Genomic DNA, 72,089 nt, shown 5'->3' with positions numbered 1-72,089 from the left:
TGTTTTTTTTCTCTTGCTTGTTTTATGAAATGAGAGTCAATGAATCAATGTCGGTATCGCTCTCTAGCAACTTTCTTGAGGTAGACTTTTAAATACGAAGTTGTGGGTGGTTTTTGCATCTTATGTTTTTGGGTTATGGATACATTAACAATAGGTACGGCTAATGTAGGCTTTTTTGCTGCTGGTGTTAGCATCAGCGGCTAGATTGCCTTCTGGCATCTCACCCACACCAACGTTGTTGCCACATGGGCCTTTTTCTGCTGCTGGTGCTAGCATCGGTGGCTAATTTACCTTTTGGTGGTGTTACTGGAAGCTTTACTCACACTAGATTCTTGTGACACTGCCTATAATTTTTTTTTAATTTCTTTAAATATTAGTGTAGGTAATTATGTCTTTTAATCATTTTGAAAAAAAATCAATATTTTCTGTGTTTTTCCAAACTTGTGTGGCTTTATCAGATTAACATAATCTATGCCATTTATTATTAGTAAGAACTGAAAATTAAACCGTTGTTGGTCTATGAACTACATTTAAGTTCAGGCCCCCTCCCATTGCATGTGCATGACGTTTACAGTTTATACTAAAGATTAACAATAGGATACATTAACAATAGGCACAACTAATGTAAGGTAATAATTTTGAGTATTTTGATTGCAGGACGCTCATTTTGCTTGTAGCTTTCAGCCACAAGACAACTTATACAGACAATCACTGATCCACAACTGTTTAAGACAGGTGAGATTTTGATAAACCCTCATGAGAGATATTTCAAGTCCTGAAATCTAAAAATCATCAACTCAATTAGAGACGAAGGAAATTGGCCTCTTAAAATGAATATTAGAGAAGGACAACCATCCGTTTTTTAAGTACTGATTGTGTGAAATTTTGTGCTTCAACACCTCATGTAAGGATGTCAGGCATTACATTTGCTACTTTCAACTTTGTTGAGGAAGGAGAGAAAACCATCTGAAAAAGAAATAAGATTTGGAAGCTCTGCCATTTATATTTCTTTAAGGGAGGTGAAGCTATTGAAATCCTGTTGTGGCCTCATAAGACAATTCTGTAAGGATGAAGTAGAGCAACAATCCACCCAACACAACCGACCGGATTATAAGAATACTTTGATAGCTACTCAGCGGCTAAAGAATTTATGCGATTGTTAGAATTGAAAACAGTATAGAATTATAACGTAGAAAATGAAAAATTCGCTGCAAAAAAAGGCCTAGAGGAAACTAGACTTTCAAAGACAAAATATACCTCTGAAATCACAACTTCCTTGTAGTCTCCACACCAGTAACCTGAAATATTAGCAAAAAACTACAAACAATGTCTACAGGAGGCTTGCAAATCATAGCCTTGGAAAAGGCTTCAACATCAACACCATTCGAAAAAATTCATAGACTGTGCAGAAACCTTTTGCAACTGTACAATAACAGAATTCGAGATGAAAGCTTTTGTAGTCTTTGTGGCATTTACCAGCGTTGGTCTAAATCTTCTAATTAAGGCTTCCCCAGGCAGAAAGTATCATCCCCTTCCACATTCAAATCCTGCTCCATTTCTGATTGGAAGAGATGCTAACCATCCGGCAAACACAACACCAACTGGAATATTTTTTTAACAAAATGCAGATATCTGCTCAGTGTCCAAAGAATTAACTTCATAACATTGAAATACATTTTTCTACATTATGGCGAGCTCTGTTATGAAAAACAGAAGCCAACAACAAAATAACTTTAAAACTGCAATATGCAAATCCATAAGATATTATAATAGCTAATTTACCAAATAAATGTTTAGTTTTAAGTAGTGTTTAATAACATTTTGATGTCTCAACAATGACAATTCAAATTGCATACATAGTTTAGACTGTTCGGTTGGCTCAGCCCAAGTTATTAAAAATTTAACACTTTATTTATTTTGTAAAAATCTAAATAGCCCATTACAATGAAGCGAGGTGCTAGACTAATTCAATCTTTTTAGTCATTTCGAAGATCCAATAGAGTTCATTCTTCCTCCTCTGTATTCTTCATTATAGACTATTGTCTTTCACCTTAAACATATAATCAATAATACGTAAGGAATTTACATATATTAAACAAAGAAAGCAACCAACTTACAAGTTAAATTCTGTGTTCAGTGTTTGCAAACATTCTTATTCTCTATTGCAATTGATCAACTCTATTAGTAAATTCTTGCCACAATTTTATATGAATAGTAATATCTTATATTTTCTCAAATCTTTTTTTGACTGAGCTTAAAATTACCATAAATGTTTACTAATAAAAATTACTGCAAATATAATTCTTCTAAGAAAAATCTTGATTCGTAAATTGAGATTCAAACCTGCGTTCGAGCCATTGCTCATTAAATGTAAGAAAGTTGAATACTTTATTTCATTTTACCAAGCAGAAACTTGCTAATATTTAATATCTTCAACAAGAATAAATATTTTTTTACATGAAAATAGACATCAAACTCAATGCTGGTAGTGCAAATAATGCATTAAAACATATATTCACAAACAACATATTATATAAATCAAGATTCTACAAGTCAAATGACTGAAAAGAAGGGTCCCATCATGTATAAGGAAGTTTCAGGCTGGAAGGTTGCGCAGAAACCGGAGAGACATTCAATCTACTCGACAAGAGGAAGAGCATCGATTGCACCTTTCTTTAACCTTAAGGTAAGTGCTATATAAGACTTAAGTTATTCGACGGTTCCTTTTGTCGATAAGGAAGTTGTTACCACACGGAATCGGCAATGAAACCTGTATAGAAAACCTACGTTCGAGCCATTGCTCATTAAATGTAGGAAAGTTGAATACTTTATTTCATTTTACCAAGCAGAAACTTGCTAGTGTTTAATATCTTCAATAAGAATAAATATTTATTACATGAAACTCAATGCTGGTAGTGCAATTAATGCATTAAAACAGATATTCACAAACAACATATTCTACAAAATGTTGATAGAATTTATGTATAATTGAAAGAGTGTGGAGTCATTGACACCTTATTAATAAATAAGCCTCATTTTTTAAGGCACCTCATTCAAAATTTTACAATTAAATTAACATAAAAAAATATTAGGGTTTGTGAGATAATAGTAGGATGTCAAAAGTATTTGTACAATATATAAAATTAAAGTTAATTCTAATAATTTAATACAGGGATCAATTTGTCATTATAAAATTTAGTAAAAAGTGAGGTTTCTTTAAGTCATTAGTGGGTTGTCAATGGATCCACTCTAACTGAAATAAGAGATTTGGTAAAGAGTGTTTATTTGATCCCCATCAAAACACTTTCTAACCCCATCATAAATTAAATTCATTAAATAAATTTAAATATATATTTTATTCTAATATTAGTCTTATCTTCTTCTTCTCATCTTAACCTTCATAAAAATATCTTAATTTCTAAATAACGTAGCATTGGACATAACTTTTGAAGAATTTCAAATAACATTCAATTCAAAGAAAATTCTATACAATTATAAACAAAACCCTATTCTAAACCAAACTAAAAAAAAAAAAAAAATCCAATATCAATTAGAATTCTTTTAAAGATTAGATGAGGATGTTTTTGGAATATAAATTTTATTTAATTGATATTATTTAATATGGGGCTTAAAAAGAGTTTTAATGGGGCTCAAATAACACAACTCTTTGGGAAAACAATGGACAAGGCCCATGGAATCAAATCTTGGAGTTTAAGCAAATCCTTGGTCTAAGGCCTTGTCTTAGGACCTTCTATTTTACTTTCTTTGATGTGGGCCTTGTATGTTCATGTCATTGTGTAGATATCAAGTAACAGTTAATCGTATTTTTCCTTTTTATTTTGGTGTAAGTTATAATTATTGCTTTTTGGTACTTTCTAACTTCTAGATTGAAGAAACATGCAATTGCAGTTGATTCTTGGAAAGGTTCCAATGGATTGGTTGGACCTATAATTCATCAATTTCTTTGACAACGAAAGAGACAAGCATTTTATTGTATGTGGTGAAGGGATAATTACTCACTGCAAACAATTGTATAGATATGTTTCCCCTCTATTGGCTATTTGATTCTTTGTGGAAACCTGATGGCAAAATTGTAGCTTTTCAGTTTTTAACTAAATTAAAATAAAGATTGTTATTAGAGGCTTTTCACTATTACTTTGATAATAAACATACAGTCATGATGTTCATNTGAGTGACCTATCCCCTAGACCACCGCACGCCTCCTGGTCACTCGGTCAGACGCACCGACCGACCCAAACAACACCTAAGCCGACTTCTTCTTCCAGGCCCAATCCAAAAGAAAAAACCCCAAAAATCAAATAAAATATTCAAAACTGCCGCATTCTTCCCGGATATCCACCGGAAAATTCAAACCTACACCTATTCTCCAAAATCTTAACACCAAAACATTTGGAAACCCAGTTTAAACCCACCCCAAAAAACTCAAAACCTCCTTTTTTACTTTCCAGAAACTCTACCAAAAGGAAAAATCTGTCTAAAGAACAACAAAACGACGCCAAAAGGAAGAATTACCTTGGATGATTGTAGAAGACCACCTTCGCTCAAAAAACGGGACAAAAAACGAAGAAAAACAGGGAGAAGAATTTTTGCAGACGAAAAACCAAAGCCAACGCAAATGGAAGACGAACAGCCGATTCTCCAAATTTGTAAAGAAAGCGAGGACACGTGGCAGGTTGCGATTGGCTGGGTGTCAGGAGTCTTTTCGTTTTCCCGCTCTCGAAACGACGGACAAACCATCACCATACACGTGGCAGCAATCCTAACCACCTGGGAAATCGTGGACCTGTACGGATTCCTAAACTCGGTCGACCGACCCTCCTGACCGACTCAGCCGTAACATCCAGACATGCTCTGACACGCGTCCGGTATTCTCCCCAACAATGTGCTAGGTCGATCGACCCGTCCCACCGACTAAGCTTCTAAAGTCGAGCCTTCTGAGACATCTCCATTCGACCGTCCCGGAAGACCCGAACGATCGACGCACGAGCTCGGCGTAGCCCGAGCTAAAATCTTCAAGAAGCCGTCAAACCTCGTCCATTCGCCCATCCGGGGCGAACGACTGGTCAACATGCCTTCCTACCTATCTGGTCGCCCCCACAGACCGACCGAGTGGATTTCGGTAAACTTCCTAAGATTCGCCCGACCTGGAAGGACGAATAATCGCCCCTCGCGTGTTTCTGCGATAATCGCGCAAACGTACCGAGCGACCCGACCTGGCTTTCGGCTCTTCGGCTCATCGAACCGATCAGGCACAACGCGTGGCGGCATGCTCTTGTTCGGGAATGGATACCGACCAAGACCCAATCAAATCACTTGTGTCCGTCAACTTTCTCCAACGATCGCTCGTCCATGGGAAAAGAACGAGCTTGTCTTGAGCACGACCTACTCTCTAACTTGAGATACTCAACTCAGAGAGTGGGGGACAAACTGTTAGGGCCAAAAATCGTCCTTGGCCCAAATAGGAAATAGGACCATTAGCGAAGACGGACCAGGCCCAGTCCTGCAAAGGCCCAAGCCATGTTAGTTCTCGTCTAACATGAGGTGCAAACCGGCCCAATTCAAGCGGGCACAAGCCTCTCAAACCTAGCCCATGTCCTAGGTCCACGGACGAATCCAGAGCCCACAGCCCTCACATAGTATTTTCCTATTCCTAATCAACCTCCAATTCAGAGACGCCTTCCTAATTTTGACCACTTTCCTACTTAGCGAATTCTCTTAAACGGAGTAACCTTCCTATTTGGACACGGGTAAGACCACTCACCACGACCTTAATTCTTCTAGGGTTTACATCAGAGTCAGATGAGGACTCTTGATCCCACCAGGATTGGGAGACCAGACAACCACTATATAAGCAGAGGCCTGCCCTCTCACAAAGGACATCGACATTACACCCTCACACCCGAGACTCTTCACTCGAGAGTTTCACTAATTCGCCGTAGTCACAGTCCCCGACTAGACTTCCGGTAATCCCTTATTCCTTAGCCCTCACTAAATTAGCCCCTTTCAGCCTTGCTGACTTGAGCGTCGGAGTGCCTACGGCAAACACCACAAAGGTGTTTCCAATTCACTTCACGCGTGTGTTTCTCTACGTGTGCAGGTGCAGCAGATCGCTAGTGGCCTTGACCTCACGGGATCAAACCCCCTTTTTCGTACAGGTAGATTTTTACGTCTACACTTATGTTATTGAAAGTTGCTGCCTCTGAAGGTTTCTTAACTTTGATCTTATGATTTGCTTAAATTAAGAGATGATTTGAAGATGCGACACGCTGTCACTTTTGAAATCCAATAATCACGCGTTTAAATATTAGGGAGCTCATAGATTAGCCCGTTATGCAATAGATGGTAAAGATTTGGTCTTACTTCTTTAATGGCACTATTGTTAAGATTGGAAATTGTTTATGGAGTGCATCTGATATTGTAATTTTGGTTTGCTATTGATAACAGATGAAAGGAGGATGAAAATAGTGGAGATTGGTGGTGCTCAGGAGCTTGTAAATATGTTGTGGGATGCTGGAGACTATTATACACAGTTACAAACACTGAAGGCTCTTGTTGCCCTTTCTGGCTCAGGTTAGTTCTGTTTGCATTTAGATGCTCTTATGAGTTAATCTACGGATATAAAAGAAAATATGGTACTACTTTGTGACTAAGGCAATGACACTGATAACATTTATTTATAACTCTTCCAATATGTTGTATCTCTCAAACAATAGTTGAGAGGCAAACTTGTGTAGGTTAGTGAACCATCAGTAATCACCCTTGGGAAGCTGTATGATGCCTTGAAGTGCCAAATTGAATGTAGAGATCCATAAGATATTACTATGATAGAGTGCATTAAACGTGGAGTAAAATAAGTGATGTCTATTATTACAAATATTTGTTTTCCCATTGTCCTATTACACAGATGAAGCAGTTGGGGCTTTACACCGTGCTGGGGCAATATAAGTTATAAAGTCCACTCCACAATCCTTGGATGGGGCAAAAATATTTGTGAGGTCCACTCCATAATTCTTTGAGGCTGAAATCAAGAAATACAAGTCAAGCCTACTGAAGAGATTCCAAGATCTGAGATATGATATCATCCTGAGATTGGTGTGAGTATGGATTGTTTGAGTGGATGGTGGACCTGTTAAACAAACTGGCTCTGATGTTGAATTTTTTTAGTGGAGCATATGAATTACCCTAAACAAACCCATGAATCTCATTTTTAGGTTTTATGTTTCTGTATTTCCCATAACATGTTTATCTAAATGTTGATTTTGATTTAGAGGTCCTCATGGCATTGATGAACTTATGATGACATACGAAGCATATTTGTTTGAATCTTGGCCTTTGACTTTTCCCCATTGATACGTATTTACCACATGCCTCTTTGATCTTCCCTCTAGAGATACGAAGGAGAGGGAAAAATAGTGAATTAAACCTCTTCCCCTATGGCTGGATGGTAAAAACTTTAGCCATTGGGGTTAGCTGAACCCAAGGGGTTTTGTGTTCAAGTCACATGAGAGATACATACCATATTTGTGTAATTACTTTGGTCTATTAGGTTTATAAGGTATTTCTTGACCCTGGGGATTAGGCAAGCTCTAACGTGGGCTTAGATACCTCAGATACTCAAAAAAAAAAAAAAAACAAAAAAACAAAAAAAAACAAAAATAGAGAATTGATATTTGTTCCTCACAATTCATCACTGTATTCAGCTTGCTTGTAAAAACAACATAAATAAATACAATGACAGTAGACGTAAGATTTGCTCATTGTATCCGAACCATTTTAAAAACTGTTTTATCCCCTACGTTCGTTAGTTTCGGTTCTATATTTCTAACCCACAACATTTCATCTTTTACTTTATTTTGATCCCCAATCGAAGTATTAGCTTCCAGCAAGCTCTAACGTTGGTTTCACCCAGAGATTGGCGTACCTCTCAATAGTATAGATTTCAACATCAACATATATTAACACTAAGGATTATTTAATCCTAAGGAAACTCGGAAACCATAGGCTGGTAGTAAGTAAAAGAAATGGTTGAAAAAATATATCTTAGAAAATTAAACAATAAATCTGTCTCTTAACTTAAATGATTTCTAATTTTCAACTCCAAATTTCTCAAACACTTTCCATTTCTCTAGTTTTTAATCAAACAATGGAAAATCTAGCGGAAATCTCGTCAAAGTTATATGCAGAAGACCACTATAAAACCTCTTAGTCTGTAAAAAAATTTGTCTTCGGTTCTTTTAGTTCCCATTATAAGCACTTTTAAGGCCAATTTCATCACTTCGAGAGAATATCTAAGACATCAATATCATATTCATTTATTTGTAGAATGTTTTAGTGAGAAGATATGTAATATAGAACCTCTTAATTTGCAAAATTTTTGTCCTGATTCGGTTAATTTATAATATCTAACAATTATATATATAGTTAACAGATTCTTTTGACTTCTGTTGATGCTCGATTTCTGCACCAACCAACTGTTACGTGGGTGACACTGTTTTATGAATTTTATGCTCGTGGCAATGGATGCGTTTTGTGAAAATGAATGAAAAGAGGCTTTTTAAGTGGTTCGGATGCTAAGGTTGCAAATCCTACGTCCACTGATTTTGTATTGACGTTGGTGTGGGTCAGGTCGCTAACGGACTGACGTACATAAGAGTTAATAAAAGTAGTCTGCTTTTTTCTTTTTACAAGAGAGAGAGAGTTGTCTTTTTGGGTAATGAATGAACCGACCCCCCTAATGGAGAGGTTTTCTACATTTTATATCAAATTGAAGCGTGTAATCATCATTAAATCTACGGGTTGGTGTGATTGTCAGGATATCATCCATCTTCACGTCCCGTTTTCCCTTTTTCCAAGCTGACTTTGCATGACTTGCTGCAGAGAAACGGACGCGTGTGAGCTCCATGTTTATTTGCAGGTCTGACGTGCGCACATTGTCCTGACGGGGACAGGTTACTCCTGACGCGACTCCTTCCACGTCAGCTCTTCATTTTCCCGTGCATAACAACTTCCAAGACCAATATCTCTAGGTAGAATAAATACATATTAAATTAAGACATTTTATTGACCAAAATAACAATTTTTTGACGAGAAATTAATCTGTACGTCCTCTCATTTTTCATACAATGAAAATTAAAACGGTTCATAAATTAGTATTTTCAAAATCTATCAATCCACATTTTCATACCAAAGAGAGAGAAAGGGAATGCTAATAGTTACATTGAAGTAGATAAATAAATATGTTTAATGGTTAATATCAATTCAATAACATTATCAAATTGATAATATAATTTAACTTGTTTAAATCAATGAAGTATTATTAATTATTTGAGGTTGACCCATAAATTGAATTTCATGATCATTTTAGTCAATTATGATGATGACAATAACGTGATAAAAGAAAAATAAGTACACATGATGTAATTTTAATAACTAAGTCGATAAATACTATTATTACACATACACGTTCTATATACAAATGGGCATACGTAGTAGTACTATTTTCTTATCATATCATTTATCTTATTTATTAAAAATTTATTAAATTGATCCTTTGTACGTATTCATCCATTTGTTTTTTGTTTAAATAATGCATTGAAGATCTAAGAGCTACTCAAAGTATTTAAGTGGTATCTTTGAAAATAATGCAAAGTGGATGCAATATGGTCTCCACTAAAGTACTCCTTTATAATTATTTTGCTAATCTTAATTACTCTAAATCAATTACACGTTAACCCTTGTATTGCACGTGTTAGGAAATGATGGTTATCATAATTAATTAATCTAACGTTTAATTTATTATAACACAAACATGAAATATGTTCTTTTCCTGAATTAGATCACCAGCATCATCATATGTCTTTAGTTATTATACTTACATATAGTCACTATTAAATATCAATTAATATTGTAATTAGTTGTCAAACTTCATTTTATTGGCATTAATGATTTGAGACACGCCGAGAAAAATAAAAATGGAGTTAGGATGTGAAATGCTCTTAGTGGGTTATTAATGAATATTTATATAGCTTAGAAAATTTCTCCAATTAAGTAGGAAGACATAATGATACATCTCACCACGTGGCTAGCTATTGATCATTATGATTATTAATTTCATTCTTATATTAACTGGACTATTGGAGATTAACATGCTAAGATATTGGTTAGTCTTTTTTTTTTTTTTTTAATTTCTTTTTAGTTTCGTTTCATTTGATTTATCTATTGATTGAAAGCATTAATTTTTGCTTTAAAAACTATATTGTAAGTTCGTTTATGTTGTTTGATTATAGCTTAAGAAAAATTTATAGGTGATCAAATCAATTTGTTTTTAAATTACTTTTAAGCTTCTTCTATAATTTTTTTTTTTTTTTGGTTCATTTAAAATGTTAAATATGTGCCCACGTAATTCAAAATTTTTAAGTTATTTTTTTCTTTTATGTTAACGTACCTTTTAGTGCAAAAGGCTTTTTTTACATATATTAAACCAAACAACAAACCAATTTTTATTTTTATTTTTTTATGAAAGTGTCTTTTTTATAAGATTAATTTTAGTAAGTTTTACTTCAATAAGTCATACAAAATGAAATCAAGAGTTTTATGTGATCTACGGATAAATATTTTTGCTGCATGATAATTTACTCTTGATAAGATAAGAGTTTATAAGTCAAACATTTCTTAGACTCTTTCAGGAGGAAAATATATATATAAAAAATAAATGTAATAAAACCAAAGTACTTTATGAATATAAACATGAAGATAGCAGCATAGGGACAAAATATATTTCTTGTTATGTTGGGATTCAATTCTTAAACTTCATGTACTTATTGGTAATATCTTCAAATTTCATAGGAACATGGGATTGGGTTTTCGCCCCAGAAATTATCAATGAATTGGGTTTTGAATTTGTAGCCCAAAACAATTGTTGAAGATCGGCCCATTGTGTTTATGTAGGCCTGGCTGAAGAGTTAAGATTTTGCTGCCCATTCTTCTAAGAGTGGAAGAAAACCTTACGAGGAATAGCAAGCATTAAAAAGTGGGTTATAGTTATACTACAATATTAGCTAGATAATTGATGAATTTTTTATTGATGGAGGACTATATTGTCAATTTATACCGATCCAACGGCTTTACTAATTCGAAAATATCAAAAAATGAAAAAAAAATTACATCCCCATACATTTACCTATTAAAAACATGTCATATAAATATTTATTTAAAAAATTTGTCAATTACAATGATACAAAAAAATAAAGGGTTTTGACATATCTAGCAGACTCAATAATCAAAATATCGTAAATTGTGAAAATTTTATTTAAACGACAAATCTAGCTGTAAAATTTGGTGACTTACTAACTGTATCCCTTAATAGAATAATATATGATATGTTTTCTAATATATAATGTTATATTATGCGAGAGTCGATAGTCTTACATTTAACTATATGGTTTAATGGTCTAATCATAGCATGCTAGACCATAGTAGATAATATTATACTTGATAGTCCAGCGTATTCCAACTATTTATGTTCTTGTTGTTTTTCATTAACAACAATTAGGTTTATTGATGCGGAAATCCACACCAACTAGAGATATTCAATTGACTTCAGGGGAATCAGGTAAGATGAGTGCATGACTTTAGGGAGTTAGCAATGAGAAGCACGATTGTTCTAGACAATGGCGTAGTGTGAATAAGTAATATTAAACGGGATGATAAAGAAAAATGAATTTTTTGAGTGGTTTGGCTAAATGCTGAACAGAGCCTACGTCCACTAAGATTTCCTCTTTTTTATTGAAGATTGACTGACAGAAATGAATACAATAACCAATGAAATTGACTTTCTCTCTTTTTTCAATAGAATAAAGATAAATTGACAAACATTTCTCACAACTTTCTCTCACAAACGCTAACGTGACAGCTCGTAATTAGTCAGTTCGCATTTGGTTAGGTGGGACTCATTGTTGGGCAGACAAGACTCATTACGAAGTGACTAATTATGAGTTGACATGTCAAATTTGTGAGAGAAATTTAGTGAGAATGGTTTGTGAGTGTAGTATTACTGTTCTCAATATTAGTCTTTCCCTAGAAAACTCCCAGCTCCTTTTTTGGAGTTTTAATTTAGTATTTATAGGGAGTGTTACATATTTGAATTTTATGAGATGAATTTATTCCAAAAATCATGTGGTTATAAGGAAATGAATCTTTCAACAGCTGGATTTCGAATTTTGAAAGTGAGGATGAATATTAATTGAGGATTTTCTTGAGTTGATTGAGTGAAGGGCATATGAGTATGACTTCCAGTAGATACGCATACACCTACTTATGCTCAACTTTTCTTTTAAGGCATGTGCCTTAGGAGAGAATTATAATCTATTATCGTTTATTTAGAAAAGAAAACACAAGTCATTTTATATTGAAATTAATAAACGTTAGCTAGGATGTTCTATCTCTATTTATGGAGGGAAACCAAAGATATATTTGTATTATGCATTCAAATTAAAAATGGTTTCTAAGAAAATTCCGTGTTATTTCTGTTGATGCTAGATTTTGGCACCAACTAATTGTCATATGCGCAGCGTTGATTGGTCAAAAAACACACGTGATAATGAATATAGAAAGCGAAATAAATGCTATGAGAGCTTTTAAAGTGGTTCGGATGATAAGGTAGCAAGTCCTACATCCACTGATTTGTATTGATATTGATAGTGTGGGTCAGGTCGCAACAGCGGACTGACTTACAAAAGATTTAGAAAAAAGTAAATGTGTTGTTTACAAGAGAGAGAGTTTTTTGTGTAAAAATGGCCGAATCCCCTTAATGAAGGGGTCTTCTTCATTTTATATCAAGCTGAAGCATGTAATCATCATTAAATCCATGGGTTGGTGTGATTGTCAGGATATAACCCGGCTTTATGTCCCATTACCCTCTTTCCAAGCTGATTTCGCACGGTTTATTGCAGGGAAATGGACGCGTGGGAGCCTCATATCATCTGGCAAGCCTGACGTGTGCTTGTTTCTCTGACGGGAGCAGGTCACTCTTCATCACGTGACTTTCCCACGTCAGCCCTTAATTACCCGGGCATAACAATTTCTTTATTGGTTCTCTACTGGTCCTTCCCTTACTTTTTAACTTTTTTTCTTTTTATTATCTTATCATTTTATTAGCATTTGTTTGTTTAAAATTCTAGGTACATTGGGTTTATTCAGTGTTTCTTAGCTCCTTCATTTCTTAATTAAAAGGAAGAATATATCTTTATTTGAAAGAATCATTTCCAAGCCTCATATAGACAGTTCAAGAACTCATTTTGTATCACACAAATACAAATCAAAGTTTTTTTTGCCTTTTAGAAAAGAGCCATTTGACTCCTTTTAGAGATAATAATTAAAAAAAAAAAAAAAAGGCACAACTCAACCCTCTTACTCTGATGCCAATAGACGTGAGAAAACCTAATTCAAAAAATAAATTCTGTTGAAATTATGAGCAAAGGAGACTCAAAAGATAATTTAATGAATTCAATTATATTGAATTGATTATAATTGATCAACATTGCTTATTTATACAAAAATTAAGCTATATAATAAGAAAATATAATATTGTAATAATATCTAAAATCTCCTAGAATAAGGAAACATAATATTGTTTCACAATTAAGGAAACATGTTATTTGCATTCCATTTTGCACTTCAACAGATTCCTCTCTGAAGTTGGTATTGAAGGAGATTGATCCCTAAACCATTTATTTTTGCGGTATGAGATTTAACCTGAATTAACCAACTAGATTATCTTCTCCATTTACCATTCTACTTGCATGTTTCCTTATGTTAATGATTGATATTGAATATGTTTCTTAAGAATGTTACACAGAGTACTATATTTGCCGAACAAAAGACAAATTAAAAAAAGAGCCCAGAGTTTCCAAAATATTTCACTCAACTCTAAACGTAATCCATTTTTCATTTTCTATCGGCTGCTTTCAGAAATTATAACTCAGGTCCTCTTCAACAAAATCCTCTCATTGTGCTTAAAATACTCAAAGTAATTCCCACCTTTGGCAACGAGAATTCTCAGCCATGCTTTTCACAGCAAATGCAGAGTATAAATTATGTTCTTTCACAAAAGGAAAGTTGTAACCAGAAATCTTTTTCACAGAATTACAAAACTTGACAGGACACTAAATTCAAGAGTCTTGCTTGACTGCTTGTTGAACTCAAGATGATCTAAAAGTCAAGAATATACTACGTGCTTTGGTTACCTTATTCCCCTTCTAAAAGGAGTGACGTGCAAGAAAGAAGAGATGACAATTCCTCAGGTGTTGAAAATCCGAACCCTTGCCATCTTACTCCACCAAATTTGTCAAGAAGGAAAATATAACTTTAGGTTGACAACATTAAGAGAGCATAATTTGATAGCAGGCCATAACACAAAGCTTCTATACCCAGTGAGAAGGTTCAGTATCTTAAGTTCTTTTCTGATGTAATAATGGTCACCGAATGAATAAAAAATCTGCTTCTAGAGCACATTCCTCCCTCCATCATCAGATTTCCTCATTGTCTTTAGAAGTATCCTCTTAATTGGACTCAAACATAAGAACCAAGAGTCTATAAAGGACACCTGAAAGTAGTGAAAACTTGATTATTAAGAATTTGACTCATATAAGTTCTAAGAATCAGCTGAATGATATCACTGGGAGCATGATTCTTGCCATATCCTCCTGTTAACAAATATTCCCAAGAATGCTGAAGTCACACATAACTCCAGGCCATTTATTACGAGTTAAATATGGACCATAATCTACCATGAATTCGTCACTTGGCTCCATAGCATTCCTCAAATTACTAAAATTTCATGTACATAAAAAGTGTTAGTAATTATTGGCTAATGGGTTAAAGCCTTAAGCCAGCAAAAGAAGTCGGAGAAGCCGGAAACTGAACAAAATTAGCATCGTAGTGACAGCATCAAACCAGGTGGCCTCTTCCTGGAGAAGGATAGATAATAATGCTGTCTTTCATGGTCAGTAATTTCTTTTCAAAATCACCTAGCTACTCTTGTGGAATTTTTCTTCTCTGGTGTGGAATTTTTCTTTTCAAAATCTTCCTGGAGTGTTGGAAAGATTTGTTTTAGCTGCAACATGCTGGCCTACACCTAGGTACTTTTGTGGAATTTTTCTTCTCTGGTGTGGGGGCTATCTAGCCACAAATCAAACTTAGCACTCAAAAGGCAACCACCAAATGAAAATTGAATCTTGAATTGTACCCAGGGATCACTCTAATTATATACCAAGGGCACTGCAACTATCACATCTCTTCACTAAATAGAAATCGAACAACTTTTTCTAGCGACAATTCAAAGCTAGCAGTCAAAAGGAAACCTGTTAATTAGAGAGATTAGGACTCGTCATGTTTCTACATTCCAAATGAAAATTGAAACTTGAACTGTTCCTAAGTATCAGTCAATAGTGTTGGAGTTGTCGACTACTTCAGCATTAATGGGTAACGGAGACGCACTCGGGGGTCCCGCTGCTGAGGTTGGGCTTAGGAATAGGAATTCTTGTAAAACTAGGTTTAATCTCTTAAACCTAGTATATAAACATACTTTTCTCTTGTTATGGGTGAGAGAACAATTCATTCATTGTAAACGAGAGAGGTGAGGCATATTGCAATAATATTGACTCAGCTGGATGTAGCCTACATTGGGTGAACTAGGGTAAATCGCGTGTATTACATTCTTTGTTTACTGTTTGTTTTGTTTAACTGTTATTATTTTGTTCCTGTTGCTTCTCTATTTCGTTCAAATAGAAGGGCCCTGCAACTATCACGTCTCTACACTATATGGTAATGGATCACATTATTTTCTCACGACTACATATATAATTATTCTGTTATAGATATTACTATTATACTCATATTCTACAAAAATTTATTACAAATTAGAAGTACCATAAATGTTTACTAAAACTCATAAAAATTACTACAAAAATAATTCTTCTAAGAAAAATCTAGCTTCGCAAATCAACATTCAAACCTGCCTTCAAGGCTTTGCTCATTAAATGTAGGAAGCTTGAATACTTTATTTCATTTTACCAAGCAGAGACTTGCTAATATTTAATATCTTTGTTGTAAATAATCTTAAACCAATCAAGCAAACATCAACCAACAAACACACAATCAACGCAAACCAAACAGATTCAACACACAGTATTTACCATGGTTCACTTGTTCAATATTGAACAAGCTACGTCCACGTTGAGCTCCAGAATATGGATGCTCGCTGCACTTTCTATTTCAATCAAGAACGGTTACAACCCTCAACCTCTCTCTCTTACAAGATTTCAACCAAGATCAAACAGGATTTGAAACAACAACAGTAAACCTACAATCTGAGATAAGAACACTACACCAGGTTCCCTCCCCACTAAGAAACACAACTCAATGGACAGATTTCCCGCAGATTTACACCCACACGAACAAACCCTAATCTTGAATCCTAATTTGTAACTCAGAGAGATATCAAAACAGAGAGATAAAACGCGTTAATGAAAAACTAAAGAGTCATCAGCTTTTATAGGTTGGACTCAGCTTAAGTCTTCAGCCGTTAGATCTGGATTCAAACCAACGATCAGGATTGAGCGTCGGTTTAAGTCACAACGGTGTCGTTTTGGAATTTCTTGGCTTCAGTTAAACGGTGTCGCTTTAAGGCTTCACATTTAACAATCTTCAACAAGAATAAATATTTTATTACGTGAAATAGACATGAAACTCAACGCTGATAGTGCAAATAATGAATTAAAACAATATTCACAAACAGCATTTTGCAAAGTTGCTTGACAACATACTTGAGAAATCGCCAAATCAGAACCCATAAAACAAATCCAAGCAGTAAAGCAACTGGATGAAGGTGCAATCAAGGGGGCTCCACCACTCAATCAAATTTCAGGACAGCATCAATGAAGATAGCAGAAACAAAGTCCTTTTGTCTTCGAGAAACAATATAAAGAACTAGTCCTACCCCAACTTGCATACCAAGAATGACCTCAATCTTCCTTTGAACTCTGCACATTCTGTAATATCATATACATAGCATATTGAAGTCACATAATAGAAGAAATACAAGAAATTAACATACAATTTCTGGTTCATTATTAGGTTCAAATTCAAACTCACCATTAGTTACTTTGCGTATGCCAATTTATTACAACAGTGTCTGGAGANCAAAGAAAAACTGGATGAAAAGATTATTGAACTGCCCAAGATTCGATCAGAGGATCAATTGGCTGATATTCTTACCAAGGCTGTCTCCAAACGTATTTTCTCACAAGTGTTAGACAAGTTGGGCATGTGTGACATCTACGCACCAACTTGAGGGGAAGTATTAAGATTTTCATAATATTTTGTATATATTTTGTAATCAAGTGAATATTATGTAATCTTTTAGTTATGTCAGGTATACGATCTCAGAATATTCTAGAGATTATGTAATCTCATAATTATGTCAGACAAAATATTGTGTAATCCATAATTGACATAATTAGGAGATTTAAGAGATCGTATACTCCCTATATAAAGGGTGTAACTCCTTAGTGATAAATTAATGAATTGAAAACTCAATTCTTCAAACAAACATAATCAAGTTACTTAGACATGAAATGGCCACTATAGTCCAAGGGAAAGGCATGAGTCGATACAGCACAAGTGTGTTCTTAGCAAATAAAATCTAGCGCATTAAAGAGAAAATCCTTATTAGATCATGAATCAACAAAAAGAGGATATTTCCTAAACAAGTCCTACATATGTAATAGGATTCTGAATTATTTTTGGGATTACTTACCTAATAGATACCGTATCAAAGGTGACTGGCAATCTCTTTTGAAGACCACACTCAAAGGACAGCAGATATTTTCTCTACATTGAGATTACCAAGCACTAAGTAGCGGTTTACAATGGAAGCACGTGTTCACACCCTACACTGAAAAACTACCATCAACAATATATTTGTATAGTTGTGTAAAATGAAATTATACATCAAAATTTCATGAGATATCTAAATAGTCAGAAATGCAGATATAAATTTCAGCCGCTAATGAGTAGTTGAACAGTAGAATTTGTCAAATTAGGCAGTATAGTTGAATTTGTCAAAAGAACAGTAGAGTAGAAGAGCATACTTTGCATCAATAAAGCCCCAAAGCAGCACATGAAGCATCATGCTTGATGGAGCCAACCCAAAACCTTGGAGTAGCACAATCAACAAAAGCAAAACCATGGACAACTGAATCATTAATCAGCCTATAGTTCCCATCATGAAAACAAAATACAATGCAACACACTTAAAATAAAATGAACTTTCTGGATACTAAATAGCTAGTGTCGTTATGAGATCGACCTTGAAAATCCCAGTAATTTATGCTTCTAAAATTGGTTCATGGGAGTCAGTTACTAATTGGAGAATGAGACAAAAGAGAGAAAATTAATATTATAGAATAAGGACAACCAAAGCCAGCTAAAACCTCAGTATCTGGGCAAGTAGGTTTTGGCTCCATTAAGCATTCAAAGGATTTAAATCCATTACCATTAATAAAGCTAAAATTAGATTTCATCACTAAACATTTATAATTAGCTAATATATATTAAGCTATGATCTTAATAGTTAAGATAACAAAATAAAAATATTATTGCCAAAAGGGAAACTCAACCATGCCACAAAATAAAAAAAAAAAATAAAAAAAAAATAAAAAAAAAAAAAGAAATTTGCCAACTCCTTATAACCATCAGAAGCTAAGCTACTCAAGCTTAGAAGAAAAACTCAAGAGCAGAATACTCTTGCCAACCCCAGAATTTATGATCAGTAAAATTAAGCATCATTTCTCATTTTCATGGACTACCTTGCAATTTGATAGGGTAGTAGAATAAAATTAACCATTTATTTATTTATTTTTACTTCTGCTATTATCCTAATCAGATTAATGACCATAAAATAACATGTACTAGCTATGGTATAACTGATAATTGTATATGTTAAGATCACCTTGAGTTTCTTTAGGAAGCAACACGACACTGATGGATCACTTCAAAATCAACTCCCGCTAATGCAAATATACCTTGGGCCTCAGATCTGCTTAAGTAACTTTAAAGTGTCCCATGTGTTGGACCACTGCTCCTGATGTATCCTCTGCTGCATAAATAGATGCAACACAGTACAAGATTCATCATAAAGTATAAAGCAAGTAATGATGCCTCTAATTTACATAGAAGTTATAAAGCAAATAAATCACAACAGAAATACCTGAAAGTTACTTGCATCTGTCCTGTTGTGATACAAAAATGGGCCACCATCGTTCCTCTCAGATTATTTTTTGGCTGTAGAGAATCCCCTCAAAATAATTTCAAGAGACCAAACTTATTTAGTAGACATAGTCAAAGATTTTCATTGATGTACATGGAAATATATGTATATAGTAAAAAAAAAAGAAACAACCAATCAGTGTATACATTTGTGCAGACATCACAACAGCAGGCAGGCTTTTGATATAAAGAAGACATTTTGATGTGGTGTATCATGTTCACCACCAAAAACCATATCCTGTTCTAATGTCAATATTTCTGTCCTGGAATTTTTAAGCTGACATTTCGTGCAGCATAGGTTCAAAGCAACCCAATAATAATTCTGTCCCAAGTTTACTTCATGCTTTCCACAGGGTCAAAAATTGAAGGCAGCATAGGTCAAAGAGCTTAATTAATGTGTCTTTGTACAACTATATTATGCATCCATAAAAAGAAGAGTGATTGCACAAGTCACATGCGCAAATTACAGAGCACATTCACAAATAAAGATGTGACACATGGAAGAACACTGAAAGACTAATTCCCTATGAATCATTGAATCTAAGAATTGCATTATTTAAGAACAAGCAGCCAATATTTTTTTAAGAGGTTTCACTCTAATTTTCCAGAACAATTATCTAAAGAAGCTAATTAATATATCTAAGAATTCCAATCAACTTTGGAAAAAGCTTGCAGAATGTGTCAAAGTTTAATTTTCAGATAAATTGAGAAAAAGCTATACATGGACAGTATAATATTTATTTTTGTTTAAGTGAACTAAGAAGGAAAAATTAACCTGATCATAAATTCTTATTTACAGCCTCTTGGTAGCAAATAAATAAGTAGAAAGTACAGCCACAATTATGATCAAAATTACTTGTCTCCTTCACGTGGAACTTTTGTAGGAGAAAAACCATTATCGAGTATTAGGGAACCACTCAAAAACTTTTTATGCTCACCAATGGATCAAAACAACCTCTACATCAATAAAGGGAAAAAATAATTACAGGGAAGAAAATGCTATCTTTTTTTCTAATTTGCATTTATATTACACAAATGCATAAGAATAGTAATGATTAGAAGATAACAAGAATGAATTGGGGAAAAAAGTTTCTTAACTCAGCATTTGCTTTCCATTCAACTCAATTTTACAAACAATTTCAAACTGAAAATTTCTGGAAAATACATTCCGTTACCCTAGAAGACATTAATGATATTATTGAAGCTGTTAGCAATGAGGATGAGACAGAAATAATCCTTACTTAAGTGCGTGCAATGATTTAATAGGAAATGAAGCAAATGAACTCTCCAAATCATGAAGCTCGTTGAAGCCATCCTAAAACAAGCAAAAGGAAAATGAGGAAATCTGATGACAACTTGAAGGCAAAAAAAAAAAAAAAAAAAACTAGAATATACTACCTCCTGACTTAGGGCACACTTGAGTGGTTAGACCTCTGTGGGGACAGCCTTCCTGCTGGAACCCCAAAACAATCTTAGCTGTCTCTTTGCCTCCCACTTCCATTTGGATCTTGTCCATTTGCCGTATATCATCATCCTGAATATGCAGGCAACACAGTACTTTTGATATTGTCAAAACAAGAAACATATATATAAATATATAAATTCAATGTATAGCTTTGTGCAGAGGGCAGGCTTTTGATACAAAGAAAACATTTTGATATGGTGTATCATGTGTCACCACCAAAAACCAAATCTTATTCTAATGTTAATATTCGTGTCCTTGAATTTTTAAGCTGGCATTTCGCACAACATAGGTTCAAAGCAATCCAAAATAATTCTGTCCTAACTTTACATGATGCTTTCGACAGGCCAAAAAATTGAAGGCAGCATATATGTCAAAAAGTTTAATGTGTCTCCATACAACTATATATGCATCTACATGAACAAATTTACAGAGCCCATTCACAAATAAAGATGTGCAATATGGAAGAACACTGAAAGACTAATTCCTTTTGAATAATTGAATCTAACAATTTAGAATTCAATTATTAGCTAAACAATATATCTAAGAATTCAGATCAACTTTGGAAAAATTAAGCAGAACGTGTCAAAATTTAATTTTCAGGTAAATTTAGAAAAAGCTATATAGTATATATTGAACAGTATAATAGCTAATTTTTTGTAACCGAACAAAGAAGGAAAAAATAACCAAATCATAAATTCATATTTACAACCTATTGGTACCCAAAAAAAAAAAAAAAAAAAAAAAAAAAAAAAGGAGAAAATATAACTACAATTACAATCAAGATTACCTGTCCCCTTCACATGTAACTTTCTTAAGAGAAAAAACATTAATGAGTATTAGAGAATCACTCAAAAACTTTTTATCCTCAGAAACAGCATGACGTGGTAAAGAGACAGTTTCCCTGAATTCTCACCGTCACTCCTTCCAGTTCTTGGTCCAATGCCCCTGGTAAGTCTTTGTAAGAAACTGTTGCCCAATATCTAATTGAGCAGTAACCTTCAAAGTAGGACTAGTTGTACCTTCATCGTCCTCAGCAATATCAAAACTACTCTGCATCAGTAAAGGGAAAAAATAATTACAGGTTTTTCTCATTTGCAATTTTATTTCACAAATGCATAGCAATATAATGACTAGAAAATAACAAAAATGAACAGAGGAATGAAAGTTTATTGAGTCAGCATTTGTTTTTCCATTCCACTCAATTCACAAATAATTTCAAAATGAAAACTTCTAGAAAATTAGATTCCACTACCCTGGAAGACGGTTAATGATATTGATGAAGTCGTTAGCAACTGAAGATGAGAGGGAAATAATTAATCATTACTTAAGTGCCCGTTGAAGGCATCCCGAAATAAACAAAAGAAAAATGAGGAAATCTGAAGAAACTTACGGGCAAAAAAAAAATCTAAAAAACACTTTAGCTCATACCTCCTGACTTGGAGCAGCACTAGAATGGTTAACCCTCTCTGGGGATAGCCTTCCTGCTGGAACCCCAACACAATCATAGCTGTCTCGTTGCCTCTCACTTCCATTTGGATCTTGTTCATTCGTTGTATATCATCATCCTGAATATGCAGGCAACACAGTGCTTTTGATATAGTCAAAAGCAAGAATGCAAGTTTTACACCAATGAAATAGTAAGGAAATAAATCAAACTGATAACATTAATCTGGGTATCAAACTTTATCAAGGAAAATAAAATAATAAAAGTAAAAGTAGGCGCCCATGTCTTACACTAGAATTGAAAAATAAAATAAAAGCCGTATCCATCACCTGTGATAGCTGCTATGTATCCCCATTCAGAGCCTTATTCTATACAAACAGATCTGCCTAATTTTGTTATAGATAAATGAAATTGGTGATCGAGTCTGTGTTGGGAGTACAAAGAAATAATTTTGTTTTACTAAATAATTATAAGAATTTAATTAAGAAATCTTCCATGTAACATTATGTTGAAAAAAAAAATGCATCTCTTTCAAGCAATTTATCAAACAACTCTGCAGCATCACCTGATCAATCAAAAACATCTACAGGTCTTATATACAAAAATATCAAACATCAAACTGAAGCTTCAGTTAAAAAATAATTTTCAAAGTCACAACCAAAGGAAGCTTCAGTTCTAAAACACAAATATCAAATCACGACTATACAAAACATTCGCTTTTAAAATATAGTATAAAATTCGAGCACAATGATTTTGCTTACCTGCCACTTGTGACGGACAGTGTGGCTCTGTGGCTTGTGACGTCGTTAGCTAGAAAAAACCAGTGCCGCTTGAACTGGCTTCCGCTAGAGATACAAAATCCGCCAGTAACTGTAGCAGTGGAAAGTTGAACAAGATGAAATGTGGCGGTTTTTAGCGTGATAAAGATGCAGGGTTGGTTTTATTTAACTTAAGGCATATATTTATTAAGGAGAATTATAATTACTTATAAATTATACAATCATATCCAATTTAATGGTAGTAAAGACATGTAAACTAATATTAATAGCAAAGGTGGTAGCGAAGATAAAAAGATTTGTAGTAAATACCATATCTATAAACATCTGCTCAATGGTGGAATTGAGATCCTCCTTCCAAACATATTCTCCATTCATTTCTTGTGTTGGTCGCACCCTATTTAGCTTTGGTGTGCTTAAACTTCCTTGAGTAAAGATCTTCAATTTTGGGCATTCACTCACAATTACTTGATCAAAACATGGGAATTTGAAGGCATAATTTGCTGAGCAAAAGCGTGTGAGGCTTGCTAAACAATGAAGCTCCAAAGTTTTCAACCGACAAAAAACGATTTCTTCTTCTGCCTGGTCAAATTCACTTGCTATTATCTCTCTCAGTAACTTACATTCTCTTATTGTCATTTTTGTGAGTTGGACAAGAGATTTGACAGTTGAGCATGTAAATATGTTTACCAATCCATAACAATCCTCTACTTCCAGTGTTGTGAGATTTGTGAAAGATGTTGAGGATGCCCATAAATGTGTCAAATAATTACAGCTCAATAATTTCAGGTAGCTAAGATTTGGAAGAAATGGATCCACTTGAGAATCTTCTTTCGTTGCGTCTATTTCATTTGGGAATAGCTCATTGAAACTACTATGCATTAGAGCCAGTGTTTCCAGTTTGAATAACCTTTTGAGGAAGCCATAGAAAAATTGAATTGATTCATCATCTAACTTGGCCAAAAAAAGTTCTTTTAGTTGGCAGAATCCTTCAAATGGAATATGGTTGTGGCACATTAGTCTAACGTGACTGACATCTAAGTACAATGATTCCAAACTGGGCATAGCCTGTAATTCAAAACGGATGAACAAGCAAGAAGGTTTGAATGAGCATATGGTAAACACATATAATAAAATTTTCATGTTATTGACCAACAAGAAGTCAGCTCCATTTGATTAATTTTTAGGAAACGATAAGCAAGCAATACTATGTGACCAAATTTTTTTGTTTAAAAAAAAAAAAAAAAACAATTGTACTATATTGATGTAAAACGGAAATGTAATAGGGAGAAGGAAGGAACAAATTTAAAAAAAAAAAAAAAGAAAATCTTGTAATCAATACAAAATCAGTGAAATTTTTTTTAATCATCTAATTTCCCCAAGTAATTATATGTTTTAAATAAATATACAGCTTATCATCTGAAACAATAAACATACATAAATTAACAAAAACAAACTTCTTAATTCGCAAAAATCAATAATATCTAACCAATGAAACAAGACCAACCAATTAGTTTACTGTTGTTCAGTTTGAAAAGGAAAAAAAAAAAAAAAAACTTTACTCTATGACTGTATTTTACAAGCAAGTATTAGGGGTGTTCAAAAAAATGCAAAAATTGAACCAAATTGGTTCAAAGAAATACAAAAACCAGTTTTTCAGTTCGGTTACTGGTTTACGAGATTATGGGAACCGGTTTATTATAAGAATAATAAAATAAAAAATAAAAAAATAAAACTGGTTTATTATAAAAATAATAAAATATAAAATCAGTTGAAATTAGGGAAAAATCAAAATAAAAAATAAGTTAAAGGGAAAACTGGTTCAAAACCAATTAATCGATTTTCCTCTTAACTGGTTTGGTTTCGGTAGAAGAAAATTCCTGAACCGAAAAAGTGGTTTGGTTAAGAAAATCGGTTAACTGGTTTGGTTAGCCATTTATGAACACCCCTAGCAAGTATGCAACACAAAATACATATATCACCTCAATTGTAGATGTCTATTAAAGGAATAGGAAATAATTAGTACAATGCCACATAATTTGTATCGTGAACATGTTACAGTAATCTAAATGATTATGTTACATTAAAAAAAAAAAAAAAAAAGATAAAGATAAATTCATACCTTTCCAGACAAATCAAAGGAAGGTTGACTGTCTTGATCTGTATTTTGATCCCTAGGAAATTCTGAAGCAAATATTTTAATCTTTTCACAATGAAACACCCCCAAAAACTCTAGCATTGGCCACTCCGTTGTATGCAACCCCAAATAGAAACATTTGAGTTCTGGTAAATTAGCAAGCATGAGGAAGGTTAATTGGGGAAACAAAAATCTAGGGGTCTCATCTACTTCCTCCTTAGCAACAATTTCCTCCAACCCGCAAGAGATCATCTTAAGCTGTTTAAGTTGCAAAAGACCAGTAGCTGTGGAAACTGGAAATAGACTTTTCATATTCCAACAGTGCATAACAGTTAATGTTTCTAGATTGTGAAAGGAAAGAAGTCGTTGAGTACTATTAGATGGAACAATAGTCATCAATATTTCACAGAATTCGACTCTCACTTTTTTTAATTTGCAAAAGGAATCTCCATGGAGTTCGTTGTGCCATATCAACTGTAAGCTATCCAGGTGTAAGAGTATCATCTCCTCCAAATTTGGAAAAGCAACCTGCAAAAAACATCTCATCATGTAAATTTCTGGGCATATATATGAGACCAAAAATTAGAAGACACTAGAAGGATTTTGTCTTTCTTTAAAATACAAAAATAAAAAGAAGATATCTATAAGTAAATTTCTACTCATTAATTACAGATAATGGTGACATTAATAGGTACAGAAAAGGTTAAAATTTTGAGCCCAACAAGTAAGGAAGCTTTTCAATAAGAAGAATTAACTGTACCTTGTCGTCAAAAAGGGGATTTATATTAATAATATAGTCCTCCAAGCTCACTTCTTTAGGTTCACCAGAAAAATTGGGGAAGAATGTCTTCAAATTGGAGCAACTCTCAATGTGAAGCTCAATCAAGGTGGGAAATTCAATCGAATTTCCAATGCCAAATCTTGTGAGTTTTGGAAGACCCGCAAGTTTTAGGTAAATCAATTTAGGAAAACTCATACCAATTGTCTTATCTTCTACTTCTAATCCTTCTGAGTCTAATATCACTGCTTCCATTGACTTACGTTCACATATTGCAAGCTTTTGGAGTTGCATAAAACTTTTGACCATGGAGGATGAAAAAAGAAATTTCAAACCATTACACTCCTCTACAGTTAAGCTTTTCAACGACTGAAAAGAGGAAGACATTTGTTGAGGTTGATCAATCCATATATCCTCAATTTTAATTGAGGACAGTTTCAAGTTCTCCAATCTTGGCAAAAAAACCTGCAAAAGCAAATCTCGCTCCATAAATAACTTAGAAACTAATTACAAAACACCTTTTATACATGAAAAGAAAATAAAAGAAGAAAAAGAGAAAATATACCTTCATGCCAAAACTTATGAATTGTGGTAGCCATTGTAATACTAGGGAACGCAATTGAGTGAACTCAAGCTTACTATTCCTTTTGTTTTCAACCACCAAGCCTAAACTCTCTTCACCAAAAATCTCCTTTAGGTTCTTACAATCAATGACTTCAATTTGTTGAAGCTGTGAAAACTTATTATGCTCATGGAATGAGAAGAGATGCTCCAACATATCACATTTTTCAACTTTCAAAATTCTTAGTTTGCTGAAAGACTCCGCATAGTGTTCGCCATCACATATCTTCTCTAATTTAATCAAGTTATGAAGAAACAATGACTCTAACTTTGGGAAGACAGTTTTGGTAGGAACAAAGTTTGAAATATACAAGAGCTCATGACCATTTTGCACATGAAGATGCTTTAATTGTGCAAAACCATCCTCGTCAAATTCATCAATAGCATTTTTAACACCATTCAATTCTAAATGGAGTTCTTCAGTTCTCTTCAACAAAATTTTAACTCGATGGATCAAGGAAATGCTGTTGTTGAGCTTGATTTTCAACATTCTCGAGGTTTCACCATAAGTAGCATACCATCTCCAATCCCACACATCTCCTATAAGTATTCTATATCTTTTCAACTTCTCTGAAAACAAGTCTTGTGGTATAATCTGGAGATCATGAAGGTGTATCTCTAGAGTGGTAAGACAAGACAACTGCTTCAACTCAAGAACACTAGCATTCTTTCGTTCTTGATTGTTGATTAGTCCTTCAATCTCCCAATGAAGGAAGCTATTGCCCATATATAGTTCTTCTAATCGAGACAAGCTTGAAATGACATTCGGTGGAATTACTTTCAAATTTGAGCACTTGCTCAAATCTAGCATCTTCAACCGAGTCAATTGTCCAATTTCTCCAGGCAACTTTTCTATGTCAGAGTCTACGAGGCTAAGAATTTTTAATTTCTTAAGCTCTCCAACTATTGCTATGTCTCCTAGTAGACAACCGTCCAAACACAGTGTTTGAAGGTTTTCTAGGCAGCGGAGTGAGGAAGGTAGTGGTAGGAGACAAATTCCAGTCAAATCCAAAACTTGAAGTTCTTTCATCCCTTGGAATAAGAGGTCTGGGATTTGTAGAGACTGATTTTGGCTGAATAGATAAAACAACTTGAGCTTCGGATATTCCAAACTCTCAGGAAGCTCATCATGAAAATCTCCATAGGGCAAAGTTATAGCAGTTGAAGTTTTGGGTATTTTTTCCTCCAATACGTCTTTCAAATCACCAACATTTTTAATATTAAACATAAACTCATCTGAGGATGCAATTGATATAACAACAGCATGAATGATGTCATGCATTTTAACAGAAAAATTGGTGATACCATCCAACAACAAAGACGAAGCTTTAAGATTATGGATCAGCGTAAGCAATCTATTTCTTCCATCTTCAAAGGTATAAACATCTCGAAACAAATGCAAACCCATACTATATTTTAATAAGTCACTAATGAGTATACCGCGACTTCCATTAAACAAACCACAGAGTAGAAATAGTGATTTTTCCTCACTTTTCAAAAAATGGTAGCTCAGTTCTATAATAGAACACACATTTTCAGCCATTCCTTCAATTTGTCTGGGATTAGATCTTGTTAGTTGACCCAAGGCATCCTCCCAAACTGGAAGACTCTTACTTTTTAGAGCCTTTGCTACTGTTTCAATAGCAATCGGCAAACAGGCACATTTCCCGACCAGCTCTATTGCTACAGGTCGAAAATCAGAGGTTTCAACAGAATCGCCCACAATCTTTCTAAACAAATACCATGCTTCTTCGCTCGATAAAAGACCAACCAAGAAGTTATTTTGAATATTCATATGATTGCGTAAAACATATTGATCTCTAGACGTAAGCAATATCTTGTATCGCCTCTCATCATCTTTTCTGTCTTTCCAGACTTCTTTTTCCTGGCCAATTCCCTCGTGAATATCTCCATAAGGAATTCCCACTGCATCCAAATCAATCTTAGCCCATATATCATCTAATATTACTAGAATCCTCTTCTCCCTTTTAAATCTGTCACGTAATCGAAGAGATCTTCCGGATACGCTCGGCTCAACGAATGTTAGGCCTAATTGATCAGCAATTTCTTCTTGGATTTTCTTAAAGTCTGGAGTCTGTGTTACTGTAGTCATGACCACCTCATCAAATAGCTTATCTTCCTTGGCTTGCCAAGCTACTTTTTTCACCGTTGTAGTTTTGCCCACGCCTGCCATCCCATACACCCCAATCATGTTAACATTAGGATCCTTTAATGCTTCCATAATTTCCTGCAAAACTGGCATTCTGGAATCAAAGGCCTCATAGCCTCTAATATAAACGGATGCCGTCCTCTGTAGAATAACGGGGTGGGAAACTCTTGCGAAGTTTCCTTTTCCCAAGAGCTTGGCACCATCCTCTGCCACCTTCTCTGCTTCCTTGCTGAGCCTGTATCGTTTAATCAAATCAGGACACAGCCCTCTGAAACAGCGCCTCTTTGCTTTATCTTCATCAACAGCGAGCTTTGCTACACGTTCCATGAAATCTTCCACGCCTGTCAGCCAGTCATTAACTTCATTATAAATCTCTTCCCCTTGTCTTTCAGCAAGTTTAACATCTTCTTTCACATCATCTCTTCTTCTTCTGAGCCGCTCAGCTTGCTCCTTTGGCTTCTTTATGTAGCTCTGGTATTTGAGCGCATAGGAAATCTTCTGCGAAATGAATTCCTTCGCTGTCTCTGTAGCTTTCTTCGCAGCTTCGGAAGCAACAGCAGTAGCTATTTCCGCCATTACCTATTTCTGGCAATTTTTTCTTTCTTTCTTTTTTTTTTTTTTTTTAGTTGGTTGAAAAAAAGAGAACGCTAATGTTTATGAGAAAAGGCACAACGAAAAAAAACCGTTGCTTTTTTTTTTTTTTTTTTTTTTGTTGTTGGTTGTAACGAAGGCAAACCCCAACCTGAGGGACGAAAGTCACGAAAGACAACAATCAACTAAGCTTTGTTGAATCAGCAGTATGTGAAAAAGACGAGTTTTGTCCTGGCTGGTCTTTCAAAGATATAAATATTTAGAGTAAGAAGAAAAAGAAACAAGATTGAGAAATAATTCAAAAATTAACACAAACAAAACTGAATTTTTTGAGTTTATAATTATGGAAATAATTATAAACTCAGATAAATTTCATCTTCAACACAATAAAATTAAGAGGATCTATACATCAAACAAGTTTTTTTTTTTTAATTTTTTTTTTTTTTGTGGGATTCTGAAAAAACTGGATTTATTTTTGAAGAGCTATAAAATATGTGCAGAAGTAAAATATAATCAAGAAATATAGCGCTGAACAAAGCAAATAAAATATGCGGAAGTAAAAACTTAGAAGATAATTAACAAACTTAACAATGAAAAAACTTAAAATTGCTAAGGCATGCTAACAAAATGACAAAGCAGGGGAAGGAACGAACCAAACGCAAAGGCTCTTTGACAGCTGTGAATGATAATATGACTTACATCTATGAGAAGCTGATGCAGACTTGAAAAATGTTACAGGTATAAATCACAGCCATCGATTAGCTCTCATAATCCAGTAGTATCTTCTGTCTGGATTGTTTCAGTCAATCTCAAGTCTTCATTTCAGTTCCTTTGTTGAAGTGTGGGCTTGATGTCTGCCTTGTCAGTGTCATATTTCCATCATTTTTTAAGTCAATTCCAAGTCTTCATTTATTGAGTGTGGGCGTTGATGTCTCTCTTGTCAATGTGCAATATTTTTTTCTTAATAAAATTTATCTAATAAGTTTCGATTAATTAATTATAAATTATCACATCAAAAATATAAAAAAAAAAAGAAAAATTATAAGAAAAGTTTATAAATGTAGTATTATTCATTATTTTATTTGAGTTTCTATTTTATTAGTTTTTGAAAACAAATTATTTGTTTCTTGTCCAAAGATTATTTCTTGTTTCCTCACTCAGAAAATGGGTTTTCTATGCCATTATAAATGCATTGTTACCTTCATAAATAGAAGATAATTTAATTATTTAGTGCGCTGTGAGAAACGTGGAAAGTGGAAACCAAGGCCACTCCATCATTCAATCAGGACTCACTCTTCCGGCTATAAAGATAAAAAAAATTGTAAGTCACTTGTATTATTTATGGGAGATGACGAGAGAAGCTGAGAAGGCGGCAACTTTTATTTAATTATTTGGCTACACTACAATAATTACACTATTAAAGTATGATTTATTGGAGATGATGAAAGAAGACACACTTCTGCTTCTTTTATAAAAGTATTGGCTCCACCATTGCAATAATTCTCGCCCAAATGAAATGCAAATAGCCGAAAGTAGAGCTGGGCCCAGCTCCAAAAACCAGGCCTAGGACCGATCCTTGGGAGGACCGGTCCTAGGAGGCCTGGTCCCAAAACGGGACCAGGCCTAAGGAGGAGGGCCCGGGCCCTCCACCGGGCCCTCCTCCAAGGCCCGGGCCTGGGCCCAAAAGTTTATTTGTCTTTTATCAATTTAATCTTTTATAAAATTACATTAAACCCCCTAAAATCAGTATAAATTTAAGGACTAAAATGATATTTTATAAAATTTATTAAAAAAAAAAATAATAACCGTTGGCTGCAACGGTTACATTTATTATTTATATAATATAAGTTTTTTTTTTTTCATTTTCCCCCCCACAACTACACTATAAATAACCCTAAAACCTTTAATTTTTTTCACACCAATCTCTCAATCTCTCATTCTTTCATTCTCTCAATCTCTCATTCTTTCATTCTCTCAATCTCCTCCAAATCTCCAATCAATTTCTCATTCAATTTATATTTATAATTTATTTATATTATTCAAATTTTTTTTCTATTTTTCAATATCATCATAATTTCATATTATTATTTAATTTCTTTTCATTTTAATTATTTATTATTTTATCATAAATTTATAATGTCTTCCCCAAATGAGTTTTACGTTCCATCCACCGAAGAAATTGAAGCCTTCAATCCATTTTCACCATTTCCTCCAGAGGATGCAGCTGTAATTCCACAACCACATTCGGCCGGGACGAGGTGTAGCCAAACACATGTGAGCTGCGAGTCAACGGGCACGGACATAGCCCAACCCCCCCGACCGTCAAAGAGGGTCGTGTCCGATGTCTGGCGATACTTCACCAAATCAAAACGGCCAAAGACAAATGGGGAGGGGGAAGAATCGTGTGGGATATGTAATTTATGTGGAACCATTATTGGGGCTGAGAAGGGGACTTCGACGATGCGACGACACGTAGAGAAGAAGCATCCCCAAATAAATGCATCTTCAAGCGGATCAGGTAGACAAATTCAAACTCAACTTAATTTTAATCCACAATCCTCAACTCTCTCAACATGGCAATACAATACACATGTTGCACGAGAGGAAATAGCAAGATATATAGTTGCTACAGACTCTCCCATTTGTTTATCTGAAAATCCTTTTTTTGTTAATATGGTTAAAACTGCATTTTGTCCAGCATATACCCCTGTTAGTAGAACTACAAGTAGAAGAGATATACTAAAACTTTATAACAAAATAAATAATAAACTTAAAAACGAATTTCAAAATTTTAGGAATATATCTATTGCACTTACATCAGACATATGGGCTTGTAGATCAAAAACCGATTTTTTAACTGTTACAGTACATTTCTTAGATCATAATTGGGGTTTACAACAAAAATTGATAAGTTTTAAACCATTATATGAAAAACATAGTGCTGAAACTATTTATTTTACGATTCTTGAAGTTTTGCAAGAATATTTATTAACTGATAGAGTTGTAGCGCTAACGCTTGATAATGCAGCTGCTAACACCGCGGCAATATCTTTATTTGAAAAGAAATTGGATCCGCTTGGTGAAGGCAAATTTTATCACCAGAGATGTGCTTGTCACATCATCAATTTGATAGTTAAAGCAGGTTTAGATACTATACATTCAAGGATTGAGAGGGTGCGTAGAACTATCGGATTTATCGTCGGCGGTAGCAATAAAAGATGGCAGGAGTACGTCAAATATTGTAAGCAAGAGGACCCACCGGTTCGACCTTTGAAGTTATGTACAAACATGCCTATCCGTTGGAACTCTACCTACTTGATGTTGGAAAAAGCTTTGCCAACCGCGAAACAAATTACAGATTTCGTCAACCGGAAGAACTATCCAGAGGAAGTTGTCAACTATGATGATTGGGCGGTTTGTGAACTTTTTTATTCATTTCTTAAAATTTTTTATGATGCTACTAATACATTAAGTGGTATTTATTATCCAACTACTAATTTAGTGTTAGATATTTTAGTTCAAATTGCTAAAACTTTTGATCAATATAGATATGATAACATTTTTAGTGAAATTGTTTCAAGTATGGAAGAAAAATATAAGAGATATTGGTTAGATATTCCATTCTTATATGGATTAGGCCTTTTTCTAGATCCTAGGTTTAAATTATCCGTAGTTAACGGTGTAATTACTGAGTTAGGCCATTATTTAGGACATGATTATACGTCTTATTTGACTGACTTTAAACACAAATTGGATAGGCTTTTTTCTTTATATGAGAACAGATACAATGGAAGTAGAAGTGGAAGTGGAAGTGGAACGTCTAGGAGAGGCGATCAGGACCTTGATGTAGCCCCCCCTCAATGGTCGAGCAAGTGGGCGTATGTGGGACGTGGCGGAAGCTCCAGCTCTAGCTCCAGCTCGTACATACATAGACCAAATGAGATGACTCGCTACCTACAGGTGGACTTGACCTTTATGACGATGAAGGAGCAACTTGACATGGATATTCTTCAATGGTGGAACCAACAAGAAAGTCAATTCCCCATTATATCCCAAATGGCACGTGACATTTTATCTGTGCCGGTTTCTACAATTGCATCCGAGTCAACATTTTCAACGAGTGGTCGGATTGTTGAAGACAGAAGATGTTCTTTAACCGATGAGATGATTGAAGTGATAACGTGTTTACGGGATTGGACTCATGGAGAAAGAAGACTACAACAGCACCCTGAAGATCCCGAACTACTCGAACTCTTTAGGAATACAGATTTGAATAATGTAACTAGTGTTGACGATGAAATTGAAGATGAATAATTTAATAAAAAAAATATTTAATTGTTTATTTGTGAAGCGTGAATGTGTGAAATGTGAATATTATATTTATGTTAAAAATTAAAATTAACTATTAATTTATTATTTTTTAAAATTAATTAAATTTTTAGAAACTTACTAATCAACCCCTAAAAAATACTAAAAACCCCCTATAAAATTTCGTTTTGCCCCCAAAATATAAAAAAAATTGAGGGGGGAAAATTAAATTTTCCAAACCCCATGGGACCGGTCCTAGGACCGGTCCTGGGCCCATGGGACCAGTCCGGACCAGGCCTAAGGCCTGGTCCGGGTCCTGATTTTTCTCATGGGCCTGGGACCGGTCCCAGGCCCATGAGAGACTGGTCCCATTTGGGACCAGTCCCAAGGGACCGGTCCCTTGCCCAGGTATAGCCGAAAGCTTTAGCTGCTTTTCATAGTCTCGTTGGTTAATCATTTGGAAATACTATTGAGTAGTTGGATAGAGAAGTATTACGAGATAAAATTTAAATTTTTTTATAAAACTCCTTAGGTTTGCTAATTTAATTAAACACCTAAATATATAAAAGTTTTATAAAATGACAAAAACCACCACCTACAGTGCCAGATTCCGGCCACCACTGTCGAAATCTAGCTGAAAAATTGCATTACAACACAGACTAGTCGGATATGTGTCATAACACGTCGATATGACCTTTTCCGGCCAGATCCACCATGGATCTAGTCATAAAAAGTCAGATCTATGGCCAGATGTGGTCGTCGACGGCCGCAAAAGCCCATCGTTGGCCGTCGTTGTCGGTCAACATGGTCATTTCTTTGGCGGTCGCTGACGGCCAAATCTAGCCTTTTCTAGCCACATCTGTGGCGGATCTGGCTGGAAAAGACCAAATCGGTGAATTATCGGCCATTTCCGGTCGAGGTGTAAGCCGTTGTGATGGATTCCGGCTACCACCAATGGTGGTTGCCGGAATCTGGCAAGTATGGGTGAGTGGGGGTGTTTTTACTAATTTTTAAACTTTTTTTCTAGGGGTATTTAATAAAATTAATAAACTTAAGGGGTCTAAAAGTAATTAAAAAATATAGTAATATTTCTAGAATAATGTGCCAAACAATATTTGGGGAATAGGATTGGGAATATGGATAGAAATAGGGAACCAAACACACCATACACTATTAAAGTATGATTTATTGGAGATGATGAAAGAAGATAGACTTTGCAACTTTTATAAAAGTATTGGCTCCACCATTGCAATAATTCTCGCCCAAATGAAATGCAAAGAGCCGAAGGCTTTAGCTGCTTTTCATAGTCTTGCTGGTTAATCATTTGAAATAATAAACGCTTTTTCTACTTTTTTAATACCTTACGAAATTTCACTAAAGAGAATTGATCGAAATTCAAATTGTAAGAGTTTTTGTCAACTTATGAAACTATGTGTGTACATTTCTTTCTGATATTTGCACATTAAGTTGTTTAAAGCACAATTATGTATGCAGTTTACATATATCGTAACATATTGCATATATGTGTGCACACTTACCTTGTCTGAACATATTGCAAATATGTGTACACATTTTACTCAGTTGTGTAAACATTTTCTTAAAAAGATCTCTTAGTACAAGTGTCATGTTTTCCTTAGTTGTAAAGGTATTTTCCATTTTTGAAACTTGCATGAAAGGTCCATTTACAGGTGTCTGTCTTCACAGAGGTAGTCCAACAAAGTTGTTAGTGTCTTTTCAGAAGTGGTCCAACAAAGTTGTTTGTATCTTTCCTAAAATGGTCCAACAAGTTGTTAGACATTGTTGGCTGAGTGTACTGGAGATTTGTTGAGCTAGGATTATATAATCTGATCTTCTTCTTCCTTGTCCTTTGAACCTAAATATTCCATTATTTGTTCTTTGAAATTTCTTACAAAGTTTGTTCATTTGGTCAGGTTCCTTATATTGTTTATTGCTCAATATTTTGACGAACTTATCTTGTTGTTGAGTGTCTATTGGAACGTGGTTCCTTTGTTGAAAGCTTGAAGGAAGTTCAAGTTGTGGAGCTAAAAGTAGATTTCGGCCATTGAAGCTTGAGTGGAGCTCGAGCTGTCGAGGTGGATTCTTGGACTTAAGCAATCTGTAGTAGAACATTGGGGTAATCAGAGGGTGGAGCTAGAGTCTTGTAGAACAGGGAGTTGTTTACAATTGTTGGACTTAATTCCGACTTTGTATTGACTTGGAACATGTTTGCTATAGTGGATTTGCTTAATCTGGGCATGGTCCCATGGATGTAGGCTGTTAGCCGAACCACGTAAAATCCTTGAGTGCTTTAATTTTTGCTCATGTTTTATGATGATGTTAAGAGGTTGGATAATCAATTTGCAAAAGCATTAACACACACGTTAAAAACCATTCCGCATTGAGTTTATAAAGACCATAAACTATTTCAATTGATATCAAAGCATGTTCTGAAAAGTTATTTTAGTAGATCTAGTGTTATTTGATTGTGCTTGTGTGTTGTTTGGCCTGCTCTGTTTTTGCATGCGTTTACAACTAAGTGTTTTTTTTTTTTTTTTTGCCTTTTTGATTTGATATATTCCTTCTTTTTATGCCCACATTTGTCTTGTGTTATAACATGAATTTCTTTAGTGAAAGAGGGCTACTAACAGACCACCCATGTTAGAAGGTCCTAACCACCCTTATCGGAAGACTAGAATGCGTGCATTTTTTAAATCCATTGATGAAAGGGTTTGGATCTCTGTCGTTCATGGTTGGAGAACCCCAATAGTTTTTGATGATGATGTGTCTAAGCCTAAACCCATAGATGAGTGGACCAAAAATGAACTTGAGCTTGCAAACTTTAACTCCAAAGCTATACATGCCATCTTTAATGTTGTGAATGTTAATCAAATGAAAATTATTGCAAATTGTGAGATAGCTAAAGGTGCATGGGAAAAGCTCTAGATAATGAAGGAACAGATGTTGTTAAGAAGACAAGGCTTAGGAGATTAGTCACTGATTTTGAAAATTTGACTATGCATGATGATGAAACTATTATAGATTTTCATGGTAGGATTTGTGATGTTTCTAATGATTGTTATGCCTTGGGAAAAGTTTATTCTAGTGCTAAACTTGTTGGGAAAGTTTTATGCTTTCTACCCAAGAGATTTATGTTGAAGGTGATTTCCATCGAAGAATGCCGAGATGTGGACTCCATGGACCTTGGTGAACTGATTGAATCACTTTAAAGTTTTGAGCTCAATCTGAAAAGGTGGGACAAGCAGAAATCTTGTAAAGGTCTTGCTCTAAAGCATGAAGTAGATTCTAGTCCTTTTGAAAATTTTGATGTAAGTGATTTAAATGAAGATAAATGTGTCTTACTCTCAAAAAACTTTGCCAAATTTTTTAAGAAGAATGTGGAAAAACCAAATGTGGCCAAAAAAGGTAAACAAACTTTTGTGAAAAATAATTTTGCTCAATCTAGTCCTGGTGCTTTCAAAAAGGTTTTCAAAAGAAAATGAAAAGAAGGACAAAGGCATTAACTATTTTGAGTGTAAGGGATATGGGCACATCCAAGCTGAATGTGCTAACACTTTAAAGAAAAAAGGTAAAGTGATGACTGCTACTTTGAGTGAGAGTGATGAGGAAGAAAATGAGAGTGAGGAAGATGAGTCAATTGAGAATGAAAACTTTTTAGCCTTTAAAGCTAATCTGGAAGACAATGAGAGTGTATCATCTGATGATTCATTGGTGAATTCAATCAAAAAATTGCAATCCCTTAAAGCTGAAAACTCAAGTTTGTTGAAAGAAAAGAAAATTTTGTCTGATAAAGTGTTGTCAATGATTTCTGAATTAACTAACAAAGATTTATTGTCGGATCAAACATTAAAAGAACTAACTGAGGCTAAGGCCATTATTGAGAAGTTGAATGCAGGTACAAGTAAGTTAAATGAAGCGCTTGGTCAAGGAAAACTTTTTGGAGATAGATCTAGTCTTGGATTCACTCTAGGTGCTAGCACATCCACGTCTAGTGTGCGTATATTTGTCAAAGCCACAATACCTGCTACTGCTATTGTTGCTGGGAAACAAGCTGTAAGGGTAAAGAAATTTGTTCCAATTTGTCATTTCTATAATAAGAAAGGTCACATCAGACCTAAATGTTTTAAACTTATTTCCCATCTGAAAAAATGCCTTGAAAGTCATGACATGTTTTCCCATGTGACAACATATTTAAAGAATGGTTTTAATCCTAAAAGAGTTTAGAAACCTAAATCTGATGTAAATTGTCTTGTTACTCATACCTCTTTGCTTTTCTTTCAAAATGATCAGTGGTACTTTGATAGTAATTGTTCTAGACATATGACAAGTAACAAATCCCTCTTGGCCAATCTTGAATGCCTTGAGAATGGTCATGTTACCTATGGAGATGTAAAGAAAGGTAAAATTCTTGGTATTTCCTATGTTGAATGATGTCTTCTATGTTGAAGGATTGAAAGCACATCTAATTAGTATTAGCCAGATTTGTGATAAGAATTTTGTTGTGCAATTCTCTAAAACCAAATGTCAAGTCTTGAATAATGAAGGTGTTTCCATGTTGGAAGAAAGAAGTCTGATGATAATTGCTATTTTCTAACTAATCAAGTTTCTTGTTTTAGTTCAAAGCAAACAGATTGTGTTGTTTGTGGCACTAAAAGCTTGGGCACATGAACTTCAAAGACTTAGTTAAACTCTCAAAGAAAAATGTTGTAAAAGGCCTACCCAAAATGGAATTCCCAAAAGGTAAAATCCGTGGCCCTTTTCAACAAGGTAAGCAAACCAAGATCTTTCATAAACCTTTGTCTCACTTATCCACCTCTCATGTGTTGTAATTACTTCATATGGATCTTATAGGTCTAATGCAAACTGAAAGTATTGGTGGAAAGAGGTATGTTTATGTGTGTGTTGATGAACTTTCAAGGTTTACTTGAGTTGAATTTTTAAAAGAAAAATCTGATGCATTTGATACTTTTCAAGTTCTAGTTAAGAAGTTGCAAGTTGAGCAAAATTGCTTGGTGAAAAAAGTGGTGAAAATCAAAAGTGACCATGGGAAGGAGTTTGAGAATACTAATTTTGCCTATTTTTGTGACATGCAGGGTACCAGGCATGAGTTCTCAACCCCAAAGACACCACAATAGAATGGAGTTGTGGAAATGAAGAATCGAGTCCTTCAAGAGATGCTGAAGCAATCAACACAACTTGCTCCATTTCAAATAGTCTTATTGAGAAAAGGTACTCTACAAACTCCATATGAGCTGTGGAAAGGTAAAAAGTTAAATCTCTCATTCTTTCATGTTTTGGGTGTAAATGTTATGTGTTGAATGATAGAGAAATTTTGGGAAAGTTTGATTCTAAAAATGATGAAGGTGTTTTTCTTGTATATTCTTACAACAGTAAAGCATATAGGATCTATAATATGCACACTGAACATATTATAAAATCAATTAATTTTGTGTTTTATGGTTTAGAGGATTATTCAGAATATTCACAAGAAGAAGAAATTGGTGACATGTCTACTCCATAGAATGTGCCCACAAGTCAAGAGGATGTGAACACATCTGAACCTCAAGCATCAGAAGCTAACACAAATGTGCCAACATCTTCATCGGATGTTAACACAACTGGAGCACATCTTGGAGATGAACCAGTTTTTGAACCTTATATTCAAGATAAAGAATTGAACTTGCTGATGAGATTACCTAAAGAAAGACCTCAACCAAAAAAAGACCACCCTCTTGGATCAAGAAGGCTCATCCCCTATCAATTGTGATGAGAGATCCCAAAGAGGTAATGGTTACAAGAAGGAAAAGATTGAGTGAAATTAACCATTTGTGCTACGTTTCTCTTGCAGAGCCCAAGAATGTCAAACAAGCTCTTGAAGATGACTGCTAGGTTGCTACCATGTAAGAGGAGCTTGAACAGTTTGAGAAGAATACGTTTAGAGTCTAGTTCTAAGACCCGAGGATATCAATGTCATTAGAACCAAGTGGATCTTCAAAAACAAGTCTGATGAATTCAAAAATGTTGTAAAGAATAAGACCAGGCTCGTAGTGGATATACTCAAGTAAAAGGTATTGATTTTGACGAGACATTTGCCACAATTGCAAGACTTGAGTCAATCTGATTGTTAATGGCAGTTGCTTGCTGCTTGAAGATGAAGTTGCTCCAAATGGATGTGAAGAGTGCATTTCTAAACAAAGAACTGATGGAAGAAGTTTATGTGGAGCAACATGCTGGTTTTCAAGATCCATATAAACCTAATCATGTTTACAAGCTAAAGAAGACCCTCTATAGATTGAAACAGGTCCCATGTGCTTGGTATGAAAGACATGCCTTTTTTTCTTCTTGGCCATGACTACAAAGAGGTATTGTTGATAAAACTCTTTTCATTAAGCATTTTGATAATGGTGAGTTGTGTACACAAATATATGTGGATGACATTGTTTTCAGTTCCACATCTCACACATAGTCTCAAGAATTTGTTTCCTTGATGAAAAATGAGTTTGAAATAAGTATGATTGGTGAATTAAGCATGTTTGTAGGACTTCAGGTTAAACAACCTGAAAATGGGATATTGGTTTCTCAAACAAAATATATTAAAAACATGTTGAAAAGGTTTGGACTTGAAAATGCTAAGCATGCTAAAACTCCCATGAGTACTACCTTGAATTTGACTAAGGTTGAACATGGTAATAAGGTATATACCAAGTTGTATAGGAGCATGATAGGAAGTTTCTTGTATCTCATTGGTAGTATGCCTGATATATGTTTTAGTGTTGGAATTTGTGTTAGATATCAAGCTAACCCTTTTCATATGACAATAGTGAAGAGAATAATGAAGTACATCTCAAGTACAAGTGATTCAAATCTATGGTTTTCATATGATTCTAACTCAACCTTGGTTGGTTATAGTGATGTTGATTGGGTTGGAAGCTCAGATGATAGAAAGAGCACTTATGGAGGTTGCTTCTACCTTGGAAAAAACTTAGTAACATGGTATAGCAAGAAACACAACTCGATATCTTTGTCCATTACTAAAGCAGAGTATATTGTAGTTTGGAGTTGTTGCACTAAGGTTTTATGGCTCAAACAAATGTTGTGTGATCATGGTTTTCTTTAGGATTGGGTAACTGTGTTTTGTGACAACACTAATGCCATTAACATTTCAAAAAATCTTGTCCAACACTCATGAACTAAGCACATTGACATTAGGCACCACTTTATTCATGATTTAGTTAAAGAGAAAATCATATCACTTGCACATGTGAACACAAACTCTTACTTGGTAGATTTATTCACAAAAGCCTTAGATTTTCAATCTTTTGTTAACTTGAGGAAGTCTATTGGACTACTTCAACTTGAGTGATTTATTGTTTTCATTGAGTCAATCATGAGAAAGTTTCCTTTGTTTTAATTTTGCAAGTGTGCTTGATCTAGGTGATGCATTGTAAATTGTTTCTCTCTTGTTTAAGTGCGTATGTTGTGAGGAATGTGTCTTATCTATTTTGACTCTTGAAGTAATAGGACCTTGATTCATCTTGAGTTTCATGTTGAAATTTCACCACCTTGTGAAAGAGCTACCTTGCTAGTAGTGTGAAAGTCATTTTTGTCTAATTTTCTAAGATGTAGAGACCCCTATGTGTTGGAAAATCTATCATTAAGAGAGCTACCTTCTACAAGTGTGAAATCTACATAAGGTTACTTTCTGAGTCGCATCTTTTTTTTTTTTTTTTTTGGGTGCGTATTAATCAATTCACGTACTTCATTAAAAAAAATTCAAATATTTTAATTATGTTCAAAAAAAAAAAAAAAAAAAAAGAAAGGAAAAGAAACAAGAAAAAGGGAATGAGGGAAGGGGGAGATGCTCCAAAATGTTTGACCAATGTGCCATAATCCCCCCTTGAGACACATCACACACATATGATAAGGATTCTGAGCTTTATTACTTTTTGTATGATCTGAGGAATTGTTGCCTTGAGTGTTGAATTATGTGGGCTGTGATCCTTATGATGTATCATTTTTTCAAGATTGACAGATGGATTGGTAATACTTTACATAGATTTGCATAACTTGACTCTTTAAAATCCTGTGAAAACTTTTGATTGATCTTATGTTTTTTGCCTTAATGTTTTTGTTCCAAAATTGAATAAATGGAATAAGTTTACTGCTTTTTTGTAAATGTTGTCACATTGAGAGATTGAGTGCTAACATGCTTGTGGATGACTTCAGTTTTTTTTTTTTTAATTTATTCAGTGTGCCAACATGTTTGTGAATGTCTTCACATTGTCAAAATTTACTTTGTGTGCCAACATGTTTGTGAATGTCTTCACATTGTCAAGTCCTTTAAACTATGTGCTCACATTGTGCCATGATGTGTGGACATCTGATTTCAAGTGTCCTAGCTTAAGTTAGATTCCTAATTTTTCTAGGTTTGTGTTTTGTTTGTGCTTACACCCCTTTTTTGTCATCTAAATCTTCCTTGTGTGGTCGTGAGCTCTCTCTCTTTGGTTCCGGCTTTTCTCTTTTGTTTATTCATTTCTCACATTGTCTTTTAAGCGATGGATCCATGAAGTTCCTCTCTGAAGGAGAAGCACCATGCATTGTTCCATATGAAAAGACTTGGGCTCAGCAAAAACCAACTGAAGATGAACCAAAGTTTTCATCGTCTTAGTCTGAGCAAGACAATCAGTCCCCTCCAATGGCCGATTCTCATAATGCAGCATCTCTTCGTCTGATGAGCAACCAATCAAAAAGCTGAAACTTTCCAAGGTTTCTCAACCAAAATCCAGAGCCCCCAAAAAGCCTTCACAACCTCTTAGAGAAAAAAAGAAAGACAAAGTAGCCAAACAACCTTCAGCCTCTGGTAAATGCTTTACTTTTGTCTCTTCTAGGGCATCTTCGCATTTTAAGAAGCACATAGTTTCTAGGCCTATTATTTATGAAGCAAATGTGAAATTGGAGGATTTCCCTGAGGTTTCGCCCATTTTGTTGAGTAGAAATTGTTTTAAATCTAGCAATGAACTTGTAATCTTGTCTCAAACTCTTGTTCAGGAGTTTTATGCTAACTTTAGCAAAGAGATTGACAAAGCTAGTCCTCACTGTACTCAAGTGTTTATTAAGGGCATTTGGGTAGATTTCAATGATGATGTTATTAGGAGCATTCTTGATTTGCCTATTGTTGAGCATCAAGATGATTTGGTGGTTAAAAATCTATATGATATGGCTGTGACATTAAGTGGTGGGTTTGTAAGTAGTTGGCCCCAATGGTTACATTCAACCAAATGTTCTAACCTTTCTTGCACAACTCTTCTGTTAGGCTAGAAAATGCTCAATTTAGTTTTGGGGCAGGAGCTGGTAAGAGGATTGATCTTCTTCCTTGATTTACTCTAATATTAGAGATGCAATTGAGTCTAAGATTTAATCCCAAGAATTTCCTTTTCCCTTTCTAATCCATGGGATTATTACACCTTATAAGCCTAAAAGACATGCCAATGAGACCCATTTGAAACTTAAGTTGATTACTTCTTCATCCTTTAAACAATCAGTCTCTACTCCTCCTCTACCAAAGGATTTACCATCCACATCCACTGCTGGTTCCTTTCAATCAAACTCATAATAGTCCAAGTTTTTGAGTGATTTTCAAGTTTTTGAAAAATCAGTTGCTAAAATGCACCAGCAGATGCTTCAGCAGATTTGTAGTCCATCATGACTTTGATGCATTCAAGAATGGATAAGCTTGAAGAGATGGTGACAAAGAAGAAAGCTAATTCTTCAAGTTAATTCAAAATATTATAAACATTAGTAATTTACCAGAAAATCAGTACCTTTTATTTCTTATTTGAAACTGCTTTCCTTCTTTCTTTTCTCATCTTTTTTTTTTTTTTTTTGGGTTGCTGGATTCGGGTTTATTAGTTCATCTATTAAGATAATTTTTCTACCACTTAAGTGCAATCCTACCTTTACCTATAGATTTCACTTAAGGGCCATCATCCTGGTGAAGTATCTTGCTGTCTAGGGATGGGCATGTCTCTAGCTCGGCCCGAAAGCCCAAGAGGATTCGCTGGTCCCAGCTCGTAGACTGAACGGGGAATTCAGAGAATACCCGAATTAGACCCGATTCCCAAACGGGGAATCTCTGAAATCCTCATTTGAAGTGTCTTGAGTTTTAGTAGTTTGGGGAAGTTTCAGCCCCACAATTGAAAGAAATGGCTTTAGGGTTGAGAAAAGTGGAGTGAGGTTCTTGTGGGTGGTTTGTCTGCTTGAAGGTGCGGTTGATGCAAGCTTGGAATCGTTGTTGCCACAAGGTCTTGGAGAGAACAAGAGATAGAGTATACGTGGCAAAATCTTGGGCACCACAAGTTCCAGTACTGAGTCACGAATTTGTTGGTGGATTTGTGTGTCACTGTGGGTGGAACTCAGTTCTAGAAGCAATCCGTGGTGGGCTGCCAATGTTGGTTTGGCCTTTTTATGCAAAAAACAAACTGAATAAGGTGAGTGTGGTGGAGGAGTTGAAGGTGGCTTTGGTTGTTGAAGCAGAAGATGATGGGTTGGTGGGTGCAGAGGAGTTGGAGAAGCTCCTTACTAAGTTGAGAAACTCAATGAGCTGCTTTGATGATGAGACTACATTAAACTGATAAGAACAAATACTAAACTGATATGAGATATTATAGTCAATAAAAAACAGAAAATCCTATCAACTAAAAAATGGCTTTGTTACTTATCAATTTACTGAACATTCTTAATTAGGTTTCGACCTTTGGGCTTTATCAATGAATGAAAGACTAATTTAATTACATGTTATTTGGAAGGAATGTGATTTGGGAATCAGGGAATACTGTGTTTTAAATATATAAAACTCATTCATAAATCTTGTGCTATGGGATGGGCTCTCGAGTTTACAAGAGATAAGGGTATTATAGTCAAATAACATAAAAAGTTAAAAAATAAGGGTTAAATAGATTGTTAGTGGGAGGTATTTAGCACCACTCCTCAACTTAATTATTTATCATATTGTGAAAGAAATTAACATATACTTGCAAATGAGGTAGGAAAAGAGGAAAAACAATAAGTAAGGGGAATCAATATTATAATAGAAAAGAGAAGAGTAGGACAACAAGATAAGTCTCTTACAACTTATTTGATGGAGTTTAAGAAGACTTATGAAGTGTTGAACATGTTGTTACCCTTCAGTGCTGATGTCAAAGTTCAACAAAAACAATGGGAGCAAATGGCAGTCATGAGTTTTCTTGCAGATCTTCCTTCTGAATTTGAGACTGCTAAGTGTCAGGTTCTAGCCAGTCCAGAGATCTCTTCGTTGCAGAATGTCTTTGGTAGGGTACTTCGCACAGAAGGTACCTCACCAGTTCAGTTTAGTGGTGTTCTCGTCAGACAAAAGAATGACTATGAATCTGGGCGATCACAATTTGGAAGTGGCAACAAAGGAGGAGGGTCAAATAGTAATATGGGAGGAATTGTGTGTCACTGTTGCCATAAGCCAGGACACATGAAGCGTGATTGTATAAAGCTTCAGAACAGAAATAAAAGAAATCCCTCTACCCATGATGCATCCACCAATGATATTTCGGATCAATTAGTTCTTATCTCTACAGATGAATTTGCCAAGTTTTCATTGTACCAAGAATCGTTAAAGGCTTCACCTACTCCTGTCACGGCTATGGCTGACTTAGGTAAGCCAAATACATGTCTTCTTTCCTCATCCTCTAAATTCGTCATTGACTCTGGTGCAACATATCACATGTTAGGTAATCCTAGTCTCTTTGCTACTTATCAATCAAAAACCCTTTCGAATGTGACTTTAGCATATGGCATCCTACGTTTTTGGGTCTAGCACAGTTATCCCTACTCCATAGCTTCCCTTGTCAAATGTCTTACATTTACCATATTTTTCTTTTAATTTGATTTCTATTAGCCAACTTACTCGTACTCTTAACTATTGTGTTTTATTTTTTCCTGATTATTGCTTGTTTCAGGATCTTACGACGAAGAAGATTATTGGTAAAGGACATGAATCTGGAGGTTTATATATTCTCGACAAACCAAAATCTACACCTATCGCTTGTTCTAGAGTTGCATTCCCGTTTCAAGCACAATGTCGTTTGGGCCATCCATCTCTTCCTTCACTGAAGAGATTGTGTCCTCAGTTTAATAAAGTGTCTACATTAGAGTGTGAGTCATGTCAGTTTGCTAAACATCATCATGTTAGTTCTAGTCCTAGAGTCAATAAAAGTGTTAATTCTCGTTTTGAATTAGTTCACCCTAATGTTTGGGGTCTTTGTCTAGTTCTGTCTAAAACTGATTTTAGATATTTTGTTACATTTGTGAACGATTACTCTCGTATGACTTGGTTATTCTTAATGAAAAATAGTTCTGATTTGTTTTCTTATTTCTGTGTTTTTTGTACTAAGATTAAAACTCAATTCAATGTTTCTGTTCATACATTACACAGTGATAATGCAAAAGAATATCTGTCAGTTTCTTTTCAAAATTACATGACCCAGAATGACATTCTTCATCAAACTTCATGTGTTGATACTCCATCTCAAAACGGAATAGCAGAACGGAAAAACAGACATCTTCTTGAAACTGCCAGAGCCTTATTATTCCAAATGAATGTTCTTAAACCATTCTGGGCTGATTATTTTCCACTGCTTGTTTTTTGATTAACTGCATGCCGTTTTCTGTCCTTCATGGTGAGACCCCGTACAATATTCTTTTTCCTAACAAAGCATTATTTCCTCTTGAACCTAGGGTATTCGGTAGCACTTGCTTTGTTCGGGATGTTCGACCGTCAGTCACTAAATTAGATCCCAAGTCATTCAAATATGTCTTTCTTGGTTATTCTCGACTTCAGAAAGGATATCGATTTTATTGTCCAAGTCTTAATAAGTATCTTGTTTTCATTGATGTTACCTTTCTAGAAGAAACACCATAATTTCCCTCTTCTTCTGCAAATCATCAGAAGGATGATGATAATGATGATTTGTTAGTTTATACCTTCACTTCCCCTACACCGATATCTGAACTGGCTCCTGTCTTTGACCTTGTCACTATTCTTGCGCTTCCTACATCAGCTCCTATCTCTGATCCTGCTCCTGTCAAAGTCTACTCTCGTCGTCCACCTCCTCCTGTTTCATGTCCGGCACCAACTTCTTCGTCATCTGATTCAGTTTCAAGTGATGATCTTCCTATTGCATTGCGAAAAAGGTAAACGACAATGTACTTATCCTGTTTCTTCTTGTGTTTCTTATGATCATTCATCGCATTCATCATGCTCCTTAATTGCTTCCTTTGATTCTATTACTATCCCTAAAACTGTTCATGAAGCCCTTTCTCATCCTGGTTGGCGTAATGCAATGATAGAGGAAATTAATGCCTTAGATAACAATGGTACTTGGAAATTGGTAGATTTACTTTAAGAGAAATGGGCAATTGAATGCAAATGGGTGTTTACAATTAAAGTTAATCCAGATGGGTCAGTTGCTCGACTAAAAGCTCATCTGGTTGCTAAAGGATATGCTCAGACCTACATTGTTGATTATTCTGATACTTTTTCCCATATGGCTAAGTTCACCTCTATTCGGATGTTTATCTCTATGGCAACTACTTATGATTGGCCTTTGCATCAGCTAGACATCAAGAATGTTTTTCTTCACGGCGATCTTCAGGCAGAGGTATATATGGAGCAACCTCATGGTTTTGTTGCTCAGGGGGAGTATGGGAAAGTATGTTATCTTCGCAAATCTCTGTATGGTTTAAAATAGAGTCCTCGTGCTTGGTTTGGAAAGTTTAGTCAGGCTGTTGAGAGATTTGGTATGCTAAAATGTAAAACTGACCATTTTGTTTTCTATAGACGGTCTGAAACTGGCATCATTCTTCTAGTTGTATATGTGGATGATATTGTTATTACTGGGAGTGACAGTGTGGGCATCACATCTCTTAAGTCTTTTCTCCATACCCAGTTCCACACAAAAGACTTAGGGATATTGAAGTATTTCTTGGGGGTTGAAGTTACAAGGAGCAAACAACGTATATTCCTCTCTCAGAGGAAATATGTGCTCAACTTATTAATTGAGACAGGGAAATTGGGGGCAAAGCCATGTAGTCTTCCGATGTTTCCTAATATGCAGCTTACGAAAGATGGTGAACTATTTGGAGATCCTGAGAAATATAGAAGATTGGTTGGGAAGTTGAACTATCTTACGGTGACTCGTCCAGATATTACATATTCAGCAAGTGTTGTCAGTCAGTTTATGGCCTCCTCAACAATTCATCATTGGGCGACTTTGGAGCAGATTTTGTGTTATTTGAAAACAGCCCCTGGACGGGGTATATTATATGCCAATCATAGTCACTCTCATATTGAATGTTTCTCAGATGAAGATTGGGCATGTTCCAAGGTAGATAAAAGATCTACATCAGGCTATTGTGTCTTTGTCGGAGGAAATTTAATATCATGGAAGAGCAAGAAGCAGAATGTCGTGTCACGATCAAGTGCAGAGTTGGAATATAGGACTATGGCACAAGCTGTTTGTGAAATAATGTGGATATATCAATTCCTGACTGAAATAAGCCTTGAAACTTTAGTACCAGCGAAATTATGGTGTGATAACCAAGCAGCTCTTCATATTGCATCTAATCTAGTGTTCCATGAATGAACAAAACACATTGAGATTGATTGCCATTTCATCCGTGAGAAACTACAACAAGGTCTGATTTCCATTGGGTACGTGAAGACTGGAGAAAAATTGGGAGATATCTTCACAAAGGCTCTAACTAGGATTCGAGTTGATTATCTTTGTAACAAGCTGGGTATGATTGATATCTATAATCCAGCTTGAGGGGGAGTGTCACAGATGTATATAACTTCCTAGATTATAGGGATCACATTAAAATCCTGGATTATAGGGATCACTTGTATCGTATTTTAGATCGATCACCTACCTAGTTTAGAACACTACAAGTGTATATAAACATGTATCCTTTTAAGCTATGAATGAGTAGTGTAATATTCATCCTTTGTACGTTTATTTACAATATAATTATAATTCAACATCATTTTATAATTGTGATGATATAACTTTAAAACCATTGTTGTTGTTGGAAAAGCGTATCTTGTCGTGAGAAGTTCATACTGCAATGGATTAAGAAGTTTAATGAATCTTAACCATCTTTTGTTTCAGCTACAAAACCAATTATCTCTTATATGGAACTCAATCAATTAGTTTAATAAAATATTATTGGGAGCTGACAATGCAAAATATGATGTTTTCCTAGAAGGGATATGTTCGATTAGAAGTGGATTTTATGGTCATTATTGAAACTAACCAGGCAGACAAGTACTTTGGACTCTGCACTTTTGAGGACCTATTAGACTGAGCAGGAAGTTTATTATTCAGCTAGACGTGTAGAAATCCTCCATGATGTGATGTTCAAAAATCCTTCTCATGTTGTTAAGGATGACATGAAGTCTCCTGTCATTAATGCAAAAAAAATGCAAGGGCTTCTTCATGCACTGACTTTTCACTCCTCAAATGTAACTCACAATAAAAGCCAAAATTTATTTTTCTAATTCAATCTCAAATCACTCAAGCTTCAAAGTTAAAATTCACTAGCTCCATGTAACTCAAAAAATGGTTTCTCAAAGTTACAAACTCTCAACGAGCCTACATTTTTCATTGCTCACATCTTCACTATTTCTTGTGATAGTTGCTTCTAAGTGCAGCAGAACTAAGATCTCTCAATTAGCACGATAAGTTGTACACAAATTCGAGATATGAATCCCAATTTGTAATTTGTTATATAATCTCATGAATTCGGTATTATATATTTGAAAGCAAGAGGTGGATTCTCATTTTGTGTTGGGCTTGGGGATGAATTAACATAGCTTATTTTTTTGCTTTTTTCTCTGTCAAGTAATAATATATTGTTATTTTGAAGTAGTATGGATAAATATTTCAAAAGAAAGTCAACAATGATCTCATCATTTGAACAAGAGGAAAATATTGGTGATTCAAGTAAAAGAGTGGATGTTGATTTGCGAGATCTTCCTACCAATCTAGCCTTAAGTAGGAATGAGAGATGAGTCGAGCTGCTCGCAGACAGCTCGGGCTTGGCTCGAAAAAAGTTTGAACTCGGCTTGACAAACGGCTCGACTTAGCTTGCGAGTCGAGCCATCAAAATATATATAAATATATATTTTTTTCTTTTTTCTCCCCAATTCCCCATATCTCTTCTTTCTCTCTTTTGCCCCTCTAAATTCAAATCTCTTCTTCTTCTTCTTCTTTTCTTCTTCATTTTTCTCTCTCTTCTCTTCTCTTTCATTCTTTCTTTTTTATTTTATCTCTAGTCTCTTCTTCTTCGTCTTTCACTCTTTCTTATTGATTTTTCTCCGAATCCTCTTCTTTTCTTTCCTTTTCATTTTCTCTACAGTCTCTTCTTCATCATCTTCCATTCTTTGTTTTTTATCTTCTCTTCGGTGGCCGAAATGGTGGTGTAACGTTGCTTTTTCTTCTTCTTAGTTGCAATTTCCATCAGATATTCGAGTAGCTCACAAGCTCGAACAGGCTAGATCAAGCTTGAGCTTGAGTAACCATTTTGGCTATCTAACTCAAGCTCGAGTTTTCAAGCTCGAGCTCAAACTCGAACTTGCAACTATAGCTGATGAACCAAGCTCGAGCCAACAGATACTCGACTTCACTTGGCTCGTATACACCTCTAGGCTTAAGAACCCCAATTTTAGATTATGATCCTAATATTCAAGATCAAATCTGAAAATATATTTGGAAAGGGGTCCTTGTCAACCTAAGGGCCATGAGTTTCCTTCTAGGTATTTTGTTGGATTTTCAAGACGATTTGTTGTCTCTTGGTTTAGTGAGTTTGAACAATGGTCAGAATATAGGATAGCGAAAGTTATTGCATTTTGTATTTATTGTTATCTTTTTAATCCAGATGGTGATAAAAGGGGTAATGATTGCTTTGTTGGTCAAGGGTTTTCAAATTGGAAAAAGAAAGAAAAATTGAATATTCACGTTGGAGGTTCTAATAGTGCTCATAATCAAGCTCGAAGAATGTGTGAATCATTATTGAATCAAGACCAACATATTCAGACATTTTTTTTCGACACTCTTCTCAAGCATGAACAAAGTATTGAACTTGTTTAAATGCTACAATTGACTGTATTAATTTTCTTCTAAGTCAAGGACTTGCATTTCGGGGTAATGATGAATCCTATGATTTAAGCAACCAAGGGAATTTTCTCAAGCTTCTATGATTTCTTGCTAATCATAATGAAGTTTAAAGAATGCTCTTGATGATCTCAAATTGACATCACTTGAGATTAAAAAAGACATTGTAAATGATGCTTTAAATGAAATCGTAAGTGCTATCATTAGAGATTTAGGAGATTCATTACTTGCTATAATGATTGATGAATCTCGTGATATCTCTTGCTCGGAACAAATGGCTATTGTCTTACATTATGTTGACAAGAATGGACTTGTTGTGGGTTTTCTAGGTGTTGAACTCGTTACTAGTACCACAACTCTCTCACTCAAGGTAACACTTGATAATTTCTTTTCAAGGCATGGGTTGAGTTTTTTTAGACTGCGAGGACAAATTTATGATAGAGCTAGTAATATGCAAGGAGAATTTAATGGTTTGAAGATACTTGTTTTCAAAGAGAATAGATGTACTTATTACATTCATTGTTTTGCCGATCAACTCCAGTTGGTTGTTGTGGCGTTAGCAAAGATGTTAATGATCTTTTTAATATAGGTGATTGTGCTTAATATTGTCTGTGCTTCATCAAAGCATTGCAATATTCTTAGAGATAAGCAAGCTTGTAAAGTTATTGAAGCTCTTTCTATTGGTGAACTATCAAGTGGAGAAGGTCTCAATCAACAGATAATCTGCAATGTATTAGAGATACACGTTGGGGCTCGCATTATGGTACGTTAATGAGCATAACCTTGATGTTTTCATCCATTATCAATGTTCTTTAAATTGTGGCAAAAGATGAGTCAAACTTTGAGCAAAGATTTCATGCAAAAAACATATTAAAACTAATGCAATCATTTGACTTTGTGTTTAGTCTATTTTTTATGAAAGGTATACTTGGCTTTACAAATGAACTTTCTCAAGCACTACAAAGAAAAGATCAAGATATTGTAAATGCTATGAAGTTGGTCAAAGCATGTAAGCAAGCTTTACAATGGACGAGGGATAGCGGATGCAAGACTTTATTAAGCAAAGTTTGTTCTTTTTGTGCCAATCATGACATTGATGTTCTTAATATGGATGATAAGTTTTTTATTTAAGGGCAATCACAGCGTAAGGCTCAAGGTATCACAAACGTGCATTATTACAACATTGAATTATTTTACTATGTCCTAGATATGCAACTTCAAGAGTTGAATAGTAGTTTCAATGAGATAAACACTAAATTGCTTATTTGTTTGGCAAGTTATGTCCAAATGAATCATGTGTTGCTTTTGATAAACAAAAATTGATGCGCCTTGTCGAACTTTATCCATATGATTTTTTTGACTTAGAACTCATGGCATTTGATTCTCAACTTGATGTTTACATTTTGGATATGCACTCTAATGTCAAATTTATGGGATTGAAAGGGATTGAGATCTTGCAAAAATGATGGTTGAAACTAAGAAGGATAGAGTGTTTCCATTAGTTTATTTGTTGATGAAATTAACATTAATTCTACTGGCCTGTTGCCATTGCTAGTGTAGAGAGAGTATTTTCAACAATGAATTTTGTAAATAATCTTTGCAAAATAGAATGAGTGATCAATGGTTGAATGATAGCTTAGTTGTGTATATAGAGAAATATGTATTTGATAGTATTAATAATGAAGTCATTATACAATACTTTCAAAAGATGAAATCATGTTGAAGACAATTATAAATGTATTAGTTAATGAAAATTTTATAAATATAAAATTTGTGCTTATGTTCTTCAACCTTTGACCCTCGTACATTTTATTTTTGGCTACGTCTCTAAATTTTGTGTGTGTGTTTGTGCTTATGTTCTTCAACCTTTGACCCTCGTACATTTTATTTCTGGCTACGTCTCTAAATTTTTTGTGTGTGTGTGTGTGTGTTATACAACTAGACCATCTTTTATAATATCTCATTATAATAATTGATAATTATAGATAAGAGAATTACAAAGAAATTAGTTTATTATTTAAGTCTCACGTTTTTTTTCTTTCAAATCACTCCTTCTATCTTAAAAATACAAATGTATAAAATAAAAAAAACAAAACAAAACCTTATATGATATATATATATATATATATATATCTATATATATATATATTAATTAATCTATATTAGAGAATATTGTTTGAATTAAAGTTATTATATAGAAAAATGCTTTCACATATTGATTGCTGGAAAGCTAGCAAACAAGAAAAGCTAACAAAAGATTCCACTGCTTTGATGAAGAAAAGCAAGCAAAAAAAGAAAAGCTAAAGCTAAAGTTATAAATTTATATTACATTTCTTGACTACTTATCATCAACTGAACTTCTCTAAGTTGATCGTTCTTTAAATTGCATTTGGGTTCATAAAAAACAGGAGATTATCACCAACCACCCCTATAGTTTTACTAATAAATAGATATATGCTAGCTTTTGTAGATTTAATTCCTGGATTTTCAAAAACTCATCACTAACATCCCTTAAGCTTACTTTGTCTAACTTCAATTTGCCACCTAAGGTTAGATTGTGTTTTTTTTTTTTTTGTAAATCCTATATATAAAACTATAAACCAAAAAGTTATAAATGAACAAAATTACAAAATTAAAATCCAGTGATACTATCGAGGTCATCAAAATCGACGTGAGACAATCTACACGCACTTGGTAAAACTGCCATGATTTATGGTAGCTGAATCTCATACACTACATATGACTAAAATGCGTATTACAAATGCACTTGTTAATTATATATCCAGGAGTGAAGTAAGTCCTATGATAAATATTACTCTAAATATGTTTCAAGGCCTACTTTAGAAATGATCTAAAGTTTTTAACTTTATTTAACTTGTAAGTACTTTGGTTTGTCAAATTATTTATTCGAATTAGTACACAATCTATTTTAGTTTCAGTTTCAAGGTGGTCACAAATAGAATCGCAATGATCACAACACATCTGACAGATTTTATTTTAATATTCATGCATAGCACACATGTCTGAATTAAATGTAATTATATTTCCACTTGTGGAAAGACTTTTTGTGGACATTATATAATATGAGCTGGAAATGATTTTATTTAATTATGATTTCAAGAATCCTTTTCCTAAAGGGAGATTATGATTTAAAGAATAATTTCCTATAAAGGAGTCTAGGATCTCAAGAATCATTTCCAAAATAGGTTTGGTTTCTTGTTTATCCTTTCAAAGTCACTCAAGTATAAATAATCCTTTTATTATTGTGTCGTTTTTTAAGGAAGTCATATTATTTACCTCCATCATTCTCTAAATATTTTCTTTGAGGTTGTTTTGTTTTTGTTGGTTTCTAATATGCTTTGGTAGGCTTTGAATTACTGTAATTTATCTCTTTTTGGATGAGTTGATTCTGGATGTTGTTTCTTGTTGAGATCTGGACGTGTTCGAGCTGCTGTTGCCAAAGTAATTCATCATTGTTGAAACTTGAGAGGAGCTCAAGTGCGACCTAGTGGTCCCGAGGAGGAGAAGCTAGAATATGAAGGTTGAGGTTCAACCAAAGGGCAAAGATTGAAGTGTTGTCCAAACAGGGAGTTTTTACAACTGATACTGATTCTTGTCTTTGTAATTGAACACATAATTATTTCATAGTGGATTAGCTTCCTCTGGATTTGGTCCCATTGATGTAGGCATGTTGCCGAACCATGTAAAATTGAGTTGTTTGCTTTATTTTATGTCATGAATGGTTTATACATTTAATCATTAGTTTAGTAACTCATTAAGCACAACGTAAACAAGTAATCTTAATTCCACATAAGTTTTAATCAACATGATAAGGGTTTAAAACTTTCAATTGGTATCAGACTGTGTTCTGAAGAGTTGTTTGAGTAGATCCTCGCTTGTTTTTTGTGCTTAAATCTTGATTTGGTGGCCATTGCTTTTTGCTTTTATTTTGTTTTTTTATAGTTTTCTTGCTACAGACCTCGTGTGACCACATCTATGTTCTGTGTGAGCACATCAATCCTATGTGATGACCTTTTCTGTTTTTTTACTATGAGTTCGTTTAGTGAAGGAGGGTCTACCAATAGGCCACCCTTGTTAGAGGGAATCAATTATGCTTCTTGGAGAACTAGGATGCGTGCCTTTTTGAAATCCATTGGTGAGAGGGCTTGGAGGGCTTGTATTGTTGGATGGAAAGAACCTAAAGTTGAAGAAGCAAGTGGAAGCAAAGGAAAGGTCATAGATCAATGGACTAAGGCTAAGTTAGAAGAGTCTAATTTTAACTCAAAAGCACTTTATGCTATTTTTAATGCTATTAGTATTAATCAAATGAAAAATATAGCAAACTGTGAAACAACTAAGGATGTATGGGATAGACTCCAAGTTAAAAAATGAAGGAATAGACGTTGTGAAAAAGACTAGGCTTAGAAGATTAATAACTGACTATGAAAATCTTACTATGCATGATGATGAAACTATCTCTAATTTTCATGGCAGATTGTGTGATGTTACAAATGAATGTTTTGCTTTAGGTAAAATATTTACTGATCTTGAACTTGTTAGGAAAGTGTTGTGCTCTTTACCCAAGAGATTCATGTCCAAGGCCACCTCTATTGAAGAATGTTGTGACCTCAATGAGATGCAACTGGATGAATTGATTGGATCCTTGCAAGCCTTTGAGCTAAACCTGAAATGATGGGATAAGAAATCAGGTAAAGGACTTGTGTTGAAACATGAGGTAATCTCTGAATCCCCTGCTTATGTTGATTCAAGTGACATTGATGATGATGATGAGTGGGCTTTGCTTGCTAGAAACTTTGCAAAGTTCTTGAAGAAGAATATGAGAAAATCGAGTGAGGGTAAAAAGGGTAAACAACCCTTTGTGAAAAAGTTTACTGATCAAACAGGTCAAGAAGGCTTCTCGAAAAAAATTCGAGAGATTATGAAAAGAAAAGCAAGGGTATAAAATGCTTTGAGTGTGAGGGGTATGATCATATTCAGTCTAAGTGTGCCAACACTCTGAAGAAAAAAGGTACAGCTATGGCTGCCACCCTATGTGAGAGTGACGACAATGAAAGTGGAGGTGATGACTCTAATGAAGATGAAAATTACTTGGTCTTCATAGTGAACCAAGACGACAGTGTTAGTGTATCCTCGGATGGCTCATGTGATGTCTACAAAGAGCAACATGAGGCTTATGACAAGATATATGAGTCATAGTTAAAGGTTATCAAGAAGATTAAATCTCTTGAATCTGAAAAATGCATCTTGATAGAAGATAAGAAAATTTTGAATGATAAATTGAAAGTCTTATTTTCTGATTTGTCTAATAAGGAAATTTTGTTAAATCAAACTTTAACTGAACTAGTGTTTATACCTGTACAAGTGACATGAGCCGCTCTGTTTCTCCTCTTATTTCTCCACTGTTTCATGCAAAATTTTGTTGATATTCTACATTTTTACACACTGATTATGTTGAGTTAGTCGCGTAGTAATTAGTTGAATCCTCATTTATCAAACTAACTTGAAGAAGACTAAAATAGACTGCCAATTACTGATTATCTGGCTATGATGGTTGTTTTCATGCATTTTCCGCAACTCAAGTGATGGCACACCATTTATAAATCTAGTAGCCAACAAGCGCCCAATAAAACATCCAGGAAACGGGATAATGTAGCAATTCAGATAAAGACTGAAACACAGAAATTAACTTAAAAGTGAATTGTAAATTAATCAATCAAACTAAGAATTTTTATTCATTGACCTGCTGAAGAACCATTTATAGACAAATTAATTAATGTTCAATCTATATTGGCTCCAGTGAGTGGACACTCTACAGAGTTGAATGAGTTAGTGAGCGGACGTGATCGGCCCTCGAGTATTGCCTCTTGCATCACTTCTAATCGCATTCATATTACATAGTTTGCTATCTTAAAAGAGTTGGGAGTACCATACCCGTAATTTTTACTTCTTTTATTTATTATAAATATGGAATCCCTATACTTCTTCAACTCATATTAACATATGACCTTATATTATGTATAGTCTTACTCCAAAGAGAAAAAAAAAAAAAGGAATGAATTTAGCGTAGTTTTGTGTATGAAAGTAGGAACCATTCATAATTGAAGTCATTCTCAGACGGCAATTGACGATGGTTATTAAAATGTGACCTTATAATTAAACAATCAAAGTCGTTGGACATATAACTGCAATATCAGGAAGAATTGTTGAATGAAGATTCAGAAAATAGTCACTCAAAAAGATAATAAACACACAGTTTGCTAAAAACAGGGGAGGAAGCAGAGGAATACCATAGACCAATTTGTATCTCATTTGATCAATTCTAGCACAATCCTCTTAAGTCTAACACTCTAACTCAGCACTTAGATTCAATTTCAAAGCCAAAGTGCAAACCTCTGAAAAAACAGATGAGCATAAAGTACATTAGAATTATAATTAATCAGAGGCATGAAAGATGAAGAACCCAATTATGTTATCAAGGAAAACAAATAAGTAGAGAGTTTAATTTCAACTTGTCGTCTTGAAAGTCAGGCCTACAAAATTCGGCACTTCAAAATATTTTATGCAGGCACTATAATATCAATTATACGAGGGATGTCCAAGTGCTTATAAGCTCAATTAACAAGAATAATTAATGATATGAAACTCAATTGCTTCATTGCAATCTGAATTTCAGTAATCTGGAATCTAAACAATAAAACAAAACATTAATTTAATTACCAGTTCCTCATTATGCTAAAACACTTTACTTGGAAAGTTAAATAAAGAATTTTCCTGAGAAACAGTAGATTTTCCTCATATAAACTTCTCCAAAGCTTCAATTTAAGCACTAATTGTAAGCAAATAAACAGAGAGTAGAAATTACATAAATGACAAAAAAATAAATAAATTACCATTAAGATGCTGCAGCAGCCAACCCTTGAATAGCAATATGTGTTGGCATTTTGGTCCACTTCCCCCTCTTTAGATGTTCCATTTTCAGTTCCACTTTCGCTTTTGCCAGAGTTCTCATCATACAATTTCATTAGATTTTCAGTGTCTAATATCATTGTTTCACCTAAATCTTCACTGGTCATGGACAGTGGATGAACCCCACAACATTCCAATTTCAAACCTGCTTCTGGGCTTACTTTTCTTCTCTTAGAGATACGCTGAACTTAAAAGAGGCAGTTGTGCAATCACCCCTAAGATCTATCCAAGGAGTATATCCTAATACTAATTAATAACTTTAGTGTTTCCCACACTTAATTAGTAAAATATTCACTGTAGCTACGTAGGCCTGTACTAGTATTTTGTATCTAATTGTCGGCAATCTTACACAAAAATTAACGGCTTTCTTGCTTTTTTTATTCTCATACTCATCCATCCTTCTCTTCTTCTGGCAACCAAAACCACAGCCCAAGTTTTAATTAATATTTAAGGGCAGGCATTAACCAAACAATTTAATGGATTTAATACAAAATAGGTTAAAAAATTTAAAGAAAATTTGTGATATTTTATTTACATGTAGATAGAAATAGAATTTGGCCATGTAGAAGAAACATTAAAAAATTGTAGCACTTTTACAAAATCAATGGGGGGGACATTATATGGTGTGTTTCTCATTGGCGAATTTTGTCAAATACATGATAGCCATTCACAAGCAAATTAACAAACCCGGTAATCATAAACCCATTTAACTAATCAACCAAAGCAAATAAATATCAATACAACACATTTACAAACAAACATGGATTTTCATTAAATCAAGCATTGTACAAAAATAAAATAAAATAAATCAAAGCTATATATACGTGTGATATTGAAGTAGAAATGAGTAAATAGAGATGATTAAAACACAGCTTCGGTGAAGATGAAACGGTCACTTGACAATGGAGAATGGCATATTTGAGAGAAGGAAACGAATGAATCAGAGGTGTGTATGGAAATTATGTATATAAAAGATTACAAAATGTCAAAATTTGGGTAATTAAATTAAGAAATTTCTTTTGGTTAAACCACTTCAGATTAAAATTTCGTACATTACGGTACCACTTACCAGTAGAATGGATGGAAAGTTTCATGTTGGTGAGGTCTGTCATTAATTACCCTCTGTTTTGACGGAGCTGAGAAACATCTTAAATATAGGAAATTCGGTATTTTTTATTTGTAAACTTTATTCATCAATTATCAAACAGTAACTTTTGGAAATTTTGAGTGTTAATGTACTAATTATAAATTCAAATCTAATGTTTTTGGGTTTAAACAATTTACCTCTAAATATGTTATACTTCACAGGAAAATTTCGTTATTATTATATGTTGTCGATAATAATAAAAAATAATATAATGTCAATAAATATTTATATTATTGAAAGAATTATTTGAATTTTGATTTAAAAACTTTATATATATATATTATTCTTACTTTTCATTTCGGATAATTCCTTTGTTATCTTTAATTTGTTTTTTCTTACTTGAGTTAAATTTTTATTTCTATTTTAACATATATAATAGTTTTTCTTTTTTATATATAGAACCTTAAGTGTTAAAAAATAACAATTAATTATTTTTGTTTAAATAATACATTTTCTAAAAATTAAAGGTTTTCTATTTATGATTCTAAATACTTAAAATTGAAATTACATTAAAACGTTATAAAGGAAAGCATAAAGAGTAAAAATACTAAAGTTTTAAAAATTAGTGAAATTATAAAAGAAAATTTATATCATTTATATTTTTTTGATAAATAAATTCTTGTCAATAATTAAATATAATGAGTGTATGATTATGCACCATTTTCCAAAGCACTTTTTTATTTATTTATTTATTAAATCACTAGTTTAAAGTGAAATTACGTTTTCCCCCTTCAAGCCATTGATTTTAACAACCAGAACTGACGATAGAGGAGATGTTTGTGAAATATGCCAACTTTTGGACCTAATATAATTTCGAATAGTTTAAGGAAGGTTCATAGTTTTAACCTATGTTTTTATATTTTATTCTATTGCCTTACAGGGTGACTAGCTTGTCTTATGCAACAACCCACCCACCAAAACCGTGATCAAGCCAGGCCACTGATGATCCACCAACACTACATAATACGGACAATACTCATTGAGCTCAATTAAGAAGAGCTCAACACCCATGTCAACGCAGATCAATAACACTTCAAGCCCATCTACGAAAGGCTCAAGCCCAATAATCCCTACAGCAAAGAAAGTTAATTCATCCCCAAGCCCAACACAAAATGAGAGTCTACCTCTTGCTTGCAAACATATAATACCAAATTCATGAGATTATATAACAAATTACAAATTGGGATTCATATCTCAAATTTTTTTACAGCTTATTGTGCTAATTGAGAGATCTTAGTTCTGTTGCACTTAGAAGCAACTATCACAAGAAATAGTGAAGATGTGAGCAATGAAAAGTGTAGGCTCGTTGAGAGTTTGTAACTTTGAGAAACCATTTTTTGAGTTACATGGAGCAAGTGAATTTTAACTTTGAAGCTTGAGTGATTTGAGATTGAATATAAAAATAAATTTTGGCTTCTATTGTGAGTTACATTTGAGGGGTGAAAAGTTAGTGCATGAAGAAGCCTTCGTATTTTTTTTTTTTTTTGCATTAATGACAGGAGACTTCATGTCATCCTTAACAACATGAGAAGGATTTTTGAACATTGCATCATGGAGGATTTCTACACGTCTGGCTGAGTAATAAACTTCCTGCTTAGTCTAGTAAGTCCTCAAAAGTGCAGAGTCCAAAGCACTTGTCTGCTTGGTCAGGTTCAACAATGACCTTAAAATCCACTATCTAATCGAACATATCCCTTCTAGGAAAGCATCATATTTTGCATTGTCAGCTCCTAGTAATATTTATTAAACTAATTCATTGAGTTTCATATAATAGATAATTGGTTTTGTAGTTGAAATAGAAGATAGTTAAAATTCATTAAACTTCTTAATCCGTTGCAGTTTGAGCTTCTCACGACAAAATAAGCCTTTCTAGCAACAACAATGGTTTTAAAGTTATATTATCACAATTATAAAATAATGTTGAATTATAATTATATATAAACTTAATTTCTCATATATATTATATATTTTTTTTCAATTTTATTTATAATTATATATGTCCTACACTTATCTTCTCTATTATAATATTGATTCCCCTTTCTTCTTTTTTTTCCTCTTTTTTCCTACCTCATTTGCAAGTATATATTAATTTCTTTCCCAATATGATAAATAATTAAGTTGAGGAGTGGTGCGAAATACCTCCCACCAACAATCTATTTAACCCCCATTTTTTAACTTTTTATGTTATTTGACTATAATACCCTTATCTCTTGTAAACTCGAGAGCCCATCCGATAGCACAAGATTTATGAATGAGTTTTATATATTTAAAACACAATAGTATTCCTCGGTTCCCAAATCACATTCCTTCCAAATAACATGTAATTAAATTAGTCTTTCATTCATTGATAAAGCCCAAAGGTCGAAACCTACTTAAGAATGTTCAGGAAATTGGTAAGTAACAAAGCCATTTTTTAGTTGATAGGATTTTCTGTTTTTTATTGACTATAATATCTCATATCAGTTTAGTATTTGTTCTTATCAGTTTAATGTAGTCTCATCATCAAAGTAGCTCATTGAGTTTATCAACTTAGTAAGGAGCTTCTCCAACTCCTCTACGCCCACCAACCAATCATCTTTCGCTTCAACAGCCAAAGCCACCTTCAACTGCTCCACCACACTCACCTTATTCAATTTGTTTTTTGCATAAAGAGGCCAAACCAACATTGGCAGCCTACCACGGATCGCTTCTAGAACCGAGTTCCACCCACAGTGACACACAAATCCACCAACAGATTCGTGACTCGGTATTGGAACTTATGGTGCCCAAGATTTTGCCACGTATCCTCTATCTCTTGTTCTCTCCAAGAACTCTTGTGGCAACAACGATTCCAAGCTTGCATCAACCGCACCTTCAGGCGGACAAACTACCCACAAGAACCTCACTTCACTTTTCTCCAACCCTAAAGCCATTTCTTTCAATTGTGGGCTGAGAACTTCCCCAAACTACCAAAACTCAAGACACTTCAAATGGGGATTTCAGGGATTCCCCATTTGGGGATCGGGCCTAATTCAGGTATTCTTCGAATTCCTTGTTCGGTCTACGGGCTGGGACAGGCAAATCCCCTTGGGCTTTCGGGCCGGGCTGGAGACATGCCCATCCCTAGATAGCAAGATACGTCACCAGGATGAAGGCCTTTAAGTGAAATCTATAGGTAAAGGTAGGATTGCACTTTAAGTGGTAGAAAAATTGTCTTAACAGATGAACTAATGACCCCCAATCCAGAAGCCCAACAAAAAAGATGAAAAAAGAAAGAAGGAAAACAGTTTCAAATAATAAATAAAAGGTACTGATATATATATATATATTTTTTTTTTCTGTTTTAATAGTCATAAATCTCTCCACGTGTGCATTGGGTTTGAAATTCAGAACTATAGCCAGGACCCAAATCTTTTAGTATTTAGCAAATCTGTGTCTAATGCTAGGTAGGTAGCTCAGGGGATTGGGAGCTTGGAGCTCTCACATAAAACCAACGGTTACATCATTTGACACCGTTGGGGTTTATCATGGAAATCAATCAACTGATACAACACGCATCAAAGGAGTTCAGACATACCACAAATTACTATGACAAGTTATTAAGGGCATCAAAAGAGTTACAAGCAGGGCCGTCTTTAGAACATTTGTGACCCTAGGCAGGAGTTACTTTGGGGCCCTCTAATGATATAAGCATATATTAAAAAAATTATTTTTTTTGCTTTTTGAGATGAAAAATCACTAGGAGAGGTGGACAGCAATCGGCAGGCTAACAAGGTTAGGTTGGTGGGGGGTTTTGGAGAGTAGATGTTGGAGAAGTGATGGGTGGTGAAATGGGCGATTTCTAATGCCAAGATTGATAAGAAAATGCTTGAGAAGTCACGACCCAAAAGGTATCGATGGTCGGCGATTGGCAAAATAAACGGATAAGGTATGATAGGGGTTTTACTGAGAGGGCTGAGGGGAGGAAGATGATGGTGTCGAGGAAGGCCAACAATGTCGGATACATGCCAAAAAGGCTGGAAATGGTTGTCGTGTGGTGGAGTTGGGTTGCGAGATTCAGCAAAAATTAGTCAAATCGAGGGCTATCAAGTTTGGGAAATGATAAAATGATGATTTCGGTCGATTTTGGTGAGAAAATCGACCGAAGCCAAAATTGACCGAAATTAACTCCAAACCACTGGCGGCAGAAGAGGGCTGAAGATGATTTATGTGAATGTAAAATTTTGGGATTGAATTGGAGGTGAGTAATTTGAGATATGTAAATAACTATTTTAGTCTTCCATTGTTAAAAGAGATTTAATATGTTAATTTAGGGGTATAAACTAGAATATATATAACTAGAGGTACAAACTTACTATTTTGTTAAACTTTGGGTGGAAATATATGTAAAAAGTTTATAATAAATTTAGGTTTTTTTGGTTTTTTGGGGGGAGGGTCTTGGCTTAGATAAGAAATTATAAACCATTTTTATTTTCGTAAGATATTTAAAAAAAAAAATTATAAAAAATTGGGGCCCCCATTTTTTGGGGGCCCTAGGCAGGTGCCTCACCTGCCTAGCCCTTAAGCCGGCCCTGGTTACAAGCGACTATAATTGATCGTAATTGATTCAATTCTTTCACTAGAACCACAATAATGGAATACAGAAGTCTTTTGTATTTTGAGCACCGACCTAGAACTGGCAAGGAAATTCTAATCGATATCTGCATGAAATAATAAAGCAAATGTACCTCATATAGGGAATATTTTTTGGATCACCAAAAGCTTCAAGAAAAGGTGTGCTCCAGGAATCAGCCATTGCCTGCCAACAAAGAAGACTGTTATACCATAGTAGTAACAGTAGAAGAACCCTACCCTGTAAACTAAAGTTCCAGTTGAGGTTGTCAAACTGGTATCATAATTTAGATTTTTTACCTTTACTATCAAGGATGGGAGGCAAACCTTCAAGATTACACCACACAATTTTACAAACCAGGACAAAACTAATAACAATTAATACTGTTGTATTGGAAGTAATGCTTAAAAGTATAGTATAGTATAGACTATAGCTTGCAACTCGAGAAAAGGAGGAACGTATACCTGAAAAGTCTAGGAATGTGACTCTAGTCATTGATCCCTTGATCCGATTTATAAATAGCAAATTATAAGGTACATGTGACAAATTTAATCATTTTAAATAAGAACTTTGCTCTTTCCTGTTCCCCATTTCAACTTATATTAGTTTCATTCTTGGAATGATAATTTTATTTGCCACTGCAATCTGCCCAAATACCATTGCACTCTCTTTTAAATGTTAACTCAATAGAAATACATTAATTGGATTACATGGAATATAAATAAGGCAATGCTTGTTGAGTCTACAGGTGGGCAAGGGACCGGTCCCTTGCGGGCCCAGGCTTGGGCCCGTTTGGGACTGGTCCCAAATGGGACCAGTCACTCATGGGCCTGGGACCCATGAGAAAAACCAAGACCCGACCAGGCCCTAGGCTTGGTCGGGACTGGTCCCATGGGCTTGGATAATTTCATTTTCCCTCCTCAATTTTTTTTTATATTTGGGGGGCAAAACAGAATTTTATAGGGGGTTTTTAGTATTTTTTAAGGGTAAAATTTATAAATTTTTTAGACCTAGAAGATTTTTTTTTAATAAATTTTGTAAAATTTTTTTTAGCCCTCATAATTTATATTTATTTTAAAATTAACAGAGGGTTTTATGTAATTTGACAGGAGACTATATTAAAAAAATACAAAAAAATTTGGGCCGCCCGGACCCTCCTCCTTAGGCCTGGTCCCATTTTGGGACCAGACCTCCTAGATCCAGTCCTTGAGAGGATCGATCCTAGGATCGGGTTTTGGAGCTGGACTTTTGGGCTCGATCCCAAATGCCCAGCTCTATTGTTGACTACAATATGATATTTATTACCTTTCCACCATGTTTCTCTAGCTCTGACATGTCGGCTAAGAAACTTCTATTCGTCTCATCTACACTGCCCTAAGTCACAACATAAAGTATTAATATAATTTCAATATACTTCAAAAAAAAAAAATTAATTAATTAATTAATTAAAATAAATTAAATTAAAAAAAAAAAATGGAAACCCATAAACAAGAATGTATGAAATGAAAATACAAATGTAGCAATTAAGAAAACAAAAGCAACTTGACAAGAAAAGAAGGGAAGTACTTGGTAAAAGAAGAGGAAGAGAGAAGGGCTTGTGTTCATAGCTGAAGAGTTGGCTTGAAGTGATTATGGAGGTTCTTGTTCGGTTTATGAATCGATTTATTCTGAACATGTTCGGTCTGATTTCTCTCAATTCAACACCAAGAACACAGCAGAACAAACAAGTGAATTTCTGCTGTGAAAGTCGGCAGGAGCAATACGGATTAATCCGACCACGTTACACTTATTTCATTTATTTTCTTTCACAATAAAATATTTGTGCAGTTTATATCATGTATGTCATTTAAATGAGGATTCTATATATCTTTTATGTTACACATATACAATATGATATGATGTAATAATCTTAAATACAGTCTATTGTTTTACGAGAAAATATTATTAAACTCTTTATGTTAATTCTATAGAGACAATAAGAATTAGGAGGTTGCAGTAACATTATTATAATTTTACAGATTGATAAAAATATCCTCAAATTATCCAGTGATTATTAATTGTTAGGCAGCTGTGATTGGTATGAATAATCACCACAGTTATATTGATAATAACATAATTAATTAGTCAAAGTAGTAGATTTTCAATAATCATTTTTATCTTGATTGTGCACACCTTAAGGTATTCCGAACATTGTCTTGCTGTTGCAAATAAATATTTTCTAGCCACTTTTTTAACAATAATACTAGAGATACAAATAAATCTTATAAAGATTTTTGTATAAAGCAATGTGATAGAAAATGAATGAATGAGTGAATATGAAAAGTTCCATTCATTTCCAGCCATATCACTTTATACAGAAATATTTGTTAGATTTCTTTGTATCTGTAGCATTATTATTATTATTATTATTTTGAAAAGATATATAACTATTGGCTAATAAAATTTCGGTAAACAAAAATATTATTACATGAAACAAATAGTATTAAAGCGAGTAAATATATTGGCTTTGGCACCAAAAACAAACCATAAGAATGATTGAAAAGGCCAAAAATTAAATTGCAATAAAAAAGACACCCAAAAGTTTACAAAAATTACAGTTCAGTCTCGATTTCTACTAGGGTACCCGGGTCTTGGTTTCGGCTTCTGGTTTCGATTTCTATTCCTGCAATGGTGGAACCTGAACAGGAACCGCACAATACAAGATCCGATTCTTTAAAACAAAAATCAACCCTATGACGACCAATTCTAGGTAGGAATCGGAATCGAAACCTCGGGTACCCGCCGGTTCCAGTTCCAACCGATTCTTTTGCACACCCCTAACATTTACCCCCTTGAGGTTTGGGTCAAACGACTACACAACCACAATGATATTGCCACACCCATATTATGTGAAAAAAGCACTTGTATAATCAAATTTTAATTATATTCTCTTGGTTTTTTTTTTTTTTTGGTAAATTTATGTCATTCGTACATTTTTATTATTATATCTTTAAAAAAAATTATCAAATTAATCAGTTTGATAATTTAATTTAAATACAAAAACTTTTAATTTAAACTTAATATGAAACATACTTTTGGATAATTTCACAACTCAACAGCTGATCTACTAAATTTGAGAACAGCTATATTTATTTATTTATTTAAAATTAAATTATAGCTTACTTTATAAATCAGAAAATATTATACGTAAATTAAGTTAATATGTATGCTCTATGCTGTGATGCAATATAGACTATCGATCAGATTGTCTCACCCCAGATCTGCGAAAATGGCTCTCATTTGTTTTGTCAAACTGGTCAGGAGCTTGTAAATATGTTGTGGGATGCTGGAGACTATTATACACGGTTACAAACACTGAAGGCTCTTGTTGCCCTTTCTGGCTCAGGTTAGTTCTGTTTGCATTTAGATGCTCTTATGAGTTAATCTACGGATATAAAAGGAAATATGATATTACTCTGTGATTAAGGCAATGACACGGATAACATTTATTTATAACTCTTCCAATATGTTGTATCTCTCAAACAATAGTTGAGAGGCAAACTTGTGTAGGGTAAGTGAACCATCAGTAATCACCCTTGGGAAGCTGTATGATGCCTTGAAGTGGCCAAATTGAATGTAGAGATTCATAAGATATTACGATGATAGAGTGCATTAAACGTGGAGTAAAATAAGTGATGCCTATTACTACTAATATTTGTTTTCCCATTGTCCTATTACATAGATGAAGCAGTTGGGGCTTTACATCGTGCTAGGGCAATATCGGTTATAAAGTCCACTCTACAATCCTTGGATGGAGCAAAAATATTTGTGAGGTCCACTCCACAATTCTTTGAGGCTGAAATCGAGAAATACAAGTCAAGCCTACTGAAGAGATTCCAAGATCTGAGATATGATATCATCCTGAGATTGGAGTGAGTATGGATTGTTGGAGTGGATGGTGGACCTATTAAACAAACTTGCTCTGATGTCGAATTTCTTTAGTGGAGCGTATGAATTACCCTAAACAAAACCATGAATCTCATTTCTAGGTTTATGTTTATGTATTTCCCATAACTTAACATGTTTATCTAAAAGTTGATTTTGATTTAGAGGTCCTCATGGCATTGATGAACTTATGATGACATATGGAGCATATTTGTTTGAATCTTGGCCTTTGACTTTCCCCATTGATACATATTTACTACATGCCTCTTTGATCTTCCCTCTAGAGAGATGAAGGAGAGGGAAAAATAGAGAATTAAACCTCTCCCCCTGTGGCCTGATGGCAAAAACTTTAGCCATTGGGGTTAGTTGTACCCTATAAAGACAGATTGCAAGAATCAAGGCCAAGATTGAACAGAGCACATCTAGCCTACAATCAAGCAAGATCATTCAAAATCAATTTTGTATAATTTTGTAACTGCTGCATATCTGTAACTGCTACATATTTTTAGCTAAATTGATGTTCATTGCCATAAATAGTTTTTCCTATCTATGTATATAAGTCAGCACATATTACATCAATAAAGTGTGGGAAAATTGTTCATTGAAACTATTGTAATCTTCATTCTCTTACATCGTATCAGAAGAGCTGATCTCTAAGGAGTCAACGATCCAAATCTCCACTATGTCTTCCTCCTCTGATCAAAATCCAACCTTTACCCTTAACACCCAAACACCTTCCGCAATAGATAAACAACTCATTGCTCTCAATATCATTGCCCAAATCAATGAAAAATTAACTCCCTCCACCTTTCCCCAATGGCATCATCAATTCAAAGCACTCCTCATCGGTTATGATTTACTCAACTATGTCGAAGGCACCTCTCTGTGCCCCTCTTCCACTAGTACCACTACTGATAAGCTGCGTAAGACCCATTGGATCCGACAGGATAAACTTATCCTGAGTGCCCTTCTAGCCTCCACCTCTCCGTCAATCACAACACTCATTACTACGGCAAAGACCTGTCATGAAACTTGGAAAAAACTAAAAACCTTATATGCTAGCCGATCACGCACTCGTGCTATGCAATTAAAGGAGGAGCTCACCTTAATCCAGCGTGGCAATCGATTGATCACAGACTATCTCCATGTTGTGAAGGCCTTGGTTGATGAAATCGCCATTATTGATCATCCCATTTCAAATGATGATTTAACCCTCTATGTGTTGAACGAGTTAGGATTGGATTTCAGGGAGATAGTTGCGACGATCCAAGCACGAGAGAAGTCCCTGGTGTTTGAAGAGCTGCGCGATCTCTTGGTCACTCATGAATCTTATCTTTGACATTTGGAGATAGCTACTTAGCAAATGGTGATGACGGCTAATTACACGACTTAGGGCAAGTCTTCTTCTAGAGATGACTTCTCAAAGAAGTCTTATACACCAAATGGGCATCAACGTAATCAAGGCCAAAGCCCAGCCCGTTAATCCAATAGTACCAACGTGATGGACGACGTGCTAATAATGGGTCTGGCAAGCCCAACAACACTTAGAAACATTACACGCCCCGCTGTCAATTGTGTGAGAAAATAGGCCATACTGCAAAGTATTGTCCCCAACTGTAGTCCAATAAATTTACAGCCAACTGTGTGACTTCTTCTAATGGAAAAGACAAAACAGGGCTCATGGACTCAGTGGCCTCTCACAATATAACGGGTGATCTTGCAAATTTGTCCATTCACTCTGAATATGATGGTACTGATAAAGTAATTCTTGGTGATAGTTCAGGTTTGACTATCTCCCACATTGGTTCTTTGGAAATACACTCATCCAAATGCACCTTTATCTTAAGTGATACTCTTTGCGTTCCAAAGCTTTCCAAAAATTTAATTTCCGTTCATCATCTCACCAAACAAAATAATGTTTTTGTTGAATTTCACCCGTTTCATTTCTTTGTGAAGGACAAGATCACGGGGGCGATTCTACTTCAAGGAGCATGTGAAAACGATGTTTACACCTTTCCGGAATCAATGATGTCTTCCCCCTCCAAAATGGTTGCTAATGCGCATGAACGAACTTCAATTGATGGGTGGCACAAGCGTCTTAGGCCTCCATCTTTTCGAATAGTCCAACATCTTGTTAAAAAAATTTCGCTTCCTGTTGCCAAAACAAATAAAATTTCTCAATTGTGTAGTTCATGTTCCATCAATAAAGCACATCAACAACCTTTTCATTCCAATAGTCTTCAAAGTCATGCACCGCTTGAACTTAGTTACACTGATGTTTGGGGACCTGCACATTATACTAGAATCGATGGATCTCGTTATTATCTTATATTAGTTGACCATTTCACAAAATACACGTGGTTCTATCCAATGGCTACCAAATCCGGTGTATCTACTATTTTTCCTCACTTTAAAAAATTTGTCGAAACACGCTTCCAAACCAAAATAAAAAATTTGTACTTTGATAATGGTGGCGAATTCATTGCTTTAAAATTTTTTTTATTGATCAATGTTATTGCTCATTATACCACCGCCCCACACACCCCACAACAAAATGGTGTTTTCGAGCATCATCACCGTCATTTAGTTGAAACGGGTCTCACTCTTCTCCATGATGAATCGTTACCTCTTTCCTATTGGCCTCATGCTTTTCAAATAGCATCCTATCTAATCAATAGGCAACCCATTCCTCTCCTTCAAAATATTTCCCCTTTTGAAGCTCTTTTTGGTCAAAAACCATATTATCTCAAATTAGGGGTGTGGAAATCCGGTTAACCAAACTGGATGGGGTGTTTTTTGAACCGAACCGGTTTTTCGGTTCAAGCAATATGCCAAACCCTAAACCAGACTGAATTATCCCATAAACTGATTTATAACCGAACCGAATTATCGGTTCAGAAACCGATTAATCGATTATTAACCGATTATTCAAACTTACCCAAAAAATCAACTACAACCGGTAGAAACTGGTTTCACTAGGAAAAAAAAAAAAAAAAAAACCACACCCAAAAACAAATTATAATCATCTACTTCTTCAAGTCACCGGTACTAAAAATATAAATTGATCATTAAAGTATTAAAAAATAATATACAACACTCCAAAATTCCGCACTCCACACACCCCAAAATCAAAACTTTCAACAAAACCAAAACGAATAAAAAATTCAAAACCAACAAAATACACAAAAATTAAAAGAATCGCATCTGTGAACTCGAAGACGCTTTTACCTCTGATTTCTGGTCGTGTGCCGTCGTGGTTTCATGCTAATTGAAGACTGAAAATGGAGACCAGTTCGTTATCACTGTAAAGTGCAAGTCGGCGAAGGTAAAGGCACGGTAAAGTGAAAGGAAAATTAACTAATTAAGAGATTAATTTAAAAAATAAAAGTGAGGAAAACAAACCCTAGAAATTTGAAAAGGAAGTAAGGAGAGAATCAGAGAGATGTGCAGGGAATCTCCGAACTGGAGAGAAGAGGGAATGGAGTTTGTTGCAACACTTTGACATTGAATAAAAGTAAATGTTTGGAATCAGAGAGAGGAGAAAATTTTGGGGAAGGAGGAAGGAATTAGAGAGAGGGAAAATCTCAGGGAAAGAGGGAACAAAAAGGGAGAAAATAGAAATTATAAGATTCAGGATTTGGGATTTTTAGGGATTTGGATTTTATATATATTATATATATAAGTTTAGGGATTTGGGTTTATATGTGTATATAAATATATAAGTTTAGGGATTTGGGCTTTTAGAGATTTGGGTTTATATATATATATATATAAACCGGTTTGCAAAACTGGTTAACCGTTAAAATTAATCTTTAAACCATTAACTGAACCAGTTTTTTGGTTTATTTAATTTTGCAAACCGAACCGGTTACTTCGGATAACCGGTTTTTCAGACCGGTTTCGGTTCAGTTTGGTTCGGTTTTCGGTTTTTTTTTTTTCAGCCCTATCTCAAATTGAGAAAATTTGGATGTCTTTGTTACCCACTTACCCGGCCCTATAACATCCATAAAATGCAACCCAAATCCTCACCTTGTGTGTTCCTCGGATATTCTCAAGTGCAAAGTGCCTATAAATGTCTTAACCTCAAAACTCAAAAGATTTACATTTCTAGGCATGTTCTATTCGATGAACCAAACACTCCCACTGTGTCTTCTACAAACCCGAAAACCCACACACCAACACCCCCAAATGCTCTTCTGTTCTTCGATGCCCAGGTCACGCCTATGCCCTCGTCGATGCCATCTGCTCTGCTACCCTCATCCACGATTCCGGAAGGTGTAGCTGTCGTCGACGCAGCCTCCTCAGGTAATCTGCTCAACTCTTCTTGTTCTGTTCAGAATTCATTTGAAAATCTAGGTCATAATTCCTTGAACTTGAATTCATCATCTCCTAGTTCTAGTCTGAATCCTTGTGTGAATGATTCAAACTCATTAGCTCCTCACCCCTCATTTGTTACACAACCACTAAGACAAGCTAAAAATTTCCAAAATCCGACTGCTCAAAACCCATCTCCACTACCTGTTCAACGACTTGACCAAATGACCTCTCGATCTATGAACAAAATCTTTAAACCCAAACAACTAA

General features: G+C 34.6%; 2 protein-coding genes and 1 long non-coding RNA gene across 6 annotated transcripts; all 3 read right to left on the bottom strand.

Moving 5' to 3' along the window:
- Positions 1 to 17,847: 17,847 nt before the first annotated feature.
- Positions 17,848 to 22,159, bottom strand: LOC116133419. Of its 4 annotated transcripts, none has more exons than XR_004128548.1 (8): positions 22,065 to 22,159; positions 21,600 to 21,862; positions 20,746 to 20,881; positions 20,589 to 20,662; positions 19,289 to 19,376; positions 19,031 to 19,177; positions 18,171 to 18,234; positions 17,848 to 17,974 (listed from the first exon to the last, which is right to left on the bottom strand). It is a non-coding gene; the product is annotated as an uncharacterized LOC116133419 (long non-coding RNA). The 4 variants fall into 4 exon arrangements; XR_004128546.1 differs by having other exon boundaries at positions 19,289 to 19,362; XR_004128549.1 differs by having other exon boundaries at positions 19,031 to 19,174; positions 19,289 to 19,362.
- A 1,089-nt stretch (positions 22,160 to 23,248) lies between these two features.
- On the bottom strand, positions 23,249 to 25,571 carry LOC116133465. The gene is made up of 2 exons (XM_031419171.1): positions 25,155 to 25,571; positions 23,249 to 24,100 (listed from the first exon to the last, which is right to left on the bottom strand). The coding sequence occupies exons 1-2, from the start codon at positions 25,563 to 25,565 to the stop codon at positions 23,249 to 23,251; spliced, it is 1,263 nt and encodes a 420-aa protein (XP_031275031.1). The 5' UTR covers positions 25,566 to 25,571.
- Positions 25,572 to 26,751: 1,180 nt separating this feature from the next.
- On the bottom strand, positions 26,752 to 29,322 carry LOC116133464 (disease resistance protein At4g27190-like). Its single transcript, XM_031419170.1, has 2 exons — positions 26,880 to 29,322; positions 26,752 to 26,794 (listed from the first exon to the last, which is right to left on the bottom strand). Exons 1-2 carry the CDS (start codon positions 29,312 to 29,314, stop codon positions 26,752 to 26,754), a joined length of 2,478 nt encoding a protein of 825 aa, XP_031275030.1. The 5' UTR covers positions 29,315 to 29,322.
- Between the last annotated feature and the right edge of the window lie 42,767 nt (positions 29,323 to 72,089).

This window comes from Pistacia vera, unplaced genomic scaffold (genome assembly GCF_008641045.1).
Source record: "Pistacia vera cultivar Batoury unplaced genomic scaffold, PisVer_v2 Contig27, whole genome shotgun sequence".
NCBI classification, from domain to species: Eukaryota; Viridiplantae; Streptophyta; class Magnoliopsida; order Sapindales; family Anacardiaceae; genus Pistacia; species Pistacia vera.
This window is presented reverse-complemented; position numbering and strand designations above follow the sequence as displayed.

What these genes read in the sequence shown, in the direction of transcription:
- LOC116133464 (XM_031419170.1), bottom strand. Translation starts at nt 29,314, where the DNA reads ATGGCGGAAATAGCTACTGCTGTTGCTTCCGAAGCTGCGAAGAAAGCT. An exon ending in CAAAATGGTCATGAGCTCTT is followed by an intron (nt 26,795 to 26,879) that starts GTATATTTCAAA and finishes AAATTAGAGAAG; the next exon opens with ATATGTGATGGCGAACACTA.
- LOC116133465 (XM_031419171.1), bottom strand. Translation starts at nt 25,565, where the DNA reads ATGACTATTGTTCCATCTAATAGTACTCAACGACTTCTTTCCTTTCAC. An exon ending in CCTTTGATTTGTCTGGAAAG is followed by an intron (nt 24,101 to 25,154) that starts GTATGAATTTAT and finishes TTTGAATTACAG; the next exon opens with GCTATGCCCAGTTTGGAATC.